General features: G+C 44.1%; 1 long non-coding RNA gene and 1 pseudogene across 1 annotated transcript; both read left to right on the top strand.

Annotated features, from left to right (window-relative positions):
• The first annotated feature begins 19,203 nt into the window (after positions 1–19,203).
• On the top strand, positions 19,204–38,581 carry LOC142140317 (uncharacterized). The gene is made up of 3 exons (XR_012688398.1): positions 19,204–19,261; positions 37,949–38,009; positions 38,136–38,581. It is a non-coding gene; the product is annotated as an uncharacterized LOC142140317 (long non-coding RNA).
• Positions 38,582–47,521: 8,940 nt separating this feature from the next.
• LOC142141972 (5S ribosomal RNA) lies at positions 47,522–47,639 on the top strand (annotated as a pseudogene).
• The last annotated feature ends 24,450 nt before the right edge of the window (positions 47,640–72,089 follow it).

Genomic DNA, 72,089 nt, shown 5'->3' with positions numbered 1-72,089 from the left:
TTTGCCCCCTGCATTACTTGACCCAGCATCGGACATTTGGATGCCAAAACTAAAGAGAGATGGAAAAAAGAAATACCAAAAAGAAATGTTAAACATTTACATTGATTAACCCCCCCAAAACCAAAATAGATTGCATGCTTAACAAGAGTAATGCATTCCTCACGCCCCTACATAGTTTGCAAGTACATGAACCTTAGAATATAAATGCTTGTGCATTTGAATTGGAGACGTGTAGCATGTACACAAGTGGACGGCCAAAAGGCAGAAATGCACCTTTTTAATAGGGCAACATAAAATTAAAAAAATACACCTTCCATTGTAAGACACCCAAAGGCAGTTATAAAAAACACAACATAGATATTGGCAAAAGCAGCATGCCCAAATTGAAAATGAGTGAATAACCTGACAATACATTTAAGTCAGCATCAGAACAAACTTCAACCCCAAAAAGATTCAAAACATTATTAACCACACAAGGTGTATGTAATTTCAAATCGTGCTTGTCACTTCTCAACCAACAGTAACGGCCAACAGCCTTCTTCTGAGGGCCTTAAAAAAATAAAGTAAAGTGGACAGATTCCATTCCTCTAGCTCAGTGTTTCTCAACTCCAGTCCTCAGGACCCCTAACAGTGCATGCTTTCCAGGTGACAAGGGAAATAATTATACCACCTGTGGATCTGTTAGAATGTGTCAGTCAGTAATGAATACACCTGTGCTTAAGCAAGGAGATATGGAAAACATGCACTGTTAGGGGTGCTGAGGACTGGAGTTGAGAAACACTGCTCTAGCTACTTTATCAGCCTAGTTTATGGCACAGACTACTCACCAAAATCCAAATCCAGGACCGGAGCACCAAACAAAAAGTAGAATTTTTCAGAAACAACGTCAAAGAATCTAAGGAGAGTGCAAAAGCAAAACATAAGGCCTATTGGGGTTTCTTTTGGGCCACGTTAAAGATATTACTTAAATATATTACAATGATCCAGGCCACCAAAGCTATAGTGTACTTACTCCTGGGTTTAGTGTGGGAAAACCCAGTAGCAGAGTGTATTTTAGTGTATCTCGAACTGTGTCATTTTTCACCAGAATATTCAATAATATATAGTAATAATATATAGTTCATGTAAAATGACAAATTACACTAAAATTGCTTGATGTTTAAACAGTGAATTACCCTCTTGTAAACAGGTATGTAATCTCTCTTAAAACATATTAAAGATTACTCACTGCAATAATGTCTTCCAAGTGTCCTACAGACAAATGTATCTGCCTGGAATCATGTAGAAAGAGCAGGACTGAAGGAAGGGCACAGCTGCTTCTAAAGAACCATTAAATTGCAAGTCTAGGTGTACATGTCTCATCCTATTTGCTAAGAGCAGCGTACAAGTCTGAACGCTAAATGTTAACACCCCCCCGCGACAAGGATACTATGGTTGAATGACAGGCACACATTTTACTCACAGGTGTAGCTTGACCCGCGAGTGACGTGAGTTCGCCCACACGTGCTCAGAGAAGCAATCACAGAGCAGAGTGTTGGAGAGTCAATTTTGGTGTCCAAGATGACATCTGCTAGCTTCGCAAGAAGAGTGTTGAGAGTGCTGACCGAGGGTATGAACAGCATGTCTCAAATGAGATGAAACTGCGGGCCTACCAAAGGGTCCGCAGGTATCTGTGGTGGCATTTCCAACGCCGGCGTTCTGTGGTTCAGTTGCAGCGCCGGTGGAGTGATCTGCGGTGGCACCAGCCCCAGCTCTTGCAGGAGCTTAGAGAGGAGATTAGGAGACGTGTGTTCTCTGTTATTCGCATTCAATACTGTAATACACATACTTGCTTTACTTTTAGAAAACCTTTCAAAGTTTAACAAACACATGGTCAAACGCAACGATAAATCTGCCTCCTGATTACAAATGTAACTCCCCCTCCAATGCCACATACTTAGGCCCCTGTATCACATTTTAATGGTGGAGCATTTACTTTCATTAATGATTGAGGCCCAACTGCACACCAATGAGGCCTGTTTGGGATTTGATTGGGATTCCTGGCCCCAGCGCTGGGAGGCTGAATTGCTAACCATTAATGCAACGGGCTGACACGAAGTACCAGACACTTACAATATAACAGTGACAGATGTGGCATATTTGAAATATAGTTGCACAGCATTTTTGAGGGCAACGCTCAGAGTTGGCCTAAGCTGTTTTTCACATATTACAAGGCCTTACCCAAGTACGTCCTATAAAATGTCTCCCTAATCTGACACTAATTAGATCGTGCAAATTTATTTTTGGACAAAGAGAAAAAAAATTGTAGCAATTTTAACAGTAATAATGACATTTCAACATGCATAATCCCAAAAGAAACCTTGTTACAGGCCATTTGAAAGTGGGGTGTGTCTGTCCAATTTATTTCCTTTTGGTTAAGTTTTTGTTTAGATCTGTATTAAAATGCATGTTTCACAATGTCAGTTCACATTATTATCAGGGTAGATGTTTATAATTGATAAGCATCCTGAAGATTTAAAAGAAGCTTATGTGTAATATTTATTTCCACAGACCATAGACATCGTGCCCGCCAATAACAGGCATTGGAGAAGTCGTCAGAGGAGGCGGCGGAGGAGGCGCAAGAGGAGGCGAATGAGACGCAAGAGGAGGCGGAGGAGGCGCCAGCATTGGAGGTGGAGGAGGTGACTGCCACACAGCCAGTGTTGGAGGGGACAATGGGTGAATGTAAGTATTGTAATTAAAGCCTTTTCCGAATTGGATTCCTTTTGAGATGCATTGTAGTTGTGCCTACATTAGAATTTACCACATGCCATTTTCCCAACAGCTAGTTATCCATTCCACAATTTTCAACCATGATGGCCATAATATTAATTTTTGTGGGTTGAAGTAAACCCCCAGCCACCAGACAAATGTGTATTTATAAAAACATCTTACAACCAAAAGTATTAATCCTCTGTCTAATACTGTGTTTAGCATACCATTAACCTTTTCCAACAATGTAAAGTTATGTAACACTTCATGGCTCTGGTGATCTCATCAAATGAGATAAACAAAGTACACCCTTTTGAAGTAATATATATATTATATTATATATAATATATGCTCCAGTACCGCCGAACGTCACTAGAGAAAATCTCGCTCCCTGGCTGACTTCCTCCACTCTAAATTCATCCTTTCATCCTACAGCTCTGCCCTCTCTCTCGCCAAACAATATTTCTTCAAATCCCTCATCTCTTCCCAGTCCTCTAACCCCCGCCGCCTCTTCGCCACCTTCAGCACTCTCCTGGCCCCCTCCCCTCCCCCCCTCCTCCCTGACTGCCTCCGACTTCGCCTCCTTCTTCTCCTCTAAAATCGAGGCCATCCGACTTGAAATCTCCTCCACTCTCTCTTCTACCCCTCCCACTCTTCCGTCCTCCCCCCCTAAACACCTTCCCCTCCACTCCTTCTGCCCCACCACGGGCGAGGAAGTCCACTCTCTCATTTCTTCCTCCCCCCCTACTACCTGTTCCCTGGATCCCATCCCCTCTCACCTTCTTCGCTCCCTTTCCCTCATCACCTGCTCCCACCTCGCTCACCTCTTTAATCTCTCCCTCTCCTCCGGCATCTTCCCCTCCTCCTTCAAACATGCTCTCGTATCCCCCATTCTTAAGAAGCCAAATCTCGACCCCACTTCTGTCTCAAACTATCGCCCCATATCTCTTCTCCCCTTTGCCTCCAAAATTCTCGAGAGGCAAGACTGCAGCCGTCTCACCTCTTACCTTTCTGAACACTCCCTCCTTGATCCTCTCCAGTCTGGTTTCCGCCCCCTTCACTCCACTGAAACTGCCCTGGCTAAAGTCACCAATGACCTCCTCTCTGCTAAAGCCAGGGGCCACTGCTCCCTTCTCATCTTACTTGATCTCTCTGCAGCCTTCGACATCGTTGACCACCCCCTCCTCCTCCACACCCTCCAGTCTTTCGGCCTCTCTGGCCCTGTCCTATCCTGGTTCACCTCTTACCTCACTGACCGATCCTTTTCTGTCATCACCACTGACTCTCTCTCCTCCTCGTCCACCCTTCCAGTCGGGGTCCCCCAGGGCTCTGTTCTGGGCCTCTTACTCTTCTCCCTATACACCTCCTCCCTGGGTGAACTCATCAGCTCCTTCGGCTTCAACTACCACCTTTACGCTTACGACACTCAACTATACCTCTCCTCTCCTGATCTCTCTCCCTCCCTCCTCTCTAGGGTGTCCGCCTGCCTCTCCGCCATCTCCTCCTGGATGTCCGCTCGATTCCTCAAACTCAACCTCGCCAAAACCGAGCTGATAGTTTTTCCTCCCCCTCATACCTCATCCCCGCCGACCTTTCCATCATTGTCGACAACTCCTCTATCTCCTCTGTCCCCCAACTTCGCTGCCTTGGTGTCATCCTCGCCTCCTCTCTCTCCTTTGGCCCCCACATCCTCTCTCTTGCTAAATCCTGCCGCTTCCAGCTGCGTAACATTGCTCGCAACCGGCCCTTTCTCTCCCAAGATGCCACCAAATGCCTTATTCACTCTCTGATCATCTCCTGCTTGGACTACTGCAACCTCCTCCTTACTGGCCTCCCCCTCTCTCATCTCGCTCTCCTTCGATCTGTACTTAACGCAGCCGCTAGGCTTATCTTCCTTTCTCGCCGCTCCTCTTCTGTCTCCCCCCCTCTACCAATCCCTCCACTGGCTCCCCTTCCCCTACAGAATTCTGTTCAAGCTTCTCACACTTACATACAAGGCCCTCGCCAACGCCACAGCACCCTACATCTCCACACTCCTATCTATTCACGCTCCATCTCGCCCTCTCCGATCTGCCAATGACCGTCGCCTATCTTCCCCCCTGATCACCTCCTCCCACGCGCGTATCCAAGACTTCGCCCGCGCTGTCCCGCTCCACTGGAACAAGCTCCCTCCCTCCATCAGGACTTCCCCTAACCTGCCCAGTTTCAAACGGGCTTTAAAAACCCACCTTTTTCTTAAAGCCTTCCAGTCTCCCACTTAACTACCTACCTTATCCTCTGCCTCTCCCCCTTCTTTCCCCTTCCCTGGCTCCGTCCCTCTACTCTCCCTCTCTCCCCTGTGTTTCTCCGTCTGTCCACCCCTCCCCTTAGATTGTATGCTCCTCTGATCAGGGCCATCTCTCCTCCTGCTTCCACCACTTCTAACTCTGCTCTCCAGCTACTTTGCCCTCCTCCCTCCTCTGGGGGTCTCCCTGTCTTCCGTGCCCTCCTTTTGGGCCCCGTCATTTGCGGATACTCCCCCCGCCCTCACAAGCTGTACATTGAGCTTACTGAGTTACTGTGCTTCATGTTTACTGTACTGTGCTGTCTTACCTTGTATTGTAATTCGTTTTTATCCCTGTACGGCGCCACGGACACCTTGTGGCGCCCTATAAATAAAAATTAATAATAATAATAATATATGTTTGTACAATTAGCTAAATATGTTGTTTTTTTTTCCTTTTTTTTTTTACAACAGCTCAAGAAGACACCCAGGCTGGCGGTGAAATCCCACAAACCCAAGATGAGAGCATCGTCGATATTTTAAAATATCAGCGAAAAATGAAAAAGTACTCTAAATTGATTAAAAAAAAGAGCCAAATTAGTTACTGGAATCAAAAATTATAATGTTTTATTTTATATTATTACAGTTTAAAAATTTTGAAAACTAAACAAATTTGGGGGTAAATGTATCAAAGTGCGAGTTTGCCAGCGTGTTTAAATCGCCGCAAATCGCTTACGCAATTAACGTATCGCATTGCGCATGCGCTACGCTACTTGCGTAACCTGTAATACAGTAATATGTGATTTCCCCACTAGTGTGGGAAAATACCATAATACAGTACTTAGCTCTTACGCAAACAGCGTAAGAGCATTGCAAAACGGACCTCCTACTAGGTAGGAGGGGTTTGCGGCGGCTCCTGGCTTTTATTTTTTTTTACTTCAATCAAGACTAAAGAATCGGGAAATTACAAATATGTGCCCCTTCTGGGTGAAGTGTTCCAGTTGGCACAGATTCGTTTATGGAGGTACAAATGGCTGGGACTGGGGAAAGCCGGCAAGATGGATGTACAAATAATAAGGGACATTGGATCAAGAAAGAAGACATCATCGGTAAGTATTTGTTTTTTTTTATTTTTAATAAATAGTTGTGGTTTAAAAGAGGCTGGTTAGTGTCTTTATTGTGGGTTTTATTATTTTTAATAAATATGTGTGGTTTGTATGAGGGTGTTGTTGTTTTGTTAACTTTTTTCTTTGTGGAACTACAGGGCCCAGCAAGCCAGGAATGTCAGGGCATGTTGGCACTTGTGGTTCTCCAAGTGCCAACATGCCCTGGCTGCCATGGGTATGCTGGTGCTTGTAGTTATACAAGCACCAGCATGGCCACACTGTTTTTGGCAACCTGGCTGGCTGGGACTTGTAGTTCCACAAACAAAATTGGTGTCAGGTTTTTTTTTTTAACCATTTAGCGCCGTATTACCCTACTACCCACAGCCCAGGGGTAGTAGGAAGAGCCCTAGTGCTATCAGCACTGGGCTGGTTCTTTCTAGGGGGGGCCCGCTAATTTTTTTCAGCGGAGCCCACTCCCTAGGGAATCCAGCCCAGCACTGAACAGTCTAGGGTTGGTTAGTCATTATGGCAGGGGGACCCCTGCCGCGCGTCCCCCTGCCATAATGACGCCAACCCTGGCTGGTTTGCCTAGTGCTGGTAAAGTGAAAATCGGGGGGACCCCACACAAATTTTTTCCCCGATTTTCACGGGACCAGCACTAGTCAGGCAGCACTAGGGTTAAGCATAAATAGCGGGGGGACCTCACGCTTTTTTTTTTTTAAACTTTTATCTGTTCTTTAACTTTTTAACACTGCCAGGGCAGTGTAACAGTGATGTGTTGATACAACACGCTGCTATCAAGCAGCGTGTTGTATCTGGCGTGTTTAGAAGCAAACTCTCCTGAGTTTGCTAACTCGCAGCTTCATACATTGTAGACTTGTATAGCTGCAGTGGCAAACAGTGGTGAGTTTGATCTCTGGCGATTTTGCAAGTAGCGATTTTGACAGAAGCAGAACTCTGGCGATTTTGTATGAAAACTCAGCTTCATACATCGGCTAGTTTCAACTCTCCTGAGAAAATCGCTGGAGTTGCAAACTCGCAGCTTGATACATTTACCCCTTAGTGTGTGCTTCTTTATTAATATATTACAATTGCTCAACATGTGGGTATTAGGACAATAAATAATGTACATTTCAGATACATTGTTTTGTTTCTACTACCTCATCATTCACAAATTTATACTGAACTCAGAAGGCAATGGGCAAGAATTAAACTCATGACCCCAGCACTGGAAGGGAGAGGTACTACACATTAAGCCACTATGCAGAGCCGGTATTGGCTGCAGTGTTTTTCTTTACAAGTTGGGGATATAACATACAAGCATGAGATGTTGAAAAAAGTTTCCAAGTTTATAATTGTATTTCCCAAAAAACAACCAAGGCTCTCAAACAACAACACCTTTCCCCTACAAAAGGTAGTCCAATCGTAGTAATATCATACACATAAAGTGCTCTGGGGGCCTGATTCATTAAGGAAGGTAAATGGCAAACCAAATTAACATCTTCACAAAACCATCAGGGATTGAAAGGGGAGGTAATTGCTATATAGAAGGTCTGAATAAAATAAAAAAAACATAAACTTAGAATGTCACACAAACATGGAAGAGAACATACAAAGTACACATATATAAGGGAATGGTTAGTAATTGAACTCAGGACCCCAGTGCAGGTAGGAAGTAAGTGTGAGTGACTAAACCAATGTGCTGCTGGACTGTGGTCTGCATTGATGTTTTTTAAAGCTGAGTACATACCATAACACATACAAGCCGTAGATGTAGAAAAAACAAGGATTCAAGACAATGTGGCATTTTAGTCCAAGAAAGTCCCCTAAAAACAAGCCACCACCCTCTGAGTCTTAGGCCCTTTCATAGTAATACATGTCAGCATGCACAGAGTAATGTGAATGTGACCTGTGGGTCATCTAACTTTTTGAAAGTAAAACATTGTAATAAATTCTAAATGCACCTTGCCCTAAAGTGGCATTTGAGGGGAGATACATCTAAAATAGGAGGACAGATTTATCATTGTGGTAGAGCATGTAGTAGATCACATTTGTAGGACAGAGTAAACATCAAGCAAACAAGTGTTTGTGTGTTACATGAAAATAAACCATTACTTTATCTAAATACAATCCTAATTCTAGACCATTCAAAAAACACACATAAGCTGGTTTTTGAAAAGTTCCTGTTTTGTTCCTTTCATTAACGAATACTGGCCTTAAGCTGCACTCAGATGCTACGGCCATGTTTGGTATTCGTTCTACCCACTAAGGTACCTATTAGGCTCTTACCCGCTAGCTCCGGCGCGCCGTACTTCTGGGTAGTCCCAGGGGGTGATCACATGACCAAGGGCCGGGGAATTCAAATATCTATTTCAGTCTGCTCTGACACACTATCTGTGTCAGAGCAACATGTTCTCAGCGTCTGGCTTCCTCTCCCTGTGCTTTCTTCCGCTATGTGCTCCTTTGTGCTTTGCCTGCTTGATTCCTGTGTACCGACCCGGCTATTGTTTCCTGGCTATTCTCAAGTCACATCCCTGGCACCGCGGACCAGATTGATTCCTGTGTACCAACCCGGCTATATTCTCCAGGATATCACGGTTAGTGAGTTTCTTACTGCTAACACCTCGTTGCGTTATATCTACCTTGCCTGTCCATCTCATAGAGCTTTATCCTTACATCAGTAGGCTAACCTACGGTTCTCCGGCAGCTAAAACCATCCTGCCTTGCAGCGGTTCTTGGAGAAGACCGGGAGGGCCTTTAGACTCCGCGCCCTGGAAGGCCGGCACTAATACTGACTAAGGTAACTCCTGAATTGTAACAGTTTGCTCTGGCCCCCCTATCTATGTGATGGACGGATCTGGTGATCCCTCTGCCAGGGAGTTACTGGAGCATTTTGCTGTTTGGGTGGAAGAGCAAGAGAAGAACCAGGCACAGTTACTTGAGTTTCTCCAGAGTATGTTTGCACGTTTGGATACTCTTCAAAATACTCTCTCGGCTCAGGCAGCTGCACCTGCTCCTCCACCTTCTCCTCCTCCGCAACCTATTCCCTCCCAGGTTAGTTCTGCCGCCCTAGTTCCTGCAACTTCTCAGCTTCGCATCCCTAATCCCCCCAAATTCGATGGGGACCCCAAGGCCTGCCACGGATTTTTAATTCAGTGTGTCATACAGTTCGAACTTCAGCCCGGGAACTTCCCTACGGAGAAGACTAAAGTGGCATACATCATCTCCCTGCTGTCCGGTCAAGCTCTAGCCTAGGCATTTTCCCTATGGAAGCGTAATGATCCTATTGTACAGAATTGTGCCACCTTTCTGGAGACCTTCAGATGAATTTTTGACGAGCCAGGACGTGTTTCCAGCGCTGCCTCCGGCATTTTCCGTCTTCGCCAAGGCTCCCTTACTCTAGGCCAGTACGCCCTTCAGTTTCGTACTCTGGTGGCCGAAATTCACTAGAATAATGAGGCCCTTGTGGATACCTTTTGGCAAGGGTTATCCGACCACATCATGGACGGACTAGCAGGTCGAGAGCTCCCAACTTCCTTAGACACATTCGTTTGTCTGGGCAACCAGATTGATATTCGGTTTCGTGTCGCTCCCAGGAGAAGGAGAATTTCCGTCGTCCTGCTTTTCATCTGGCCCCCCGTTTCCAGAGCCCGTGGTACCGGAGGAGGGGCCTATGGAACTAGGTAGAGCGCGCCTCTCTCAGGAGGAGAGGGAGAGGCGATTTAAGAATCGTCTATGCCTGTATTGCAGGGAACCCAGACACTTGCTGAGCAATTGTGTTAAGCGACCGTGAAACGACCAAGCCTAACTGACAATGGAGAGGCCAGGTTAGGTGTATTTATTTCTTCTCCAGTGAATTCCAGATTTTCTGTCCAAGGCTCTTCTATTATTCACTGACAATCGGCTTTCTCTTCCTGCACTCATGGACTCTGGGGCAGCAGGGAACTTCCTAAGAGCTGATGTGGTTGGGAAGTTATCTTTACCTACGCTACTATGAGACCCCCCGATTGCCATCACGGTCATTGATGGAAGCCGTATTACAGGAGGATCTATTAAGAAGCGTACAATCAAACTATCCCTCTGCATTGGAGCTCTACATACTGAGAATATTTCCTTGCTAGTTATTCCCGAGGCTATTAATCCTCTGATACTCAGTCTTCCTTGGCTCAGACTTCATTCCCCCACCTTGGATTTGCACAAGCCTGAGGTTCTTGCCTGGGGCGCGGCTTGTCATTCTCGTAGTCTTGCCAAGATTAAAAGGCCCCTTACAGTAAGCCCTCCTTCACTCCCTACGTCCTCTATCATCCCTTCTCACTATAGTTCTTTTTCAGATGTATTTTGTGAGAAAGAGGCTTCCAAGTTACCTCCTCACAGGCCTTTGGATTGCGCTATTGAGCTGCTGCCGGATAAATTGCCACTCAGAGGACGGGTTTACCCATTGTCTCTACCTGAATCAAACTCCATGCCCCTTTATATTAAAGAAACGGGGCTTTATTCGCAAATCCTCCTCCCCGGCGGGGGCCGGCTTCTTCTTTGGTAAAAAGAAGGACGGTGGTCTATGTCCCTGTATAGATTATCGTGGGCTTAATGTCATTACTGTAAAAAACAAATATCCCTTGCCTTTGATTTCGGAGATTTTTGATAGAATTAAGGGGGCTAATATCTTTTCTAAACATGACCTTAGGTGTGCCTACAATTTCATTTGCATCAAGCAAGGGGATGAGTGGAAAACTGCTTTTAATACTCACGATGGACATTTCGAATACTTAGTTTTGCCCTTTGGGCTTTGCAACGCTCCCGCAGTTTTTCAAAATTTCATCAACTAAATTTTTCAGGATTTCCTATATCGGTTTGTGGTGATTTACCTGGATGATATTCTGATTTTTTTCTCCTGATATCATTTTGCATCATGATCATGTTTCCCTGGTGCTTGAACGCCTGCGCCTACATCATCTATTCTGTAATTTGGATAAATGTGTCTTTGAGAAGGATCATCTTCCCTTTCTTGGTCATGTGGTTTCTGGTTCCCGGTTATGCATGGATCCTGAGAAGTTGAAGGCAGTTTCTGAGTGGCCTCAGCCGATGGGACTCAAGGCGATCCAGTGTTTCATCGGGTTCGCTAATTACTATCGACACTTCATCAAAGGCTTCTCTTCAGTGATTGCACCTATTGCTGCCTTAACCAAGAAATCCGCCAATGCGAGACTCTGGCCACATGAGGCAGTGAGGGCCTTTTCTTCCTTAAAGAAAGCCTTGACCTCAGCCCCTATTTTACATGAACCAGATCCCACCTTTCCGTTTTTTTCCTCGAGGTCGATGCATCCTCCATTGAGTTGGGGCTATCTTGTCACAAAAAGACTCATCTGGGAGATATTCTCTGTGTGGCTTCTTTTCCCATAAGCTGTCTGCTGCAGAGAAGAATTATGGCATTGGGGACAGGGAACTTCTTGCCATAAAATTAGCCCTGGAAGCATGGAGACATCACTTGGAAGGAGCCATGTTCCCGATAACGATATTTACAGATCACAAGAACCTTCTATATTTGCACTCAGCATCTTGCTTAAATCCCTGTCATGCCAGATGGTCCTTGTTCTTCTCCCGCTTCGATATGATCATCACTTTCAGACCAGGATCGAAGAATAAAAAGGCGGATGCCCTTTCGCGTTCCTTCGACTCCATGGATGCTGTAGAGGAGGCTCCTAGGCCTATCTTGGATCCAGAATGTATTTTAGCTACCACTTCTACTCACTTAGCGATTCCTCGTGGGAAGACCTTTGTTTCTCCTCATCTACGGTCCAAACTCCGCAAGTGGGCTCATGCCTCTCGATGCTCTGGTCATTCAGGTGTCAAGAAAACGTTGGAATTCGTTTCTCATAGTTATTGGTGGCCGTCTATACACTCGGACATTCGGGATTTTGTTGCGGCATGTTCCACTTGTGCTCAGAACAAGGTTCCTCGACAGGCCCCCTATGGATTTTTACAGCAGTTGCCTATTCCCGACCGCCCATGGAGTTATCTCTCCATGGATTTCATTACAGATTTACCTCCTTCCAAAGGTTTCTCCATGGTATGGGTCGTCACGGACCGCTTTTCTTGGGCTGCTCACTTCGTACCCTTGAAGGGTCTACCTTCTGCTCCCGTCCTGACGCAACTTTTAATAAAGGAGATCTTCCGCCTCCATGGCTGTCCGGATGTAATTGTCTCTGATCGCAGAACTCAGTTCGTGGAAAGATTTTGGAGAGCTTTTTCTCGTGTCTGTGGGATCAAGATTAATTTTTCATCTGCCTACCATCCCCAAACTAATGGTCTGACTGAGAGGACCAACCAGGAACTTGAGAAATTCCTCAGATGCTTTATTTTAGCAAAACATGATGACTGGGTTGATTTGTTACCTTGGGCGGAATTTGCCCACAATAATCACTCTCACGACTCTACCTCTGTATCCCCCTTTTTCGCTCTCCAAGGATTCCATCCTAAAATTCCTCCATTTAATGATCTACCCACTGTCAGGCGCCATCCTGCTGCCTCCTCAGGACGGCCGCCTGCGTTATCATCCCGCATGTCTGGTTGCTTAGCAACCAGACACGGAAGTCTCCGTCGCCCGGCACGGCCGTCTGAGCATGCGCCTCCCATTGCTAGGCAACGGGACGCTATTGGATAGCACAACAGTGCTAATTAAGCTGCCGCTCATTATAGTTGATGGGACACTATTGGATAGCGCAGTAGCGCTAATTAGTTGCCGCCCATTACAGTTATTGGTGCCCTGGGCTTTATAGGCACTTCCTGCCCTGACCCCTGTGCCAGAGTATCAGGTCTTCCTGCCTCCAGCATATTGTGTGTGTACCAGTATCCTACTTTGTTCCTGACTATTCCAGTGCTGCCTGTGACCTTTTGACCCGGACCATTTGACCTTCTCTATTGGATTCTCCCTCTGTACTGCGCTACATGAACGTTTTCGACCCGGCTTGTCTCACCATTCTTCTGGATATCCCTGTGTACCGTGAACTACCAGAACGTTGCTGACCCGGCTTGTCTGACACCTCCTTGTATCTCGCTGTTGACACGTGGAAGGACCGCGACCTGCGTGTCCCTGCAGTGAAGTCCATACTTCCCTGCGGGGGTTCCTGGTGAAAACCAGGGGCACGTTAGACTCTGCACCTTCTTCCGAGTTGCGCCAACAATAGCAGGTACGCATATAGTTGTGACAGTATACTCTGGCCATGACAACTGAAGAGTCTGGTGAACCGTCGGCTCGGGACTTACTCCTGCACCTGGCTCAGAGTGTGGAACACCAGGAAGCAGCCCAGGCGCCTCTTCTGCAATGTGTCCAAGGCATTGCAACCCGTTTTGATGCATTACAGGGGTCCTTACCCACTACACCAGCCATAACCTCTTCTACGTCTGCATCTTGCAGTGTGGTTACGGTATCTACAGCAGCCTCCTGTATACACATCCTGGCACCCGAAAAGTTTGACGGAGATCCCAAAAAATGCAGGGGTTTTTTGAACCAATGCGCCATTTTGAGTGTAACCCAGAAGCCTTTCCATCAGAACGCACCAAAGTGGCCTTTCTTATCTCCCTCCTCAGTGGTCAAGCTCTTGCCTGGGCCTCACCGTTATGGGAACGTGGGGATCCCCTCCTTAGCAGCTCAGAGACTTTCATCGAAGCATTTAGAAGAGTCTTTGACGATCCCGGGAGAGTCGCCTCTGCATCTACTGGTTTGTTAAACCTACGTCAAGGGCACCTGTCTGTGGGGCAATACGCGGTTCAATTCCGGACCCTGGCTTCTGAGTTAAAATGGAACAATGAAGCACTGGTGGCAACCTTCTGGCAGGGTCTGGTCGACCGAATTAAAGATGAACTGATTTCCAGAGAACTTCCGGCTGATCTAGATTCCCTCATCTCAATGTGCATCAAGGTGGACTTGCGCTACCAGGAGCGCACGCAAGAACGCACCTCTGGCAAACGGTTCTTACCTCGGCTAGCGCCTCAGTTTCAAAACCTCATCTTACCAGTGGATGAACCTATGCAATGAGGATGTTCTAAATTGTCCCTGGAGAAAAGAGAGAGACGCTTCAAACAACGTCTGTGTCTTTATTGTGGAGATCCGGGACACCTTCTAAGAGTTTGCCCCAAGAGACCGGGAAACTCTTCCTCCTAAACGGTGGCGGGGAGAGTCCACTGTTGCTCCCTACTTCAGAGATTCTCCAGAATTCCTTATGGCTGTCATCCTGAGCACCCCTAAAGGTACCTTCTCCACCATGGCCTTTGTGGACTCCGGCTTCTCCGGGAACTTCATTTCGGCAGATCTTGCCTCGCAGCTCCAAATACCCTTAAAGACCTTGCCTCAACCGTTATCCTTGACGGCAGTCGACGGTAGTCGTGTCACTCACGGTTTCATCTCCTCCGTGACATCTCCTGTTCGGTTGATGGTAGGAGCACTTCATAGCGAGATGATCCAACTTTTGGTGTTACCTAAGTCCATTAACCCCCTCATCTTGGGGCTACCGTGGTTAAGGATACATTCTCCCCAAATGGATTGGGGCCGCGCTCAAGTGAATGCGTGCGGTTCAGGATGTCGTCTTAAATGTTTGTCCAAAGTCTTGCCTCCGAAATCTCAAGTTATGGCTCATTCCAAGTTAACCAGTATTCCTGCTGCTTATATGAAATTCCAAGATGTATTCAGCAAGACTGAAGCAGAGACCCTGCCTCCTCATCGTCCCTGGGATTGCGCTACCGTATTGTCTCCTAACCAACCGATCCCCAAAGAACGGACTTATCCGTTATCTCGTCCTGAGACGTCAGCCATGTCCCAATACATCGCAGAGAACTTAAAACGGGGAGTAAGTCCACTTCCCCAGCTGGTGCAGGCTTTTTCTTCGTCAAGAAGAAAGATGGGTCGCTTCGGGCGTGTATTGATTATTGTTCTCTCAATCGCATCACCGTCAAAAATCGATATCCACTACCTCTCATCTCTGACCTCTTTGATAGACTCAGTGGATCTCAAATTTTTTCTAAACTAGACCTCCGTGGGGCCTACAATTTGATTTGCATCAAGAAAGGTGACGAATGCAAGACGGCCTTTAACACCAGAGATGGGCACTTTGAGTAACTGGTGATGCCCTTCGGCCTCGGCAACGCCCCAGCTATCTTCCAAACATTCGTCAACGACATCTTTCAAGATTTGTTGTACACTTCTGTGGTAGTCTATTTAGACGACATATTAATATTCTCTAAGGATTTGGAAACCCATCAGGAACAAGTAAAGGAGGTCCTACGCAGACTCCGGGAGCACCATCTCTACTGCAAGTTAGAGAAGTGTGTATTCAAAGTAACTCAAGTACCATTTCTGGGCTTCATTGTGTCGGGTCAAGGTCTATGTATGGATCCCTCCAAGGTGACGGCTATCCTGAGTTGGCCTCAACCACAAGGAATTAAAGCTATCCAAAGGTTTATTGGCTTTGCTAACTATTATCGCCAATTTATTCCAGGATTCTCCTCCATCATTGCACCAATCACTGCCTTAACCCAGAAGGCTGCAAATCCTAGGGTTTGGTCCCCTGAGGCCACTTCTGCCTTTACAAGATTAAAAAAGGCGTTCTTTTCAGCCCCTGTTCTTTCCCAGCCAGACCAGGAACAACCCTTCTTTCTGGAAGTGGATGCATCCTCTGTAGGCATTGGAGTTGTGCTGTTTCAAAAATCTACTTCTGGTTTGCACGACCCATGTGGGTTTTTCTCCAGACGATTTCTTCCTAGTGAATACAATTACGGAATTGGGGATAAGGAGTTGTTGGCCATCAAGTCTGCCCTGAAGGAGTGGCGACATCTGTTGGAGGGGGCCATACATCCTGTCACCGTGTTTACTGACCATCGGAACCTAGTTTTCATTCAGGAGGCACGTTGCCTTAACCCACGGCAAGCCCGGTGGGCATCCTTTTTTGCCCGACACTGACACTCATGTTTTGTCCTGGTACTAAGAATGGACGTGCGGATGCATTATCTCGCTCATTTGACGATTCGGATGGCCTAAAACCTTTGGTTCCTCAGCATATCATTGATCCTTCTAAGATTGTAGCTCTCACTAGAACTAAGCCATCCTCACCCCCCCCAGGTCGGTCTTTTGTAGAACCCCACCTTCGGCTCAAGACTTTACAGTGGGCTCATTCATCTCGCATTGCCGGTCATGCTGGAATAAAAAAAGACCACAGCATTACTGTGTCGTCGTTTCTGGTGGACTACTGTACGTTCGGATATATGCAAATTTGTGGCCTCTTGTACTACCTGTGCCCAACACAAAACTTCTAGGAGAGCTCCGGCAGGATTACTCTGTCCACTTCCTATTCCTAATGCTCCCTGGGAAAGTGTGGCCATGGATTTCATCACAGATCTACCCTCCAGTGCAGGTTTCACCACTATCTGGGTGGTCATTGATCGCCTCTCTAAAATGGCACACTTTATTCCTCTAACTGGATTGCCTACGGCCGGACGTCTTGCAGATATCTTTATCAAAGAGATATTCAAGTTACATGGCTGCCCTAAGGAGATTATTTCGGACCATGGAGTCCAATTCACCTCCCGATTCTGGAGATCCTTTTGTCGCAAGTTGAGTATTGAGTTAAAGTTCTCATCGGGGTATCACCCCCAAACAAATGGGCAGACGGAGCGGATCAACCAGGATCTGGAGACTTTCCTTCGATGTTTTACTTCTGACAACTAGAACAAGTGGTCTCAATTTCTTCCTTGGGGGGAATTCTCCCATAACCAACATGTTCATGTATCCACAGGGTTTTCCCCGTTCTTCATTGTGTATGGAAACCATCCTGCCTATCCAGATCCCTTTCCTGTATCTCCCTCTTCAGTGCCAGCCGTAGATACCCTCTATCGAAAGTTTGCGCTCATCTGGGCCAAGACTAAGACGCGTTACTCAAAGCCACACAGCATCACAAAATTTTTGCAGACCGCCATCGTAGGGCCACTCCTCTTCTGAAAATAGGGGACCAGGTGTGGTTATCCACCAGGGACTTGAAACTAAAAGTTCCTTCAATGTCCCTTACACCATCCTGCAGGTCATCAATCCTGTGTGCTTCAAGTTGAAATTGCCTCCTTCTCTAAAATGTTATAACACTTTCCACGTATCCTTACTGCGACCATTGGTACTCAATGAATTCTTTCGACCTCCTTGTCGGCCCCCACCAGTACAAACTTCTGCCGGAACATAATTTGAGATCAGTCGGATCTTGACCTCTCGTACTCTTCATGGTAAACAACAATATCTCATCCATTGGAAAGGATACGGTCCAGAGGAAAGATCATCGGTGGAAAAGCAAGATCTCCATGCTCCTAATTCTTAAAGAATTTCTTCAAACTAGAGGAGAGGGAAGAAGATGAGGGTATACTGTCAGGCGCCGTCCTGCTGCCTCCTCAGGACGGCTGCCTGCGTCATCATCCCACACGTCTGGTTGCTTAGCAAGTCTCCGCTGCCCGGCGCGGCCATCTGAGCATGCGCGTCTGGTTGCTATTGGATAGCACAGCATTGCTAATTAAGCTGCCGCTCATTATAGTTGACGGGACACTATTGGATAGCGCAGTAGTGCTAATTAGTTGCCGCCCATTACAGCTATTGGTCCCCTTGGCTTTATAGGCACTTCCTGCCCTGACCCCTGTTCCAGAGTATCAGGTATTCCTGCCTCCAGCATATTGTGTGTGTACCAGTATCCTACTTTGTTCCTGACTATTCCAGTGCTGCCTGTGACCTTTTAACCCGGACCGTTTGCCCCCCCTATTGGATTCTCCCTCTGTACTGCGCTACATGAACGTTTTCGACCCGGCTTGTCTCACCATTCTTCTGGATATCCCTGTGTACCGTGAACTACCAGAACGTTGTCTGACACCTCCTTGTATCTCGCTGTTGACTCGTGGAAGGACCGCGACCTGCGTGTCCCTGCAGCGAAGTCCATACTTCCTTGCGGGGGTACCAGGGGCACGTTAGACTCCGCACCTTCTTCCGAGTTGCGCCAACAATAGCAGGTACGCATATAGTTGTAACACCCACATCCGGAGTCCCTGCGGTAGATACCCTTTTTCAAGATTTCTCTTCTAGGTGGAATATAATAAGATGCAGACTGCTTCACACCTCTGCCGCTAGTAAGAAAGCTTTTGATAAAAGAAAGAGACCGTCTCACTTACTCTCCCCTGGTGACAATGTATGGCTGTCTACGCGTAATCTTAGCCTGTTCCTTCAAAAAAATTTGCCCCCCAATTTATTGGTCCCTTCAAGACCTCTGAAGTTATCAATCCGGTAGCCTTCAGGTTAAAACTACCTCCTACTTTAAGGATTCCCAATGTTTTTCACATATCTCTTCTCAAGCCACTTATCTTCTAAAAAACCGCCTACTGCCATTTCTACACAAAATCAGGAATTTGAGGTCAAAGAGATTCTAAACTCTCGCATTTCCAGAGGTTCCTTACAGTTCCTGGTTGATTGGAAAGGCTACGGACGAGCGTTCCTGGATCCCTGTAGGAGATCTTCATGCTCCACATTTATTAAAGAGATTCAATGCCAAATTCCCTCAAAAACCCTATAGGCTGTCCGGAGGCCATCCCTAAAGGGGGGGGGGGGGGGTACTGTTAGGCTCTTACCCGCTAGCTCCGGGGCGCCGCACTTCCGGGTAGTCCCGGCGGCGATGACCTAGGGGCGGGGAATTCCAATTTCTATTTCAGTCTGCTCTGACACACTATCTGTGTCAGAGCAACGTGTTCTCAGCGTCTGGCTTCCTCTCCCTGTGTGCTCCTTTGTGCTTTGCCTGCTTGATTCCTGTGTACCGACACGGACTGTTCCCTGGCTATTCTCAAGTCTCATCCCTGGCACTGCTGACTGATTGATTCCTGTGTACCAACCCGGCTATATTCTCCAGGATATCATGGTTAGTGAGTTTCTTACTGCTAACACCTTGTTGCGCTATATCTACCTTGCCTGTCCATCTCATAGAGCTTTATCCTTACATCAGTAGGCTAACCTGGGGGCCGCAGCCTGCGGTTCTCCGGCAGCGAAAACCATCCTGCCTTGCGGCAGTTCTTGGAGAAGATCGGGAGGGCTGTTAGACTCCACGCCCTGGGAAGGCCGGCACTAATACTGACTAAGGTAACTCCTGAATTGTAACAGTACCTATGCAGATTATAACTTGCATATATTTTTGGGAAATAAGTAACAGTACTATTATGTAGCTCTTACATCAGTTGCACACATGCTGTATTGGTGTGCTTCTCACTCTAGTCTCTAGAATGTAAATCTATTTCCAAATGATTGTTGCCTTAGTGGTTAGCCAATCCACCTTTCAACAATGGAGTCATGATTTCAATTCCTTACTCATGCCCTTTTTCTGTATGTACTTTTCTATGTATCGCAAATGGAAGAGTAGGCTATGCATTTTGTAACGTAAATGATACACATTTTTACAGTACATTACTGTTTATTTTATTATGCATGTTTATTTATGCTTGCTAATTATTATGAGAATTCATCTGCATCCACCTTAGTTGTAATCAAACTCTTTACATAACTTTCATGTAGGTGATTAAGAAGGTGTGTTAATTTAGTTCACTAAAGCCAAATCAAAATCATTTGTCCAAGGTACTATAAACTTGTTACAACGAATAAGTAGGTTAGAACTGTGTTGCCTAATACACTCCCGAGTGTGTTAAAACATTTGGTAAACAAACCTTTAGCACCTCCCAGAATTGTCGTTACGTAGCACACTTTTTTCCTATCTTTAAGCGGAAGTTGCGATGCGTATTTTAAGATGAGCTTAAGATCCGATGCATCTTATATTCCATTGCGTAAAGAACTGAAGGTGGGCGTGCTTTTCAACTTTGCGTTTCTTTTTGAATTGAGAATTTCTTATCTCCCAGTTTGTTCTTAAAATATGCATCGCAACTTACGTAAAAAAAATCGGATCACTAATGAATCAGACCCAAAGAGATTATTGTTAGCAGTGAATAGTGCAGGTTGATGTGGTCATGTAGTGAAAGGGTTAATATTTAATTGTCATGAAACATCAGTGTTTAGGAGTAATAAGGTCAATTAGGTTAATTAAGGAAATACATGCATGCATGTGCATTCAGATGTGAAATAGGAATAAATACGTATGTGGTGAAAAAAGGTGCAATTGCTTCAAAAACAATACAAATTTTTACATGGTATTAGTGAATTACAACCGTACGCACATCAGAGCATATTCATCGGGTGCGCACAAGTTCTGTGCTCTTTTTAAAACTGAATCTGAACGTGAGGCTGTGTTACAGAATTTGGAGGATATGCCATAATTTCAGATGCAAGTCCAGTTGCATGCCATATATTGTGTGAAATAGCTCTGCGTGTGCTCAGAAAGGGGCCCTGCACCAATGAACGCAATTGTGTGTAATTCATATATGAACTCAAATAATACTTATGACTGTCTATGATGTGATGGGCAGAGCAGGGGTGGAAAGGGGAAGACTGATGTAGGCATTGACAGTAAGCGCGTGCTGAAGCAGATGCACCAGCTACAGGGCAGGAGTAAGTGCCGACTATTGTGATACTTGAAACTTCATAGACTCTGCTTGGAAAAGTACACATATTCGAGCCACTAGCTAGCACAGTACATGTGTATGCAAGTAACATAGACCATAAAAACACATTGGGCCTGATTCATTAAGGAAAGTAAGACAAAAATAGGAGTATGTTTTCTTTCGGACAAACCATGTTGCAATGCAAGGGGTGCAAATCAGTTGTATACTGGCTGTGTTTTCATGTAGCACACAAATACTTGATAGTTTATTTGTACACTGAAATTGAAAGTTAATCTAGGACATTCCTACCCCAACTATAAATCTTCCATCACATTTTAAAATGACCTCCCCCTCCAATGTTACATGGTTTTGCCAAAGTGTTTCCTTCATGAATCAGGCCCATTGTATGTACAGTACACATTGAGAACCTATTGATTTATGTATCTAATGCAAAAAAATAATATATATATACTAGCAGAATACCCGGCATTGCCCGGGATTTAAAGAATGTTTATTTACAAAAATCAATCTAAATATTAAACATACATGTAAATATCATGTTAAAATTGGAGCAGTGGAAGGTGAAAAGTGAAAATGTCAAACTGTATTTGAACTGTATATGATGGAACGAACCGATAAACAATTACTTCAAAACAGCTTGATAAACTATATTTCTCGTTTCTTCATTTGGGGCAAATACATACAAATTTCTTGGTGATCCAACTCTTGAGCACACAACGTAAAATTGTGCATGAGAACAGCAAGGTGATTCCAAGTTGACTCCAGCTACATGTAAAGATTGTCTTTGGGCCTTATTGATAGACATGGCAAAAGCTAAACGAACTGGAAATTGTAGACGCTTAAATTGAAATGGCATATCGGATGGAATGAGAGGTATGCGTGGAATGAAAGCATTGTCACCTTTTGTACAGCCTGTCAAAATAGTTGCTTCAATGACATGAGAATTGAGCTTTTGGACTACTAATCTTGTACCGTTACAAAGTCTTGGAGGATTTAAATTTCTGAGAAGCATAATGTGTGATCCAATCTTCAGTACCAGGTTATGCGGTGGCATTCCGGGAGGTTGTAAAGAGTTTAAAAATTCAGTAGGATAGTGCACAGCCTCATTTTCTTCAACAACGGTATCTATTGATTTGTATAATATGGCTTCTCCAGGCAACTCTTCTTGAATCTTTAAGTTGATGTTGTTTACACAATTATTTTAGTTACTGGATGAAGAGGCATTAAACCATTCCCAATATTTAAGAAATGATCAGCAAACTGACCGTCCATTGTGTTGCCATGCAGAGAAACTCTCATATTTGTGGTTAGTCGCAAAGTGTGACCATGCCTCCAAAGATGTGATGATTTAAGGCATGCATTAATTTCATCCGCCATTGTTCCTTTTGGAATGACCGGCAATGTTTGTCGAAAATCTCCAGCCAATACAACAGTGACTCCACCCATTAGTAAATCATTGCCTCTTAAAAATTGAAAAGTTTGATTGAGGGCCTGTAAAGCATTTTTGTGTGACATGGTGCATTCATTCCATACAATGACCTGACATTCCTGCAGAATCTGAGCTTTTTCTGTTCGTTTAGTGATACTGCAGACGGGAGTTTCACTTCGGGCCAGATTAAGCGGTAACTTGAAAGCTGAATGTGCTGTTCTTCCACCAGGGAGCAAAGTTGCAGCAATTCCAGAAGAGGCCACAGCAATAGCTATCTTGGAATGTACTCGAATTTTAGCAAGTAACAACTTGATGAGAAACGTCTTACCTGTTCTTCCGGGTGCATCCAGAAAAAATATATTTTCCCCCTTTTTTTGGAACTTCTTCCAAGACATTGTTCCAGACATTCCAGAGTTATGGTCGTTTTCGATGATTTTTAGGTGTTACCCCCCTCGCCACCCCCACCCTTAGGAGTGCTAGGGGTGTCTTGCCCCCACAATATTTGTTGTCAGACTGTAAGTCATATGTGTACCAGGTTTGGTGTAAATTGTTCCAGACATTCCAGAGTTATGGTCGTTTTCGATGATTTTTAGGTGTTACCCCCCTCGCCACCCCCACCCTTAGGAGTGCTAGGGGTGTCTTGCCCCCACAATATTTGTTGTCAGACTGTAAGTCATATGTGTACCCGGTTTGGTGTAAATTGTTCCAGACATTCCAGAGTTATGGTCGTTTTGGATGATTTTTAGGTGTTACCCCCCTCGCCACCCCCACCCTTAGGAGTGCTAGGGGTGTCTTGCCCCCACAATATTTGTTGTCAGACTGTAAGTCATATGTGTACCAGGTTTGGTGTAAATTGTTCCAGACATTCCAGAGTTATGGTCGTTTTCGATGATTTTTAGGTGTTACCCCCCTCGCCACCCCCACCCTTAGGAGTGTTGATGAGGACAAGGCTGGAGATCACTCTGTCATGCTGACTGAGTTAGAATAACAGACTGGAAGCTTTAAAATGAGGGTGGTGCTTGAAATTATTCTTCTTTCTCTGTTAACCATGGTTATCTGCAAGAAAACATGTGCAGTCATCATTGCTTTGCACAAAAAGGGCTTCACAGGCAAGGATATTGCTGGTAGTAAGATTGCACCTGAATCAAACATTTATCGGATCATCAAGAACTTCAAGGAGAGTGGTTCAATAGTTGTGAAGAAGGCTTCAGGGCACTCAAGAACGTCCAGCAAGCGCCATGATCGTCTCCTAAAGTTGATTCAGCTGCAGGATCAGAGTGCCACCAGTGCAAAGCTTGCTCAGGAATGGCAGCAGGCAGGTGTTGGTGCATATGCACGCACAGTGAGGCGAAGACTTTTGGAGGATGGCCTGGTGTCAAGAAGGCCAGAAAAGAGGCCACTATTTCCCAGGAAAAACATCAGGGACAGACTGATATTCTGCGAAAGTTACAGGGATTGGACTGCTGAGGACCAGGGTAATTTTCTCTGATGAATCCCTTTTCAGATTGTTTGAGGCATCTGAAAAAACGCTTGTCTGGAAAAGGAAAGGTGAGCACTACCATCAGTCCTTTGTCATGCCAACAGTAAAGCATCCTGAGACCATTTATGTGTGGGATTGCTTCTCAGCCAAGGGAGTAGGCTCACTCACAATTTTGCCTAAGAACACAGCAATGAATAAAGAATGGTACCAAAACATCCTCCAAGAGCAACTTCTCCCAACCATCCAAGAACAGTTTGGTGGCGAACAATGCCTTTTCTAGCATGATGGAGTACCTTGCCATAATAGAAAAGTGATAACTAAGTGGCTCGGGGATCAAAACATCATAATTTTGTGTCCATAGCCAGGAAACTCCCTAGACCTTAATCCGATTGAGAACTTGTTGTCAATTCTCAAGGGGCGGGTGGACAAACAAAAACCTACAAATTCTGCCAAACTCCAAGGGGTAAATGTATGAAGCTACGATTTTTTCAACTCGCCGGAAATCGGCAACTTTGCAGCTAAAATTTAAAGCGGCGATGGCTTGTAAAGGCAAGTTTGCCTTTACAAGCCATCGCCGCTTTAAATTTTAGCTGCAAAGTCGCCGATTTCCGGCTAGCTGAAAAAATCGGAGCTTCATACATTTACCCCCAAGCATTGATTAGGCAAGAATGGGTGGCCATCACACAGAAACAGGAGAGGTAGCAGTGTTCTTGCCAGTCTACAGTGTCAGTGCCATTGCTCATTGTCATTGCTGAAACAGAAACTGTAGGGATGGCAGTGTTCTTAAAAGTCTCCAGTCACATTGCTCTGTGCCATGGCTCACACAGAAACAGAGGTGTCAGTGTTCTTGCCAGTCTACAGTGTCAGTGGAATTGCTCATTGTCGTTGCTGAAACAGAAACAATAAGGGTGGCAGTGTTCTGAAAAGGCTCCAGTCACATTGCTCTGTGCCATAGCTCACACATAAACAGGAAAGGTGTCAGTGTTCTTGCCAGTCTACAGTGTTAGTGCAATTGCTCATTGTCAGGGTCGCCGAGAGGGAGGGGAGCGGGTACTAATTACCCGGGCCCGGGCATGTCAGGGGGCCTGGCCCAAGCCCTCGCGCAACGATTTTTTATTTTATTTTATTTTTTTCCAAAATTAATTTTTTAAAAAAAAAAATCGGCGGCGGGGGGGCTCGGTCATTGGTGGGGGGAGCAGGATAGTTAAAGAAAACCAAAACCATACTCACGTGTTTGCGGAGCCGGCGTCCCTCCTCTATGCTGCTCTGTGCTCCATTGCTCCAGACTGACTGAATGCCGGTGTGACATCATCATGTCACACCCAGCATTCAGTCAGTCTGGAGCAATGGAGCACAGAGCAGCAGAGAAGACAAGAAGGAAGAGAGAAGTAAAGGTAAGTGAAGGGAGGAAAACGGGGGGGGGGGTTAAAAAACAGGAGGGGGCAGCATGACACAGAGGGGTTAAAGAAAGGAGGGACAATAGCAGTATGACACAGAGGGGTTAAAAAAAGAGGGACAATAGCAGCATGAACCAAAGGGGTTAAAAAAAGAGGGACAAGCAGCATGACACAGAGGGGTTAAAGAAAGGAGGGACAATAGCAGCATGACACAGAGGGGTTAAAAAAACGAGGGACAAGCAGCATGGCACAGAGGGGTTAAAGAAAAGAGGGACAAGACAAGCAGCATGGCACAGGGGGCTAAAGAAAGTAGGGACAATAGCAGCATGGCACAGGGGGGGTTAAAGAAAAGAGGGACAAGCAGCATGGCGCTGGGGTTAAAGAAAAGAGGGACAAAAGCAGCATGGCACAGGGGGTTAAAGAAAAGAAGGACAAGCAGCATGGCACAGGGGGTTAAAGAAAAGGGCAAAGGCAGCATGGAGGGCGCAGTGTGATCATAAGGTAATGTGTGTGTGATGGCACGGAGCTTTTGGCAATGTAGTGTGTGTGAGGTAGATGGTGGCTAATTAATGGCTGCTATTTTGTTTGCGGGGTAATGGGAATACTATTTTAATGTTGGGGCTGGAGGAAGGCCTAATTATTAATCATGGATGTTATTGATTTAACGGTGGGGCTGGCTGTAATTTTCTAAATGTAGCCATTTTTTTCCAAATACGTCCTCCATCGTTCCAGGATCCAGACAAGCCGCAACTAAAGAAACCAGCAGCCACATGTGGTGAAAGTGAGAAGAACAGGTAGGACAGAGCAGCATAGTGTGTGAAATGTTGTGATTCTATTAGGGACAATGCCAATGTTTGGTGAGCCCAGTGGGCGCAGGCCAAGACTGAACGCTTTCTGTACACACTGCATTCTTCCTATACTATACAAGGGTTCTAGATGTCCTGAAAGTCAGGAGTGCTTGGACAAATGTCACGCTCCGCGGAATTCAGGACCTAGAGATTTTATTGTGCTAGCTACACCCCAATGGTGCATTGCCACGCCCCCAATTGTGTGACCATACCCATGAATTTTTTTTTTGCTTACTCAACTATAAGGGGGGGGGGGTGACTTCCTCTTTGCAGCCCTGCTCATTGTCATTGCTGAAACAGAAACAGTAGGGCTCTGTGCCATAGCTCACCCATAAACAGGAGAGGTGTCCGTGTTCTTGCCAGTCTACAGTGTCAGCACAATTGCTCATTGTTATTGCTGAAAAGTGTGGCAGTGTTTAGAAAAGTCTCCAGTGAGATTGCTCTGTGCCATCGATATGGATTCACATGAGTCTACAGAAGACCAGGAGCACCAAGCAGCTGCTGGCATCAGTCATGATGATAGTAATTCCTCTTTGTCACCAGCTAAAGCCTATGTTAAACTGCATAGTGTTTTTAAGTCAGGGAACAAAAATGTAAAAGAAAAGCTTTTACCTTGGTAAATAAAAAAACACTTGTAATGAAGTTAACTAGAGAAAGCCATACAATTGCCAACATGCCATTCTACACACGCAGTGGCAAGGAAAGAATCAGGCCTTCGCCTTCTTGTATGAGTGCTAATTCTGCAACTGTCAGTGAGGCATCATTTTGTAAGGTCAGTCATGACGATGCAGAATCTTGTCATTCAGACTGAAAAAGTGGTGCCCAAATACTTTTAAGTGTAAAAGCCGAGCTGGAAAAACACAGGCAGAGGAAACTGTCTGTTCAGATTCAGAAATGACACAAATCCCTGAGGAGAGTCTATCCACGAGTGCTATGTGTTAGCCTGACCTTTCTGATACTGCACTCATAAAGAAGCCTCCTTTCAGCATCTCTGAAGATGTGTGGACGAGCAGCCCAGTTGTAGCCGGTGATACACAAATTGAGGATGCCACTTTGGAATTGCAACAGGATGAGGGAGATATTTGTGTAGCTGACAACGGCGCTAATGAGGATATTGATGATGATGATGTTGTTTGTGTCAGTCCTGCACCAATGGAAGCAGTTCTTGCCAGTGATAAGAAGAAGACCATTGTCATGCCTGGGCATGAGACCAAAAATCCACCTCGTATGTGTGTAATTATTTTTACCCAAATCCTGCCAACAGTTGTCTAGCCATTTGTAGCATTTGTAAAGCCACAGTCAGTTGAGGTAGGAACCTTCACCATTTAGGAACGTAATCCATGTTATGCCATTTGAAGAGAGTTCATGACAAACTTTTGGTAAAATCAGAAACTTATGCTAAAAAAACAAACAACAAGCAATCTGGCATCAGCTAGCGCCCTTCTCTCACCTATATCCCGGCACCTGCAATCTACACCCACAACACCTTCCTCATCAATATTCTCAATAGTGATCGGACTTAGTCCTGCATCCAAGTTGCAAAGGCTAGATGTCTCCACTATCCAGGATTCCTCAGAAGAATTCTTGAGCGTTAAGCTGGGTACACACTACACTGTTTTCGTCCAATAATCGGCTCAATCAGCCGACATACGACAGCTCGTTCAAAAGTCGGGTCAGTGTGTGCAGTGACACGATGGTCGAAAGTCTGCCGAAATAGATGATTGTCGCCTCATTTGGTTGGTCGTACCGTTTAATATTTTTGTTCCAATCTCGTTTCCGTTGTGTAGTGTGTATAAACTTCCGACCGATCCACAACAGTGAGTACGAAATTACAGTCATTGCTCACGACAACATGGCTGTAAAAAGTCACTAAAGGGACGTCCGCTCTTCCCTTTAACGTCCTAAACAAGGCTAGTGTGTATGCAGTCCATGGACCGAGCAATCGGACCATCGGTCGCATGTAAAATCGCTCGGCATAAAAAGTTGGTCAAAATTTCTGTAGTGTGTACCCAGCTTAAGTCCTGCTGCTGCTGCTGCTGGGGGTGGTTCTTCATCCTAGAAGCAGACCAAGAAGAAGACTACTAGTAGTTTACAACAATTGACTATTAAACAATCCTTTGCAAGAGGAAGCAAGTATGAAAGCTGTCACCCAGTCACAAAGCGGATCACAGACGCCATGGCGACTATGCTAGTATTAGATCTGAATCCAATATCCACTATTAATGCAGTTGGTTTTAGACATTTAATTGAGGACGTGTCCCCGTTACCAATTTCCATCACGACACCATTTTACTAGAAAAGCTATTCCTTACCTCTACCAAAAGGTTCGTAAAAACGTAATTATTGGGCTACAAAATGCCATTCCACTCACTGTACACTTAGCCACAGATATGTGGACAAGCGGAAGTGGGCAAACTATAGATTATATGACTGTGACAGCCCACTGGCTTGGTGATTTTCCTTCACCAGCAAGAACAGCAGCAACAAGTACCCAACTGCCTCACATTTTTCTGAGGCAGGCTACTATGTGTATTACCGGCTTCACTAAGAGGCATACAGCTGACAATCTGTTACAAAAACTAAAGGATGTCATTGCTACATGGCTTATCCAACATGTACTCTTCATCATCAACATCATCATCATTTATTTATATAGCGCCACTAATTCCGCAGCGCTGTACAGAGAACTCATTCACATCAGTCCCTGCCCCATTGGAGCTTACAGTCTAAATTCCCTAATATAGACACACACTCACACACAGACACAGAGGGAAACAGACAGACTACGGTCAATTTTGATAGCAGTCAATTAACCTACCAGTATGTTTTTGGAGTGTGGGAGGAAACCGGAGCACCCGGAGGAAACCCACGCAAACACAGGGAGAACATACAAACTCCACACAGATAAGGCCATGGTCGGGAATCAAACTCATGACCCCAGTGCTGTGAGGCAGAAGTGCTAACCACTAGGCCACTGTGTTGCCCATAATACTCTTATAGTACTCTTCTCAGGATATGTAATTTCTGATAATGTAACCAATACTGTGAGAACATTACAGCTGGGTGAATTCCATCACAGTCGTTGTTTTGCAAACACAATCAACTTGGTGGTGCAGAGCTTTTTGAAAAATGACAGGGACGAGCAGGAGATGCTGTCTGTGGCCCATAAAATTTTGTGACATTTCCAGCCTTCTGCAACAGCATGTAGGAGATTGCAGCAGCTACAAGAACAATTCAATTTGCCCTGCCACCAACTGAAGCAAGAGGTGTTAACAAGTTGGAATTCCACCCTTTATGTGCTTCTGAGGGTGGAGGAACAGCAAAAAGCCATCCACACTTACTCCACAAGCCATACGATTGGGAAAGGAGGGGGAATGTATTTTAGTCCGCCGAAGTGGAGAAAACTTTCTGAGTTGTGCAAAGGTGCTGAAACCATTCAAAGTAGTCACCTGTGAAGTGAGTTCAGACACTGCTAGCTTGAGCCAAGTGATTCCCTTAATTAGACTTTTGGAAAGCAACTTGAGAAACTCAAGGAGGAGATGAAACAAAGCAATTACGCTAAGTATGTTGGACTTGTAGATCAAGTACTTTATCCGGGTGAAGTACATATTAACGGTACTGACTACCCCGACACAGAAGAGGACAACATGAGGACTCCAAATACGTAGTACAGCGACCTGCAAAAAAAACTACTTACCATGATGCAGATGTCTTGATAGGGCGACTCGCTCTGTTGCCGACTCTGCAAAATAAAGTCATCAGAAACCGCAACTCCTGTTAAAGGGGCGATGGACGGACCCGGCTGGCATTGATGTAATGTAAGTATTATTGTAGGGGTAAAATAATACTTACATTTACATCATTGACTGCCGGGTCTGTCCATCTATCCATTTAACAGGAGTCGCGGTTTCTGATGACGTCATTTTGCAGAGTCGGCAACAGAGCGAGTTGTTCCATCAAGTCATCTGCATCTTGGTAAGTAGTTTTTTTTGCAGGTCGCGGTACTATGTATTGCCCATCAATCATATTATGTCAATCCAACATAAGGGTGGGTGGACGTTCCAAAGGACAACTCCTTCTTGCATCACTTTTCTTTTCTGCCACTGCTGTGTGGCAATGTTTTTTAAATTTACTATAAACTGCCGTGTGTTTATGCCGTTACTAATCGACAGAGCAACCAGGCAGCTTGCTGCAGTCATAGAGTTCATTGACAACACTGTTAGCTTAACTGCCTTAAGCCTTTTGTTAGCTTGTTTTGTGGGGGCTCAAACAAACTGTAACTATCCCTCCTATTTCCTCCTATAACCTTTTTAACATATGGGTGGATGGGATGGACCCAAGGACAATTCCATTTTGCACCACTTTTCTTTTCTGCTGTGTGACAATTTTCCTAGATGTGCTGTGAACTGCCGTGTGTTTGTGCCATTTCTCTATCGCTTAGTATTCAGCCATCTCGCTGCAGTCTTCTGTCAAAAGTGGATGTAAATAATATTGTTACCTGTGAGGTGTTCAAAATTGACTGGAAATTAGTGTTATTGTGGTTAATGATAATGTATTGACAAAGTTATGTGATTTTATCATATTTTAGCATTTTTTCAAAAAAATACAGATCCAAAACGAAAATCGAAAAATGCGAGTGCGGTTTTACCAAAACCAAAACATGAACTTAATACAGATCCAAAACACGGGAAGGTTAGTGAACAACTCTACTTCTAACCCTGCAACTCACTTCTCTGCCAACCTCCACCTTACTCACTCATAGCCAATGACTTTGTAACCTACTTCAAAGACATAATCAACACCATTTGAAAGGTTATCTTTTCATGCTAGACCCATATGCCCCATCCACCTTCTCTTGCACTCCCTAATCCACCTGCAGTTATTTCCGGCCCGCAAGCCAGGATGAATTGCTACTGCTTCAAACCAAACACTTTCCCACTTGACTCTATTCCATCTCAAGTCTACCTCTCTCCACCTCCATGGAATCAAGGTCATGTCTTCCACCTGTCTTTTTCGACTCGCACATTCACATCCTTCTTTAAACATGTGCATATCACACCAATCTCAGAGAAAACATAATTTTACCCAGCTCTCTCTCCCACTAATGCCCTATTTCTCTCATCCCCTTTGCCTCCAAACTATTTGAGTAGCTTGTGTACTCTCCTCCCACTCCCTTTTCAACTCTGATATTGGGATTATTCTCCCAACCTTCCACTATGACTGCCCTCACAAAATGTATCAATGATATTGTCAGGCGCCGTCCCCGCTTGTCCTCTTCTGCCGGGAATAGGTGCCGTTCTGAAGTTCCTGCGCTCCCCTTTCCTAGGCAATGGCGCTCTCCGCTCTTGCCTGCTGGGCCCGGCACTAGGGTGCATGTGCGTCTGATGCTAAGGCAACAAGACACTTCTTTCTGTTTCCTGTCGGTGGTCAGCTAATATGAAACCACTGTCCACCAATCACATTCAAGTGGTCTCTATTTCAGGGAGACTCTGGCACCATTACCCTATAGGTGCCAGAGAATCTAAATCTCCCTATGCTCCAGCACTTCTGTATGTGTTACAGTCTTCTGCCTGATTACCTGTGTACCGAGCCGACTTTCCCTGACTCTGCTTTGGATAATCCCTTGGTGTATTCTCTGTTACCTGGTTTTGACTCCTGACCTCGCCTTTGCCTGTTCCTCTCTACCTCGCCTGTCCGCATGGTTTGACCACTGCCTGTATGACTACGTTTCTTCACCTCGCACCTCGCTGATAGCTATCTTGGAGGGCCGTGACCTGCACGTCTCTTGCAGTGAACCCCAAACTCCCTTGCAGGGATCCCTGGTGAAAAGCAGAGGCATGTTAGACTCTGTGCCTCCTTGTTTAGCAGCGCCAATACCTGCAGGTGATCTTCAGCCAGAAACACTCTGTGACAGATATACTTACAGCAAAGGCTCCAAATCATTTCTCCATACTACTGCTGCTGGATCTCTTCCACTTTCAATGCCGTTGATCACCTTTTTCTCCTGCATACCCTTCACTCAATTGGCCTTTGTGACACAGTTCTTTCTTGGTCCACTTCCTATCTAAAAAACTGCTCCTTTAGGGCCTGATTCAAATCTGAACGCAAACTAGGCTAATTTTAGAAAGAGTACACAACTTTTGCGTAATTCCGCCTGTATTCAAATCCAAAAATTTCTTAAGATATGTTAGATTTGAATAGAGGTGGAAATAGAGCGATTGCACTGTTTACTACATGCACATTTGCAACAAATTCAGTTCAGAATGCATATAACATTTACATGATCATAAATTAAAATAACAACTGGTAATAATATAATAACAAACCAACTAAATAACAAATTTGACAATCATTTTATTCAATATCTATGTATTTAAGATTTAAAATAACGAAATAATTAACTCTTTAATGTGTATAATGCATACAATGATTATTGAAGATAAATATTCATAGGCGTACAGTGGTTCTGTGCTAGATACTGAGAAGTAAAAACGGACGAAACCGCGTTGTCACTATCATCTAGCATTTACACCTGTTCTAAAGCAGGTGTGAAAGATACGGCTAAAAAAAAGCATACTTACTCTCAGGATTTGAATTAGCAGCATCTATGTCAGAGGTGGGAATCATCCGGCCGGAGGGCCGCATAGGGCCCTCGAAACCAATTGATCTGGCCCTGTCAAGGCAACCACAGGTGGACCTTCAAATTCAATAAATATATATGCTTTCAGGTATGACAGTTCTACAGTTGTCCGATCCATTGGTAGCTGCATCCGTGCTCAGAACCTAGACATGGAGCCTCACTAGAGCAGGCAAGTCCATGTGATAACACTCCCCCTGCAGGATACCCTGTACCTCTATCTGACTGCCACACTGCCATTACCTCTCTGGTCTGTGAAACTGAGTAGAGCTGCCCTGGGCGATGGGGAACCTCCAGAGCCAACAGAAACACTAATCATACCCCGGGCCTCCCAGGTAACACAGATTAAAGGGCGGCTATGGGGTCCCCCCCACAGGAGGCACTTGAACTCGGTCCTTTTCCCTGGGATCACCACTGACTCAAGAAAACCTCCTGTGGAGCTGAACCAAGAGGGCATGGCTGCAATACTCCTTTTGCCATCAGCCCCCAATACCTCTAGTGCCCCCAAGACTGTCACCTTTATTGTTAATTGGGCCACAATAGGTTCTGTGCTGACACTTGCTGCCCAGTCTCATTTCCTAACGGCACCTGTATAGGGTCTATTGGAAGGGAGCCTGAAAGTGGGGTGCTTGACTGTTGCATAGCTTGCCATATTCCAGAGCCCACATTCTTTCAGTGTATTTTCAGCTTCCTTTTATCATGGCCCTTTTTTTCAACACAAACTGAAAATTAGTAGCTAAATGGTAAACTAATTGAGGCACTTAATGAAAGATTCAAGGACATGAAAAGTAAACAAATGGAATTGAACATCTTTGCTACACCGTTCATTGTGGAACCAGTTAATGTTCCTGATTGATGAGCTGAAAGCTAGGTACAACAACCTCCCACTGCTTGAGTTTTATAAATATTACATAAGCAATGATGTATTTCCCACTTTGAGGAGACATGCACTGAAATATGCTTCTGTGTTTGGAACAACTTACTGCTGTGAGCATGTCTTCAAAACTTACCATTGCAAAGAGTCGACTGCACTCCAGACTGACCGATGCAAACCTGTAAAAGCAGTCGTGAGTAGCTACATCATCAATACTAGTTAACATCACACACCTCACTAAATAGAAGCAGTTCCAGCCATCACTTTAGGGGTAAGTTAATTAAATGGTTAACTATAGTAGGCTAACATTTAAGATAATTTTTTATAGTCTGCAAATTATGTTATAAATATCCAAATGACTCTTGGCAGAAAAAAGGTTCCCCACCCCTGATCACCCTCTTACAGTACGTAGCCTACGTTAGTCAGCCCCCCTTCCTGCCCTCCTCTCAAGTCATAAGTAGTCATAAGTATGGGCTGGACGGTGGGGGGCATCTTCACCCCGGGCCGATGCCATAGTGGGCTATCTTGGGCTTGGCGACCTGCATTTTTATTCCTTTAAAATGTTCCTAATAGGCTGCTGCGTCTAGTTTTGCTCCCGGGCAAAAATTTGCCAGCCCTCCGTGGTCGTAAGTGTTAGATGCGCGTAGATATGAATTCCGTGCAGTTGCATAAGTTTAGTTTCAGGGCATATGCAGTACAAAATCATGCAAGATACACTACACAAACAGGCTTACTTCTGGACTTGAACCAGACCCTTAGCATCTACCTCGGGTATATGCTCCTCTCCACTGCCACTAACTGTTGGGGTCCAGCAATGCTCTGTTCTTAGCACTGTGCTTTTCTCACTGTATACCACTTAGGGAACTAATTAATTTGATCTCCAGTAACACCTCTTCACTGATGACACACAAATCTACCTCCCATTCCCTGACCTATCTACTATCTTGTGTGACAAGTTATGTACCTGCTATTCCCACTGGAATGTCCTAACTGTGCTGTTGCAATCTACACCTTCTGAGCCACACTTGCTTCTCCTTTTTCCTACTAAATTGCAAGTTCTCTCACAAGAAGTGCCCTCTGTTACGGCTAGCGACAATAGATATGAACTTCCAGAACAGGAGGCAGAGGTTTTCGCCTACAGCTGCCTTTCCCACACAGCTCTATATGCTCACAGATACTTGGATTCCCCCAGGTCTTAAGCTCTTGCGTAGTTGAAGTTTATATACTATACCGCAGCTGGTGAGTTGAAGGCGGTAACCAAAATAGTAGCGGATTGTCAAGACAGGCTAGGGTCAAGAGTCCGAATTAGGCACAGAGGTTAGGTTCAGACCAAAGGGTAAGGGCTGGCAGCAAGCAAGCAAGTCCAGTATTTAAGCAGAGATCAGAGCCACAAGCAGGCTGTCCTCCTGTGCTGCCACATGTGCCTCGGCCATTTCTAAGAAACGCTATAAGATAAAAACATAAAAATATTTTTGCACAAAACAGAGAACACAATTTGCCATTGTGACACATGAGTAGGCATTAAACAAAGCAAGAAAAAACAAAACAAAAAAAAGGACACATACATGTGTCTCAGGGGGGGATAAGAAATTATTCCTTCTCCTTATATGCTATGTCAGGTTGCAGACCTAGGCCCATGTTACTTACCTCAAAATCAACCAATCAAATCCGATTCTCAACAGCAAGAACTTTGTCCATGCAAAAATTGTCAGGGCCGACTATCGAATGCAGTGTAAGTTTTATAGTGGTACCGGTGCTTTCTCTTGCGTAGACGCCAGAACGCTAGGCCCTCCCATTGGCTGGTAAGTACATGTAATTGACAGGTGAGTCAGCCATCTTACTAATAGTTCCGCGCATGACGTGCAGACACACTGACCTGCACTGAGAACCAATAGGTAAGCAGGATATTAAAGTGTCATTCTCGAGAGAAAATGAGAGCTGCGACATTCTCACGTAGCGAACTGCAGGTCCTTACAGCAACGCTGGACCGTTGTTTTGAACCCCGCAGGTCGGTATGTGAGTAATGAGGACAAACTCAATTGCTATCGAGCTGTACGCAGGCGTCTGCGCTTGCAATTGGGAAGGCACCGCTCCATCAGCCAATTGCAGTGCAGATGGAGCGGTTTGCGGAGACGGCAGCCCGACCACCCCCAGAATTAAGGGCAGAAATACATGCTCGTAAGTCTGGGCAAAACACAATATAATATGCCAATGGCTCAGCACACAAAAAATATGGAGACATATTTGCAAAGGCCTCTTTTTTGTGTCCATTACCACAATAATTAATAATATCATTATTATTATTATTATTATTATTATTATTTATTATTATTATTTATACTTTCTACTGCTTATTATGGTTATTTGTTTCAAACATTAACCATTTCATTTATTTGACATGACTGGCATTTGCCATTGAAAGCTACCATTAGCTGCATGTTTGTGTATGTTGAAGAAAATAAAAATTAAAAGTAAGATAACACATCATGCTCTCCAACAGAACACCAACGCAGCTCCTGACACCACCGCCACAATGAACAAGAGGTGCTCCCACAGGAGCCGGCAGGGGTGGAGGCAGCAGTGGAAAGGGAAGAGCCACAGGAGGAGTCAGCGGTTGCGGAGGAGTCACTTCCCCCCCTCACCTCAAGCTTCTCCTGCGGCACCAGCAGATACCACTGATGCCTTGATACTTTTTAAGCTATGATGGCGGCACTTCAAAACTCATTTACAGTTGAGTTTTTCGAAAAAGTTCAGATGTGCAGATGTTATTTGGTTTATAGTTAAATATCATAAGGTTATATGTATACGTTAGTGAGATCTAAGGTTCAGGTCACAGGAAACATGTTATATCTGGTATCATTCTAATCCCCTACTTATCCACAGACGTCCGGTTCATGTGCCGAAAGGATCGCACATTGCGTATGCTAGTTATAGATGATAGGGAATAAATGATTAAAATTATATTGTCTGTGTAATGATAATAGACCAGTTTAAAATAGTTCTTGGTGGGAACATTAGTATTCATTCTCAGGAGAGCTGACCCCACCCTTGGAAAGTTAACCCCCACCCTTGGAATGTGTCGTTTGAATTGACCTATGGACTGCATTACACTGGACCTTCCTGAAGCCTGAACCTATGGAAACTTGCCAAGTCATCTGTATTGTATTTACTGTAACACCAAATGTATATATATTGCTCCCTGGAATCTCTTATCACAGTCTTCAGAACTGAAGGACTGTCTAGCTGGATCCAGCAGAGCGCAGCACCGCGCAGCGTATGTATCGGCTGTACTTATTTATTGAACTGTTATACTTTTGCTTTTGCTAAATAAATTGCTTGTGCTTTGGAGCCACACAAATCGCATAGACAATAATTATTGGAAAATGATGAAATTACTTTAATACTAGTTTATGTTTCTTTTTCCTACCTTCTCATACAACAATGAGCTTGTTCCATATAAAGATGTGATGGCTATGCATCTTAGTTAACTCTACTCAAACACATGGCTGGGACAAGTCTCTTTGACTCCTGGGGGTAAATGTATCAAGCTACGGTTTTTTCAGGGATTTGAAGTAACGGAAAATTGCGAGAGATAACCAGAGAATTTAGTCACCAAGTCGCCATACGTATTAAGTAGTAATTTGTAGTCTGATCTTCTAAATCTCTGTTCATCTCTCGCGAATTGCGGCAATTTAAACTCACCCTTGTTTAGTTGAAAATCACCATTTTCAAACCAATATTCCTTTCTGATTGGTTGAAAGTTTCACATGCAAAACTTGTGTGATTTTGACTTCACTAACATTATACTTCCTTATTTGAGCTAAGGGTTTCAGGAGCATAGAGAGCAGGTGAAAGTGTAGGAGAGAGAGATTAGTTTGTGTTAAAGAGTGTGGAACGTGAGCTTTGTGTATTTTGTTTTTTTTCATTATTATTTTGCTTAGTTGCCCCTGTTGGTATGTTGATTAATATTTATTTTTTGGGTGAGTGTTTTTTTTGCTGTTTACTGTATTTCCTCTGTCCTTGGCTTGTGAGTGTATTTGTTTGTTGTTATATATTTCCCCTGTGTTTTATTTGTCAGTCTATTTGTTTTTTTGGTTTGTCTTTCCCGTTTCTTTGTCGGTCGCCCTTCTGTGGGCAAAATTAAATCTGGGGGCTATGTGCGGTTTCGTTTGCAGGAAAATTTGTCCTCATACACAATTTAGTGCCTGTGTAGAAGAGAATTTTGGGGGCATTGCTACAAAGACCACTTTTGCTAGAAAAAAGCAGCTGTGGTCACAATTATGTAACGCTGTTAAGCTCTTGTCATGTCCTACACAACTTATGAGGAGGAGTTCAAGCAGCTCATCCTGATTGAGTTCCTCAATGGAATTAATGTTCTGGACACCGACAGACCTGTGTCTCAACCAAAAGCTGGTGAGTACTGTATAATGGTGCAAATGTTTATTCTTTATTTACAAACAGTAAGGCTGCAGAATTTAAATGTTAGATATTTTTCAGCACATTGCAAACAGAAGTCTGAGCTTATTTTTTTGGTGAATGTTTTGTGCACATGAAATAAATAGTAATATAGTAAAGTTCAGAATTTTGTAACGCAGCCTCCTCCAAAAAACAAACACCCTGCAGTCGCTACCCAAGAGGAGGATGAATCCTTAGAAGGTAAATCCAACTATGTTGTGTTTCGGGGTGGGGGAGTAAAATGCTATTAAATATTTGCCTGTAAGGAAAAGCACCTGTAACTGCTTTTGTTCAGATAATGTTTTTGGTTTTTTTTCTTTTTCAAAGGAACATAACAGGCACAAAAAAACAGTAGCACAATTGGAGACACCGGGGCTATTGATGCACCAGACGTCCAAGGTGACGTGTCCATCATCCTGGAATGTGTGCCGGACGTCATTGAAGTTCCGCAGCATGCTCAGTCTGCACCAGCAGCCTCTGCAGAAAATCCCCCACCGAGTCAAGGAGAAAAGCAAACTGGCTCTAATTTGGCACAGTCCATCCGCCAGTTTAGCGAGGTACAGGCAAATTTGGTGCAATTCCACTAGGACTCACTAAGTGGGATTCAAAAACAACTTACCAAAGGATTTAAGCATTTAAGTAATACACAGGACCAGCAAAATAGGTTATGTACCACAATGGAGCGCAAAGACACTCCCTTGGTTTACATGAACATTGGCATAAATAATCTAACTGTTGCAGTTTGTGAGCTGTCCTCTTATTTAAATTCTATATGTGACTAAATAATAGCACGTCTACCAGTGCCCACATCTTCAGGTGGTGTCAGTCAGACCACTACCCCAAGCCAGTCATTGCCTGCTACTCCTGTTAATAATAGTGGGAGGATCAGGGATGGGAGACGGTCATCCACCAGACAGGCAAATTCTCCAGAGCCTGCATCAAAGAAAAAAATAAATAAAGGAAAGAAATATGTATTTGTTTTACAAACACAGACTGTGTTATTTCTGTTTATTTACATTTAGCTAGTTCATTTGTTTCTTTATGCACACTAGTGTTGTTTACTTGGGTAATGTCACGGTATCAACGAGGACAGCTAGATCCTGGTAGTTCAGCCGGGATTGGCGTGACTTCAGCTAGAGGCGCGGAGTCTAACAAGTGAAAGGTCTTCGCCAGGGATTACCGCAAGAGAATATGGACTTTGCGGCTTCCATTTGCAGGTCGCGACCCCCTAGAGAAGTTCCCAATGAACCACAAGAGAATGAGCGAAGGATTTGACAGCTAATAAATCACGGGAGATGTAGAAGAGGTAGAGCAACTGGAGATCTGTAGCCGTTACTACTGACAAATGGATTATGGTGATGATCTGCGAAATTACCACTAGGGAGTGGATTGCATCGATGATCCACAGAGTTACAAGTAAGTAGCAATGATCTGCAGCATTGCCACTAGGGAGAGTGGTCTGTAGCGATGATCTGCAGCGTTGCCACTAGGGAATTGTTAGTAGTGATGATCTGTAGCGTTGCCACTTAGAAAGTGGTTAGTAGTGATGATCTTCAGGGTTGCCACTTAGAAAGTGGTTAGTAGTGATGATCTGCAGCGTATAAACCCCGGAAGAGCAGGAACACTAGGATACTGAATATAGGAACCCACAGGAACCAGGAATGTAGTACACAGGAGCTGCTTCCAGAACAGAAGGTAGGAACTGACTGAAAGAACCAGCCCAGACTCAAGGATAATGATATAGGGCTGGTTCATTAGGGCAGCTAATAGTCAGGCAGAGCAAGGGAAGAAAAGACTCGTGGTTCTGCACATGGTCAGAACCGCTGACAGCGGAAGGACCGGCAAACAGAGACAACGCTGGAGAGGTTGTCAGGACAGCCGCAGCGGTTGAGCGGGTAAGACAGGCTGGCGGGGAGGGAGCGGGATAACAACAGCTGAGCATGTCGGCTCCCGAGGAGACGCCGCGGAAGACCAGCGCATGACAGGTAGTCTGGGTACACTTACTATATTTTTTTGTAATTAAATAATGCCAAAACATCATTGTTGCCTTGTTGGTGCTTGCGAATTATGGATTCTATAAGTACCGCACTCCACGAAGATCCAACGCCATTTCACAGACAGACACAGAAGCGGTAGCAGCATTCTTGGCAGTCTCTAGTGTTATTGGCCTCCGTCATAGCTAAAAACAGAAACAGGAGGGAAGGCAGTGTTCTTCTTATCAGTCTCTTTTCCAGTGACATTGTTGTGTGCCATTCCTCGTACAGAAACAGCAGGCGTGGTAGTGTCTTTATCACTCTCCAGTCAAATTGCTGTGTGCCATAGCTCACACAGAAAACAGGGGGGTGGCAGTGTTCTTCTCAGACTCCATTGACATTGCTCTGTGCCATTGTCATACAGAAACAGGAGGGGTGGCAATGTCCTTGTCACTCTCAAGTCACATTGCTCTGTGATATCGATATGTTATCACATCAGTCAAAAGAAGACCAGGAGCATGAAGCAGATGCCGGCACCAGTCATGATGATATTAATTCCTCTACGTCATCTGCCAAAGCATATGTTCAAGTGCATAGTGGTTTTAAGTCAGGTAAAAAAAGGAAAAAAGAAATAAAACACCTCTCTAATGAAGGTGAAAGTTTACTGTAGAAAAACATAAAATTGCCAACATGCCATTATACCCAAAATATTATCAAGCATAACAGAATCTGCTAGCCCCCTTCTCTAAGCTAGATCCCAGCACCTGCAATCTACAGTGTCATCATGTTCATCCACCTCCTCCTCACACAATACTAATTCATCCCCGCTGGAATCCATCATTACAGAAGTCTCTGTCACGATTTTTGGGCAATCTTTTAGACCAGACCAAATGTCAAAAAGTTGTGCTGACTCATCTGCATCACTGGGTGTCTTGGGAAAGCTAAATTTTTTTCCTAGCAGCAGTTCCCAAAGAAACTGAGGGAGGAGACGTCGTTGGGTCATGTACCACTTAAGCTGTCAGCTTGCTAACCACAAGCTTATTGCATCTCTTCAGATCTGGGTCAGTTGGAAAGAAAGCGCAGACATAGCACATGCACAGTTGCCAAAATTTAGTGATCCAATTTCAAGATGTTGATAACTCTCGGATCCTGGCGGATCGAATAAAGTACTTCATCTACAAGTCCTACATAGTTAGTGTGATGATTATGTAGTATATCTAATGACTGATTGTTATTTTCTGTTGAATTCAAGTATGACAATATATATTGTATGTAATCTTGTAATGTAATCTCAACGTGTGCTTTGCTAAATGACAGGAATTTGAACTTATACAAGTGTCATTAATCTGTCGAAAATAGCCAGGCCAGGGAGAGATAGGATCTTGGAGGAGTTTGAAACCCGATGTTCTAGCCAAGCAGAACGAGCAAAGGTGGGAAATCAAGTCCTGTGAACATTCCGATCTCAGGACATCCCTAGCTCACTTCGAAAGTCCTGTGACATTTGGGAGATCAATCTGTCCTTATTGACAGCTAAACTCCAAAGGTGGGGGTTGAAAGCTATGTGGGAAAGGTTTAACATGTTGTGACTTAGACAATAACGTGTGCATTTTAATGAGGGGTCTAACAAGACTGAAATGTCCTATGTTTCTCAATTGTGTTCCCTCGCACATCAGGCCTTAACTCAGCGGTTCCAAAAGTGTGCGCCGCGGTTCCCAGGGATGCCGCAGCGCTGTCACAGGGGTGCTGCGGGCCAGCCATAGAAAAAACAACAAAACAAAAACTTACAAATCCGCCGGGCGCTGGGACCCAGCATACTCCTCTCTGCGTGAGAGAGGTGGATGCTGGGTCCCGGCGCCGTGCGGATTTGTAAGTTGACAAGCTGCATGAGAGAGGAGGATGCTGGGTCCCGGCGCCCGGCGGATTTGTAAGTTTTGTTTTGTTGTTTTTTCTATGGCTGGCCCGCAGCACCCCTGTGGCAGAGGGCAGAGGAGGGGGACAGGCACTCTGGACAGTGTGCAAAGGAAGGGGACAGACACTCTGGACAGCGCGCAGAGGAGGGGGACAGACACTCTGGACAGCGTGCAGAGGAGGGGGACAGACACTCTGGACAGCGCGCAGAGGAGGTGGACAGACACTCTGGACAGCGGGCAGAGGAGGGGGACAGACACTCTGGACAGCGGGCAGAGGAGGGGGACAGACACTCTGGACAACGGGCAGAGGAGGGGGACAGACACTCTGGACAGAGGGCAGAGGAGGGGACAGACACTCTGGACAGAGGGCAGAGGAGGGGACATACACTCTGGACAGCGGGCACAGGAGGGGGACAGACACTCTGGACAGAGAGCAGAGGAGGGGGACAGACACTCTGGACAGAGGGCAGAGGAGGGGGACAGACACTCTGGACAGAGGGCAGAGGAGGGGGACACAGCATGAGAGAGGAGGGGGACACAGCATGAGAGAGGAGGGGGACAGTGTGACAGAGAAGGAGGACAGCATGAGAGGGGCAGTGGAGGGAGGACACAGCGTGAGAGGGGCAGTGAAGGGGGACAAAGCATGAGAGGGGCAGAGGAGGGGGACACAGCGTGACAGGGCCAGTGGAGGGGGACACAGCGTGAGAGAGGAGGGGGTCAGCGTGACAGAGATAGAGGACAGCGTCAGAGGGGCAGTGGAGGGGGGACACAGCGTAAGAGAGGAGGGGGACACAGCATGAGAGGGCAGAGGAGGGGGGACAGCGTGGCAGAGGAGGGGGCAGCGTGAGAGAGGGCAGAGGGGGCAGCGTGAGAGGGGGCAGAGTGTCTGGGGGCAGAGTGGGCATTTTTGCATACAACTAAATAAGTATTTCTGTCCTGACCTAAATACTTATTACAATTTTTTTACCCAACTACTTCTAAAATGGGACTGCTCAGTAATTATTTTGGAGGGGTGCCTTGAAAAAATTATGGAGACTCTATGGGTGCCACGAACTGCAAAAGTTTGGGAACCACTGCCTTAACTGGTAAGTAGTAACTCTGATTTTATTTCCTATTTTATTTTCTGAAACTCATTCGTGCAACATATTGTATGTCTTGTTATTAATTTTTGTAATTAAGCCTTGGAAACATATTTCAGATTAAATAAATTTAATGTAGTGATTCTTTCTGAAGTTACAAAGCCCAGGGAGGCTCATGCTACATGTATATGTTATTTAAGTGTGAAACATTAATAAGTGGTTCTGGTGAATGTAAGGACACCTTCATGGTGGCAGAAAAGGTGTATTCATTGCCAAGTGACTAAGGTGATGCCAGTCACGGCCAGCTGTTCAGATTGCTGTATCTGGGACAGGCTGGGCGTTCGTGACAGTTAGCGGAATTGCTTTGTTTCAACTCCTCCTTCAATTTCTCTAGCTGGTTTTGCAAAAGTCTAATTAGGGAATCACTTGACTCAAGCTAACAGTGTCTGAACTCACTTCACAGGTTACTACTTAGATTGTGTCAGGGTTCCGAAGGTAAGACCACAGAGAGAAGGGAGGTGAACAAAGTGGTTTATCAGAAACACAGGAAATACAGGTTCAGGATGGAAAACTGGTAAGGCAGTAAGATAAACACAGTTCTTAAAAGTGGAATAGGCAATGCTGTAAAGCGATGGAGAGATGCAGTAGTCAGAGGGTTTGCAGGGTTGGATACCTCTGGTGAGGTGGTGAGAAGAGTAGCCTGCGGGTTGCAGGGTTGGATACCTCTGGAAAGGTGGTGAGACTAGTAACCTGCGGGTTATAGGGTTGGATACTTCTGGAGACGTGGTGAGAGAAGTAGCGTGCGGGTTGCAGGGTTGGATACCTCTGAGAAGATGGCGAGACGAGTAGCCTGCGCGTTGCAGGGTTGGATAACTCTGGAAAGGTGGTGAGATGAGTAGAACAGGTAGCAATAATCTGCAGAGCGTTACCACAAAATACTGGATTAGATACAGTGGCTGAGATTGTCTGCGGATAGATGTGCTGAGAACTCAGAGAACAGGAGCCAGGGAACAGGAAAGGCAACACAGGTAAATGCAACAGATGGTCTGGCAAAGGTTACTTGGGACAGGCAGGCTTATATAGGCCGGAAGCAGGTGTTTAAGCTTCCAGCAATAACGAGGCAGGTAAGAGAAGTCTAAGTTCCACAGTGGCCCCTTTGGCGGAAAGTGGTACTACAGGCAGGATACAAATATATGCAAAGAAATGTCCACCAAAATACCTGCAGACAAGAGCTGCAGGATGTAGGTCATAACAGTAGCCCCTCCTTAAAGGGCGGAGTCCAGATGCCCAATTTACCAGGAGTCATTGTCCAGAATTGGGCATGTAGTAAGAAAATCCTCATCCATGGGCGGAGAAGATACAGAACCCATGTCCAAATAATGCAGGGATCCCAAAGTCACACTTCTCTTCTTTTTACCTTTCTTTTATGGCTTTTAGAGGGTTGCTGGAAATGGAGCGAAGAAAAAGATAGCCTCAAAGTTGGAGTACCCGGAGATAAAGAAAGTGGCATAGATGAAGCACTGGGAGTGGAATTGGCAAGTGCTGGGGCAAAATCTTTGATCACTGCATCAGTAAAAAGCTGTAAATCTGACAGGATGGGATCTTGGGTTTCATTTATGGGGCTTGCCTATTCCAGAGTTTTCTCTGTAAAGTTGGATAACAGGTAAAACACTTTCTTTCGTTGGGTATCAAGGAGGTCGGGTACAGAGGGAAAATAAGATATACAAAATTTAATAAGAGCATTAAATTGCTAAATATCCCCATTGAAGGTAGGTGGTCGGAAGTCTGAAACAGAGCATGATTTCGGTTTAGCATGAGACTTGGTCATCTCGGGTAGAACATATGTCCCTGGGGACTCGGGCAGAACACCCTTGGCAGGAGACAGCCTGGACTGGGCGGATGACTTAGCAGGAGGCCTGGATTAGGCAGAAGGCTAGGTAGAAGGCCCGGACTGGGCACCAGGCTTGAAAGGAGGCCCGGTCTGGGCACCAGGCTTGGAAGGAGGCCCGGTATGGGCACCAGGCTTGGAAGGAACAGCACTGTGAGAAGCCTCAGCGCAGACAGCACTGTGAGAAGCCTAAGTGCAGACAGCATTAAGTGGCAACTCGGGCTGAACCGCATGTAGTGGTGACTCGGGCTGAACTGCATGGAGTGGCAATCTCTCCGGAGAAGACTGGAGGGACAGAACCCTCTCTGGAGATGTCTGGAGGGACAGGACCCTCTCTGGAGTTGACTGGAGGGACAGGACCCTCTCTGGAGTTGACTGGAGGGACAGAACCCTTTCTGGAGATGACTGGAGGGACAGGACGCTCTCTGGAGATGACTGGAGGGACAGGACCCTCTCTGGAGATGACTGGAGGGGCAGCACCCCCTCTGGAATGGACTGCAAGGCAGTGCCCCCTCTGGAACAGACTGAGGGGACAGGGCTCTCACGGAAGCAGACAATGCTTCTGGAATGGAGACAGAAGCTTGCGACTCAGAGCTGGAAACAAAGGCTGAGTATGGTCGTGGTCTACCCAGTGAACAGACTGGTAAAAAAAACTGTACATCACTGGCATAGTAAAGACATAGTTTGTTGAGCCTTCTGCACCATCACTCCTCCTCAGTCAGGTGGGGGTGTGGAGAACCTGGAATTTTCTACAGGGTTCTCGATTAACTGCGATTTTGTGGTAGGATTATTAAAAGGTGCTGCTTGCAAAGAATCAAAGGCAGACAAAGTTGGTTGGGATATGTTAGCAGCATAATTAGACTCCTTATAGCAAGATACAGACTCAGAAGGGTGTATAGCAGTAACGAGTTTGTCCCTGGGAAAAAAATTTTCAAGACCAAAGGTAATCGAGCAGGATTTATTAGTGATGGAAACTGGAAGTTGCTTAAGCACTTTATTTAGCAAAGAAGATACTTGCGAGATTTGAGTGCGTAGTTAGAGAATGTCCACTTAAAGCATCTAGAACATTGGATTTTTGAAGGAAATAGTAGCCATGGTCTTTAGAATGTTGGATACGGAGTAAGCCAATACCCTGGGAATCCTCTACACAAGGGAAGAAAGCGTGCAACAGCAGGCTCGGTTTTAGGGCCAGATCATACTGTCAGGGTTCCCAAGGTAAGACCACGGGGAGAAGGTAGGTGAACTATGTGCTTTATTAGAAACACAGGTAATACAGGTTCAGGATGCAAAACTGGTAAGGCAGTAATATAACCAAATAGATAAAAAATAAATGCAGGTAGTGCTAAACTCCAATAAAAACAAGAGCAGCTATTATTAAAAGGGAATATCCTATCCCTTTGAAAGTCTAACAAAAATAGTAAAATAATTACGCTCAATTGTCTTAACAGTGGGTTTAGAAATATTGGACCAAAAGTGGTACTAACATTGCGAGGATAACATAGAGTAAAAACAATACATTTAATAATACAAACAAATAAGTAAAATGGTGATCACTTAATGAAACAATGGCATAGCAAATGGTGATAAAAGATCACACAAACAAGTTATGGAAGTCCAATTATATAGGGGCAGTAGAGGCTACTACAAATTGCCCTGTGTGGAGATGGTGTGTCCTTATCATCCAAACAAGTCACAAGAGGTAACAGGGTCCAATGAACAGTTTAAAAACCAACCTCAAACAATCCAGAAATAAAAATGGAGTCCAGCGGTGTCTCCTATCTAACTTACGATACAGGGATCCCCGTTTTGTTGCACAGCGCTAACCGCACTCACGCGGTGAATCCTTGGTTATAGAAAAAGGTACAGAAATGGTATCAGACTTCCAAGACAAGAAGTATGATACCGAATTGGTTCTGGATGCATTTGACAAACTTAAACACACAGAGCGCAATACACTATTACAATACAAGAACACCAACACTACTGTATCGACAACAAACGGTGATCAGATTTATTTTATTTCTGACTATTCAAGGGGAGCATATAAACTCAAGAACATAATCAAAAAACATTGGCATATCCTGCAGAAAGATGATACTGTAGGATCCCTTCTACCGGAACATCCCAAAATTGTATTCCGAAAAGCCCCAAATTTGAAGCAAACTCTTGTTAAAAACCATATAAAAAACAATAACTCGAAGACCAACTGGCTTAGTGCATCTAGCCGTAAACCTGGCTTTTCTTACTGTGGTAGATGTAGCAACTGCAAGTGTCTAAACCACAGGTCCACTACCAACACTACGGAATTTTATTCCACACACAATAAAACTAGGTTCAACATAAAGGACTTTATCACTTGTGATACAAAAAACGTGATTTATGTACTTGAATGTCCCTGTTAAAAACAGTACGTAGGGCGAACAATTAGGTCTCTGAAAGTTAGAATAGGAGAACATATAAGGAACATCAAAAATGGGTTTGAAAAACATCACCTTTCCAACCATTTTAAATTAAAACATAATTGTGATCCTAAAGGTCTTAGTTTTATTGGTATTAAACATGTACAGATGAATTGGAGAGGAGGGAATCATATTAAAAGAATCAATAGGGAGGAGTCGAAGATGATTCTCCTCCTGAACACTCTGCTACCACGAGGACTTAATGCTGAGTTTGACCTCATGATTTGATATTAAACTGTCCATTCTCCTCCCCCTCCTCTATCTCCCTTAATCCTTTTATCAGTGACGTAGTCCATAGGTCTGGTTGGTTTACCATGATGTACATAGAACACCACCATCTGTGTGCATATTTGTTCAGTTCACCATAAAGCTACACCAGTCCCCCAAGGCGATATCTCTGTGTATGCTACTACCATAACACTCTGGCAATGCCCAACCTCTATCGAACTTGGAAGCCAAGCAGAGTGTGCCAGACTAGTACCAAGAAGGGAGACCGCTTGGGAATATCTGGTATAGTAGGTATACATGTCTGAGAATAATTATCCCATTTTGGGGAGGACTGGTCAATGGTAAATATGTGTACTACTGGACATGATGTGATACATTTATTACGCATGCCTCTGCATTATTTTTAAGAATCATAGATACACTCTGGACATCACTTATGACTCGCTCTGATTTAAACATGTATTTGGTTGATGATTCCTCGGATGTTGAAGAGGAATCAATTTACCTAGCCAGGTCCTCGATATTTGAGCCTCTACTTTTTGTTGAGGGTCATTACTCTAACCACTGTAGCTATCTAGTCCTTTAGTTCCTTGTCTTTATTATATTGATTTAATTTTATTTATTTATTTTATTTATTTATTTTATTTTTATTTTATATTTATTTTTATTTTTATTATTATTATTATTATTATTATTACTATTTTTCTTATTGTACGCCTACCACTTAATTTTTACCTCTACTTTTATCTGAATTTAATTACATGATTAACCACTTATTGTTACTCTGATTTACTTTGACCACAATTACCCTTGCCAATGTTTATTATGATGCTGATTATGCGGATTAATATGGATATTATTGTTCCCTATGTCAACTAAGTACCCGATATTTTGTTATTTATGGTTACCCATCCCCTTTATTTATTCCACTAAGGGTACATTACTAAACAAATCTATGGTAGATTAGACTCATTACAAATAAGGAATAGACATTATGCTATAAACCTTGGTATATATTTATTTGTGATTTATGTAACAATTTAAATGTAATAGCAATCAATACCTACCTTTGAATTGACCCTGCTCCCCAGGTCCGCATGTCTAATTTGCCAATTATACGGACCACGAATGTTTAGATACATTGCAATAAGTAGTAGACATTACGCTGCAAACTTTGGTATTTTTTATTCTGTAATTAATGTAATAGCAATCAATGTCTGCCCTTAATTGATTCTGCTTCATAAATTCACCATGTCTAATTGCTAATTACACGGACTACCAGCAGCTATATAAGCACACAAAGATTGACTCGGAATCATTCACCTCTTAAGAAATTCGCTAGAGCGAATGAAACGCGTTGGAACACGCCCCTACATTTCTGATGTCATCCGGAAGTAGCGTGCGTTCCACTGTGGAACGCATGCCATCTACTTCCTGCTGTCGGCAACTCACTATCACCAAGGATTCACAGCGTGAGCGCGGTTAGCGCCGTGCAACAAAAGGGGGATCCCTGTATCGTAAGTTAGATAGGAGACACCGCTGGACTCCATTTTTATTTCTGGATTGTTTGAGGTTGGTTTTTAAACTGTTCATTGGACCCTGTTACCTCTTGTGACTTGTTTGAATGATAAGGACACACCATCTCCACACAGGGCAATTTGCAGTAGCCTCTACTGCCCCTATATAATTGGACTTCCATAACTTGTTTGTGTGATCTTTTATCACCATTTGCTATGCCATTTTTTCATTAAGTGATCACCATTTTACTTATTTGTTTGTATTATTAAATGTATTTTTTTACTCTGTTATCCTCGCAATGTTAGTACCACTTTTGGTCCAATATTTCTAAACCCACTGTTAAGACAATTGAGCGCAATTATTTTACTATTTTTGTTGGTAATATAACCACAGTTCTTAACAGTGGAATAGGCAATGCTGTAAAGCGATGGAGAGATGCAGTAGTCAGCGGGTATGCAGGGTTTGATACGTCTGGAAACGTGTCGATAAGAGTAGCCTGCGGGTTACAGCATTGGATACTTCTGGGTAGGGGGTGAGACGAGTAGCCTGTGGGTTGCAGGGTTGGATACCTCTGGAAAGGTGGTGAGACGAGTAGCCTGCAGGTTTGGATACTTCTGGAAAGGTGGTGAGACGAGTAGCTTGCGGGTTGCAGGGTTGGATATGTCTGGGAAGGTGGTGAGACTAGTATCCTGCGGGTTGTAGGGTTGGATACCTCTGAGAAGGTGGGGAGACGAGTAGCCTGCGCGTTGCAGGGTTGGATATCTCTGGAAAGGCGGTGAGACGAGTAGCCTGCGGGTTGCAGGGTTGAATACCTCTGTAAAGGTGGTGAGATGAGTAGAACAGGTAGCAATAATCTGCAGAGCATTACCACAGGATACTGGAGTAGACACAGGGATCTGCAATCTATATTTCTACGTTCACTGTTTCTGCAGTCCCAAAAAATAGGAACTGCAATCAATATTACTACATTCACTGTTTCTGCAGTCCAAAAAATAGGAACTGCAATCTATATTTCTCTGTTCACTGTTTCTGCAGTCCCAAAAAATAGGAACTGCAATCAATATTACTACGTTCACTGTTTCTGCAGTCCAAAAAAATAGGAACTGCAATCTATATTACTACGTTCACTGTTTCTGCAGTCCCAAAAAATAGGAATTGCAATCAATATTACTACATTCACTGTTTCTGCAGTCCAAAAAAATAGGAACTGCAATCTATATTACTACGTTCACTGTTTCAGCAGTCCCAAAGTGTGTGTGGTTTAGGGGTACGCTCTCTTGTGCTGCATATAATGGAGTACAAAAATTTGGAGGATAAAGTAGGGAAAGATCAAGACCCACTTCCTCCTAATGCTGAAGCTGCTGCCACTAGTCATGACATAGACAATGAAATGCCATCAACGTCGTCTGCCAAGGGCGATGCCCAATCTTAACCTAAAAGACCCGCTGGCGGGGATGCTGAGAACATCTGGTCCGGACTGAAGGACCTGCCAACCATTGCAGACATGTCTACTGTCACTGCATTGGATGCTGTCACAATTGAAAAAATGGTGGAGGATTACTTTGCTGACACCATCCAAGTAGACATGTCAGACAGTCTATATTCTTACTGGCAGGAAAAAAAGCCAGTTTGGAAGCCCCTGTACAAACTGGCTCTATTTTACCTGAGTTGTCCCCCCTCCAGTGTGTACTCGGAAAGAGTTTTTAGTGCAGCGGGGAACCTGGTCAGTGAGCGGCGAAGGAGGTTGCTTCCGCAAAATGTTGAAAAAATGATGTTCATAAAAATTAATTATCAATTCCTCAATCAAGAACAGCACTGATCTCAAGAGACTACAGAGGGACCTGTGGTTGTGGAGTCCAGCGGGGACGAATTGATAATGTGTGAGGATGAGGAAGTACACACTGAAGGGGGCGAGGAATCAGAGGATGAGGATGAGGATGACATCTTGCCTCAGTAGAGCCAGTTTACTTTGTACAGGGAGAGATGAACAGCTTTTTTTGTGTGGGGGCCCAAACAAACCAATCATTTCAGCCACAGTTTTGTAGGCCCTGTCGCTGAAATGATTGGTTTGTTAAAGTGCGCATGTCCTATTTCAACAACATCAGGGTGGGTGGGAGGGCCCAAGGACAATTCCATCTTGCAACTCTTTTTTTGGCATTTTGTGACCGTCCAACAGTCATTTGCCATGAGCATGAAGTACGACAGTAGTCATCCTAAGGCAAAGCGGATAACTGCAGCCTTAACAGCTATGTTGGTGTTAGACGTGCATCCGGTGTCCGCCATCTGTGCAGTGGAATTTAGACAGTTGAAGGAGGTATTGTGGCCCCGGTACCAAATTGGGTACCGGGGCCACTTTACTACGCAGTCCAGAAATCTTAGTATCAGATATTAAACTACGTTCACTGTCCCTGCTACATCAAAAAAGCATGAACATGCCCTGCCATCAACAAAAACAAGAGGTAGTGATGCGCTTGAACTCCACCCTCTATATGCTGCAGAGGATGGAGGAGCAGCCATCTGTGCAGTGGAATTTAGACAAGTTGAAGGAGGTATTGTGGGCCCGGTACCAAATTGGGTACCGGGGCCACTCCACTACGCAGTCCAGAAATCTTAGTATCAGATATTAAACTACGTTCACTGTTCCTGCAGTGCAGAAATATTAGTATCAGATATTAAATTACGTTCACTGTTCCTGCTACATCAAAAAGCATGAACCTGCCCTGCCATCAACAAAAACAAGAGGTAGTGACACGCTTGAACTTCACCCTCTATATGTTGCAGAGGATGGAGGAGCAGAAAAAGGCCATTCAAGCCTACACAGCCACCTACGATGGGCCACGTGTTTGTGTCGCTTTGCTTAGACATCCAGCTACCTCGGTGCAACCTTTTGGACTAAAAACAATATTGTGAGGTGTGAGGTGTTCACAATAGACTGGAAATTAGTGAAAATTAATGTTATTGAGGTTAATAATAGTGTAGGAGTGAAACAAAAACTGAAATATGGATTTTAGCACTTTTTATGGTCTTTTTTAAAAAAAAATCAGAACCCAAAACCCAAAATCAGAACCAAAACCTTTCGTGGGGTGTTTTGGCAAAACAAATCAGAACCCAAAACCTCAAGCTAATCAGAACCCAAAACCCAAAACACCAAAAGTGCCCGGTGCACACCCTTACAAATAAGGCACATGCAGCTCATCTGGCTACATTTAAGGACAAGGTGGTCAAGATTAAGAACATCCATGATATCCATAGTTAAGAATACTAACAGTGGGATTAGGGAAAATACAACAATAATCATCCACCAGTACAAACTCCTTCCTAAAACCAGGTGCACTAGTACCAAAAAGCAAAAAAAATACTTTAAAAAGGGGATTTTAATATGAAAATAGGAGACCCATTGCACCCATACTTTGTTGAACGATTTAGATGTGTTGTGAATAATACCTGACATATATTCCATTTTATACATGTATCAGTTTCTACCAATGATCATCTGAAGAGTTGGGGCAAGTGGTTGTTTCCAAGCTGTAGCTATTTGACATAGGGCAGCAGAGACTATGGGCCTGAGTCATTAAGTAGAGCAAAGCATAAAAAAGAAGTAACTTTGCACCTTGGCAAAACCATGTTTTGCAAGGGGAAGTACCCACCCTCTGGAGGACCCAGGAGTGTTTCACAAACCACATTGGGTGAGTTGTGCTGCTAAATAATGGCTGATTACTGTCTGATTTTTTTTTTGTTTCAGTGATTAGTCCACAAACCTTTTTCTGGCCTAAATTGTTGGCAAGCATGGAGTCGGCTTGATTAGTCTTATCATAAAATGTTTGTTGTAATTTCTTAACAGTGTTTGCTGCTCAGCATGCCAGAATTGCATATAGTGGACCTTTGAGTGTGGTAATCTGTGCCAAGAGAGCTGAAGAGGGGTGTAGTTTGTGTTGGGACATCATGAAGGTTAGCTGAGTCTCAAGGGCGATAATCTCCTGAGAAGCCAATTTTTTAGCAGCTGTGGCTTTGCTTATCAGCCTACCTCTAATGGTGGCCTTATGGGCTTCCCAAAGGATGCCCAGTACAATTTTGTCAGAGGTCTTAAGTTCAAAATAGTTTGTGATAGCATCCTTCATCTTGTGATATGTCATCTGTGACAACAGAATAGAGTCATCAAGACGCTAATGACGAGAATGTGGGGCCACTTTAATCAAAATGATATCAACCCCTGGGTGGTTAGTCCCTGTAAGGGAGACAAAGTCTTTAGCATCAGCATTTTTAAGCCGCAATGTATCATGTCAATCTAAAGTAGGATACAGAATAGTGTTAAAGTCCCTAGCGAAAGTATATGACCCTGTGTAAGGCACCCAATGCGTTTCAATACCTCAGAAAAGAAGGTGCTCTGACATTGCTAAGGTGCATAAAGAAAGATGAGTGTGATTTGTTCAGAGCGAAGGGTGCCATTTAAAATCAGATATCGGACGTTTGGGTCATAGTATTATTTAGTCAACAGAAAAGGTTCTCTGTTGTGTATTAATATCGCTACTGTCAGGCACCATCCTCGTTGTTCCTCCGATATGCGGGGACGGACGCCTTAAGGATCTCGGCCGGAGAAACAGGCGTGCCGCGCCCCCAGCTTCCTCCTCTGTCGGACCCATGCGCCCTGATCCGTCCTGTTGCCTAGCAACGGGGCGCTTCATTTGGCATGCAGCGTGCCTGTCCGTGCCTCCTTCTGCTTCCTCCAATCCCTGCTCCCCTGCTCCTATTTAAACCTGGCTCTGGCGCCAGATCTTGTGGTCCCCGCTGTTCCTCCACTATGCGGGGACGGACGCCGTTAGGGTCTCAGCCGGGGCACCCTGTTGCTTAGCAACAGGCATGCTGCGCCCCCAGCTTCCACCTCTGTCGGGCGCATGTGCCGTTGCAACGGGACACTTCATTCGGCATGCAGCGTGCCTCTCTATGCCTCCTCTTGCTTCCTCCAATCCCTGCTCTCCTGCTCCGATTTAAACCTGGCTCCATTAGGGTGCTAGAGTAGCAGGTTCCTGTTTCCAGAATATTCATTGTGGTTTATTATTGGATTCTGACCCAGCGCTCCTGACTATTCTCCTGGATTGTGTATTACCGTTGTGACCCGGCTTGTTGACCATTCTCCTGTATTCATAATGTTCCTGCGACCTTTGTCTGTTTGACTACCCGTTTGGATCCTCCTTTGTACCTTATATTCCCGATTGGCTTCTGACCCGGCCGTCTGACCCTTCTTGCCGCTACACTGATAACTGGCTAGTAGGACTGCGACCTGCGTGCCCTGTGCAGCGAAGTCCAAACCTCCTTGCGGGGGTCCCTGGCGAACACCAGGGACACGTTAGACTCCGCACCTGCTAGTTCAGTAGTGCTAATACCGGTTAGTGGCTCTCTTCACTCAAGTTTACGGCTAAGGCCAGACAGCTACACCTCATTTTTATAAATGTTTGAGTGTATTGCTCACTTTGGAGATGCATGTGTTTGACCTGTAAGGTGAGTCTCCTGAAGAAAAACTATGTTGTCTCTCTCCCTCCTGCAGGCTCCCAGGACCACTGTCCGTTTAGTAGGCAAGTTCAGACCATTCACGTTAATTGAGAAGACCTTGAGTGAGATAGGTGGTGAGAAGAACAAAAGTACTGTATAACATCAAGAAAAGAGTTTGCAAAAACAGGGAAAACAGAAGATAAATCAATGCACCTGGAATCCTGGGGAGTGGCTGGGGAAAACGAGGGGGATGCAGCAGGTAAAGAGGAGACAGGAAAAGTAAGAAAGAGGAGGTCTATTAAAGCCAAAACCCTGGGCAGGGCCATAGATGAAAGACTTGGGGGGGGGGGGGGGTTAGCTAAGCAAGAAAGTGGAGCCCCAGTGAGGGACCATGTGTAAATTTCTAGCATAAAATACTGGAGTGACAGAAAAAAGAGGTGTGGAGTGACTATGTGAACAGGAAGGGGGGTATAGGGGAGGGGGAAATAGGGATAGGAAGTAGAAAGGGGTGGAATGGTGTGGACAAAGGGGTTGGGGGGAAAGGTGAGGTACTAAGGGAAGAAGGGGAAATAGGGATACAGGGCATCAAGGAAAAGGAGGGAGGGGGAGATGAAGTAAGGGGGGAGAGGGAATAAATGGGGAGAGGAAGAGAAACTGGGAAAGAGAAAAGATGGGAACGAAAAGAGAAAAAAAGGGGGGGCTAATGGCAATAAACCTAGGTAATATAAACATGCTGTAACATTGTAATAACACCATAATTAACTTGCAAAATATAGGATTGTTTGCCTACATCCATTTTTGCAAGTATATCAAAGGACAATAGGTCTGTGATATGTCAAGACCTGAGACCGCGAAAGAATGCAGGTACATTGATGTGCCTTTGAAATCGATGTTTCATTCCAGAAAAGTGGAGTCTTTGGCCAAGCGATGTCCTACCTTGGTCCATTCAGGAGGAGGTGGTCGATCTCTGGGAGACCTTGTGGAGCTGCTACAGGCAGATGGCAAGGTTGTGTCTGGGAGGATATCAAGTTTGGATAGAATATTTTGTCCTTGATCTAGGAATTTGGCCAAAAGGACAGAGTTCCCGGCAAACACTTGTAGTTGGAAAGAGAACCCTCAACCTTAGCGTAAGTTATGTTAGAGAATCCGTGTCACAGGCTGAAGGTCTCTACATTTCTGGATAGTAGAAGGAGCCAAATCTTGAAACAGTTGCATATCCTGAAAATTGATCATGTCGACCAACTTAGTGGCATTAAGCAGTTTTTTTTAGTTTGGCAATAATGAAGGCGAACTATGATGTCTCGAGGCCTTTGGTGAGTGGCTGGTTTAGTTATAGGGGCTCAATGTGCCCGATCCATCAGGAATGCCATAGCAAGGTACGGGAGTAGATGGTTAAAGAGGCCAGTAAGTAAATCAGGCAAAGAAGAGTTTGTCTGGATTCTGGAACATGACAAATCCTCAAATTATTTTGCTGCCACCTGTTCTCTTGATCTTCTTGTTTCTCTTTCACAGAGTCCATCTTAGCCCGTTGCAGGGCTAGCTCTGTCTCAAATGTTACTTGAGGGAGACCGATATAATCAGATTTAGATTCAATAGTACAAACATCTAGAAGACATCTAGAAATAATCTACATCTGCTGTAGCCTAACTCTGCACAACTTCTTAGATTGCACAGGACATTGCTCCTAGGTAATTCTTTTAATACCCACAATTGTACTATTTTACTCAAAAATCCCAATGTTTGCAAAAATATTTTTCTTACTCTCCTTTCATGGTATTATCTTCAGAACTATATCCTCCTCCATCCTTCCTGCAACACACATCTCTGTCCACATTGCCCCTTCATTACTCTGCTCACCTCTAGTTAACACTCAATAACTTATTTCCTATTTAAATTCAATAGTTGTAACAGCCTCACCCTGTCGCCAGAAACAAAAAGGACACTCATGTTACAATCTTCGTTCCTACTTATCCTCATTACTTCTATTAGCTGGTGTCAGTAGGTATCACCTAATCCAGGTCCCCCACACTTCTCCCACACACATACAGTATATCTGAACACTACCGAAATCCAGCAAACCTCAAACGCATCACCTCCCATCTCTTCCAAAGTCCTTTAAATGTGTCCTTTGGAATGCACACTCTGATTGTAACAAATTTACCTCAATACGTGACCTCTTTTTCTCAAACAACCTCAACCTTCTTGCTATAACAGAAACATTGCTCACACAATCAGACACTGCAGCCCTTTCACATGGTGGCTTCCATTTCCCCCACACTCCCAGACCTGAAGGCAGACAAGGAGGTGGGGTTGGACTACTTCTCCCCCACGGTACACATTCACAGTTTTACATGTTCACATCTATTGAAGTACATACTGGTAGGATATTTAACCCATTTTCTATGTGTGTTGCTATGATATATCGCCTCCCCCCCCCCCCCCCCCCCGGACTACACCAAAAATTTCTTGAACATTTCTCTGCATAACTCCCTCACTTCTTATCATCTGACTTCCCCACCATCATCATAGGTGATTTCAACATCCCTATTGCTAATCCACATTCCAATACTGCTTCAAAACTGCTCTCTCATCTACTCACTTGACCCCTCTCAGTGGATTGAATCCGCTATTCATCAGAGCCGTCACTGTCTTGATCTTGCTTTCACTAGACTATGCTTGGTTTTTGATTTCCTTAACACTCCTTTACCCCTCTCAGTTCTTCACCTTATTAACAACTCGCTCACCCCCAGTTCTTTACCCTCACCGCTATCAAACTCTTCCAAGCCTCTTCATATCCTCAGGAATATTAACTTAAAGTTTTCGCCTCTCCAACACCTTCTCTCCCCAATTTCTACATCCTCCTCACCTGATAGGGCAGTTCCTTATTTTCTCCAAACCCTAGCAATTGCCCTTGATCAAGTGGCTCCAGTGCCTCCTCATACACCGCATATACTTCGTTGTCAACCGTGGCACACTAAAGTAACACAAAATCTCCAAAAACTCTCTCGCAAAGCAGAACGCCACTGGCGCAAATATTGTACCTCTAAAGATTTCATCACATATATTGCTATCTACCACTCCTATCGAAATGCTCTGGACACTGCAAAGCAAACATGCTTCCAATCTCTCATCTATGCTCGGGCTTTTAACCCCAAACGCATTTTTAACACATTTTAATCTCTTCTAAACCCTCCCACCTCAAACCCCCCCGACTACCATTAGTGCGCAGGATTTTGTTTCCTATTTCAAGGACAAGATTGATTAGATCCGACTTGAAATGGTATCATCTCCCTCGACAAGCAATCAGCTCAATTCCTTTGTAGCGCCCTCAGACACCCTCTCTTCATTAGATCCCACAAACGAAGAGGAAGTTTCTACTCTCTTCTTATCTTTCTTCTCTATCTTCTGCCCCCTTGATTCATACCCTCACCAGCAGTGATCACTCTTATTCTGAAAAAACGAAATTCTGACTAAAACTCTCAAATTATCGCCCCATCTCTCAGCTCCCATGCTCCTCCAAGCTTTTCGACAGAATTGTCTACTGTCACACGCTGCTCATTCGGCTTCCATAGACAAAGACTGAGACATTCATCTGTGTCTCATTAACAGACTTCAAACCTCTAAGTTCTGATCTGCGCATGTGCAGACTGATTACCTGTCTACTTCTAATTAAGATTCCTATTGGTTCCTGTTTTGGCTCCAGACTTGAAAAGGTACTTCCTCCCTTTCCTCTGGGCCTGTTGATCAAGTTACCTGTCTGGTTAGGTTCCTACCTATTCATTGAGTTCTAATCTGGATCGTCAGTGCCTCTGCTGTGTTGCTACTCCACGGGCTGTACCGCTCAAACTGCACCTGCCTCTGCTGTGTTGCTACTCCACGGACTGTACCGTTCAAACTGCACCTGCCTCTGCTGTGTTGCTTCTCCATGGGCTGTACCGCTCAAGCTGCACCTGCCTCTGCTGTGTTGCTACTCCACGGGCTGTACCGCTCAAGCTGCACCTGCCTTTACTGTGTTGCTACTCCATGGGCTGTACCGCTCAAGCTGCACCTGCCTCTGCTGTGTTGCTACTCCATGGGCTGTACCGCTCAAGCTGCACCTGCCTCTGCTGTGTTGCTACTCCACGGACTGTACCGCTCAAACTGCACCTGCCTCTGCTGTGTTGCTTCTCCATGGGCTGTACCGCTCAAGCTGCACCTGCCTCTGCTGTGTTGCTACTCCACGGGCTGTACCGCTCAAGCTGCACCTGCCTTTACTGTGTTACTACTCCACGGGCTGTACAGCTCAAGCTGCACCTGCCTCTGCTGTGTTGCTACACCACGGGCTATATTGCTGAAGCTGCAACTGTCTCTGCTGTGTGCTACTCCACGGGCTATATCGCTCAAGCTGCAACCACCTCTGCTGTGTGCTACTCCACGGGCTATACTGCTCAAGCTGCAACCACCTCCGCTGTGTGTTACTCCATGGGCTATACCGCTCAAGCTGCAACCACCTCTGCTGTGTGCTACTCCACGGGCTATACTGCTCAAGCTGCAACCATCTCCACTGTGTGTTACTCCACGGGCTATACTGCTCAAGCTGCACCTGTCTCCGCTGTGTGCTACTCCACGGGCTATACTGCTCAAGCTACACGTGCCTCCGCTGTATCGCTGATCCTAGGACTGGACTGCTTAAACCACACCTGACTGCGTCAGGCTACTATTCTATTGTTTCAAGTCATCTTTCTGAGCCGTCCTGTTCAAGCTTCATCTACTCCGCATTGGCCTCTGTGGCTCAGTGGCACTACAGGTTGTATCATCAAGCTGCTTGTTGTTCTCTTCTCTGGCTAAACTGTTCATGTATTAATGAAAGTATTAAGGCATTGTATAGTACCTGATCCCTGCTGCAACTATTGTGATTATATTGCTACCTGGACTGTTACTCTTTCCTCTGATGTGTGCTGCTCTATTGTGATACCATATACCTGCTGTCTTATTCTTTCCACCTTATTGCTGGACTGTTCATTCTATGCCATATCTAATTACATGCTGATTGTTCACTTTGCATATGATGTTGCCAGTGGCTCTGCCCACCTTGTACTACGCTCCTAGTGTCTATATATATATCAAGACTTTCCTGTTAATTCATCCAGTCATCATTAAACCGCTGATTGTACTTTTATCCTGCATCTGTCATCTATTGATCCTCAGGCTACTACTACCACCACTTGCCAGTGTGTTACCATACTCTCACTCCTCGAGGATCCATTCCTATAACACCTATTGTCCAGAATACCAAACCGTGACATCTACACTCGCCTCACACACTTTCTTACAGCAAACAACCTACTGGATCCTCTTCAATCAGGCTTTCGCTCTCAACACTCCACAGAGACTGCGCTGACCAAGGTTGTCAATGATTTGATCACTGCTAAAACTAAAGGCCATTCCTCTCTTCTAATTCTCCTGGATCTCTATGCCGCATTTGACACTGTTGACCACTCTCTCCTCATACAAACGATACAATCCCTAGGTCTTGAAGGCACTGTCCTATCCTGTTTCTCATCCTACTTATCTAATCACTCTTTCAGTGTTAATTTCTCTGGAACAACCTCCACTCCGCTTGCTTTATAAGTTGGAGTACCACAAGGCTCAGTCCTAGATCCTCTACTATTCTCTATCTACACCACTTTTCTTGGAAAACTAATAAGCTCCTTTGGATTTCAGTATCATCTCTATGCAGATGATGCACAAATTTCGCTATCCTCTCCTGATCTCTCACCCTCTGTGTTACTGACTGCCTTTCTGCCATTTTGTTTTGGATGTCCTCTCGCCAATTCAAACTCCATCTTTCAAAAACAGAATTAATGATATTCCCACCCAAGAACAGACGCTTCCTGCCTGATATTTCTATTTCTGTTGATAACATGACCATAAATTCCACCCCGCAAGCCTGCTGCCTAGGTGTTATCCTTTTCTCACAACTATCCTTTGTTACCCAGATCGACTCTATATCTAAATCATGTTACATACATCTAAAACACATTTCGAGAATATGCACATATCATACACAAGACACTGCAAAAACTTTAATTCATGCACTCATCTCCCACATTGACTATTGCAATTCCCTCCTTACTGGTCTTCCCAAAATCAGACTCAAACCCCTACAATCAATTTTGCATGTAGCGGCTAGATTGATTTTCCTTGCAAATTGTTCTTCTTCTGCTGAGCCACGCTTTCATTCTCTACAATGGTTGCCTGCTTGTCAACGAATCCAATATAAAATTCTTCTACTAACATACAAGGCCATCAACAAAATTGCACCGACAGGGCCTGATTAAGTGTTCCAGCCGCCCCAGGCTAACACACCGGTTGCTGCCCTCCCCCCGCGCGCGCGCCACCCGCCCCAACCAGTACCTATATTTCTATATTTATACACAGTGTTCAAAGTGGAAACTTAGAACAGTTTACAATTAAGGCAGTAGAAGTGGAGGTATGTAATTCCACAGTCTGCCAGCCCACTTCACCACTGTGTGTGTGCGAGTATATACGTGTGTGTGTGTGTGTGTGTGTGTGTGTGTGTGTGTGTGTGTGTGTGTGTGTGTGTATATGCACAAAATTGTAAAATATTAATTAATACATAAAAACACATAGGTCCTGATTCATTAAGGTTAAGGAAATCCCCCAAAAATTGCAACTTTGCATGTGGGCAAAACCATGTTGCATTGGAGGGGATGTAAATTAAAATGTGGGGACAGGTTTATAGTTGGGGTAGGGCATGTCCTAGATCAACTTTAAATTGTATGCTACATGAAAAAACAGCCAGTATTTAACTTATGTGCAAAATAATAAACTAATATGTAGAGATGAGCGGGCTCGGATTTCGCAAATCCGAGCCCACCCGAACAGTGCGGATCCGATGGGATCCGAGCACTGTTCAGGAACTTCCGCCTGCCAAATGAATCCAAAACGAGGCTATGACATCCAAGTCTCGCGTCGGATCTCATGAGACTCGGATGTCATAAATTCCCCGCTCGCGGCCGCCATCTTCATTCTGCCTGTGTTTAGTGAAGAGGGAGGTTGTGGTTTGGGAGCCCCTGTATATATATCTTCAGTGAGAAGCCTTTTGCACAATTTTAGGTACATCTGATGCAGGAACCAGCATAGTTATTAGGTATGCTGACAGATTCTAGTGTAATGACATAAATGAGCTACTAACAACAAGCAGAAATTTATTAGGAGTAAAAAGAAAAAGCTATTAATGTATTTCTTGGAGTGCTAGTAGTCAGGAATCCAGTGTGGGTTGTACAGAGTCTTTTTGTCGGGGAAGAAGTAGAGTATACTGCAGGCAGATAAATACCCATTTACACATAATTAAATGCTACTTGTCTGTATTTCCTGCTATTAGTAAAAACCCTTTTATATTAAAATGTGTTTGTGTGCTTAAAGGATGCAGCTCCCAGCAGCAGGAGTGCCCATGTTACAATCACTATACAGAGCACTACAAGGTAAAAAGTCATTCCAGATTTTCAGTGTCCTGCTGAGTCCAGTGGTGCTTTTGTCCTGTGCTTTGTTCTGCTAAGTCCATAGTTATTTTAAAATTATCCAAAAATCATAAAAAAAAAAAAAAAACAATTATGGAAAAATAATTAAAAATTTGCTTTAAAAAATTGTACAAAAATAATTGAAAAAAAATATAAAAAAATTATTTAAAACGTATAAAAAAAATTCTAGTGCAATATATTCTTGCAGTCCAGAAATATTACTACTGCAATACCTACGTTCACTGTTCTTGCAGTCCAGAAATACTAGTATCAGATATTAAACTACGTTCACTGTTCCTGCAGTGCAGAAATATTAGTATCAGATATTAAACTACGTTCACTGTTCCTGCAGTGCAGAAATATTAGTATCAGATATTAAACTACGTTCACTGTTCCTGCTACATCAAAAAAGCATGAACATGCCCTGCCATCAACTAAAACAAGAGGTAGTGACGTGCTTGAACTCCACCCTCTATATGCTGCAGAGGATGGAGGAGCAGCAAAAAAGCCATTCAAGCCTACACAGCCACCTACGATGAGCCACGTGTTTGTGCCGCCCACTTGTGTCGCTTAGCTTAGACATCCAGCTACCTCGGTGCAACCTTTTGGACTAAAAACAATATTGTGAGGTGTGAGGTGTTCAGAATAGACTGGAAATTAGTGGAAATTAATATTATTGAGGTTAATAATAGTGTAGGAGTGGGAAAAAAAACCAAAATATGGATTTTAGCACTTTTTTTGCTTTTTTAAAAAAAAATCAGAACCCAAAATCAGAACCAAAACCTTTCATGGGGTGTTTTGGCAAAACAAATCAGAACCCAAAACCTCAAGCTAATCAGAACCCAAAACCCAAAACACCAAAAGTGGCCGGTGCACACCCCTACTAATATGTACCCCTTGCATTGTTACATGGTTTTGTTCAGGTGAAAACTTACTTATTTTTTTTAATTACTTACATTCATGAATCAGGCCCACATTAGTTTGAAAAAACAATAAAATGTCACTAAAGTAAAAATCCACATTCAAAGTTAGACAGATTGCGCTGTTCTCTATTACCTGATCTTGCAGTGCAGACTACCTGATGTTCTCTCTTGCAGCGTTGTTTTCAGTTGGCTTCTGGAACATTGGGGTCCTGTATTGAAAATGTGCAAAAATTTAAAATGTTAACAAACCCTGAATGATTCAAACACAGCACTCCATTATGACCAAATAAAACAACCCCTTACTACAGGCATATATAGATAATAAAAGATATAAAAATAATTTATAATAATATACTAACATCTACCAACCCCTGACAGTCAGTTAATTAACCCCCCAGCCCTTAGTCAATTTATAATTTTTATGACCCCTGCAGCTTATTCTCCCCCCCCCCTCCCCTCAAGTCATGATCTCACCTCTGGCCCCCATATAGAGAAAAATATTTATCCCCCTGCAGCTTACCCCTCCCTGCGTCATGATATGTGCAACTGCCCCCCTCATAGAGAATAATAAGTAAAGCCACTCAGCTTATTATCCCAACCCCAGAATCGGGGGTGGGATAATAGGGCAAAAAAAAGGTTTATCTTCCACCAGCGCTGCCCCCCCCCCCCCCCCCCCCGACCCAGCGCCCCAGGCTGTTGGCTGATCAGGCCCTGTGCACCGACATACATCTCTTCACTTGTCTCAAAATATCTCCCAACTCGACACCTCCTTTCTGCACAAGATCTGCATCTCTTTTCCACTCACATCACATCCTCTCTTTCCTGGTTACAGGACTTTTTTCGGGTTTCACCCACTTTGTTGAATTCCCTCACTCGCACAATAAGATTTTCCTCCAGTCTTCAAACTTTCAAGCGTTCTCTGAAAACCCACCTCTTCAGACAATCTTATGATATTCCTCAACCATCAGCTTAATCTCCCTAGGTTACCCTATTTCCACCCTCTACACAGCTAACACAAGACAACAACCCATTGACCAACATTGCTGTGTGACTGATCATACAGCCCACTAAATACCTTTTACCTTAGCATTCTAGCTGAAAAATATGCAATAAGGTGTAGCACTTAAACTTGTGTATCAAACTCCCATTGTCCCATAGATTATAAGCTTGCGAGCAGGGCCCTCTTACCTATATGTCTGTATGTATTTCCCAGTATTGTTTTATTGCTGTTTGTTCCCAATTGTAAAGCGTAACAAAATATGCTGGCGCTATATAAATAAATGTTGAGTGTCAGTTCTAAAGCCAAGAGCCACTATTTCTGATTTGAATTCAACACTAGCTTTTTTAAGTTATTGTTGGAAAGTAAGGTTAATGTCGTGCTAGGTTAGTAGTAGCTGCTTTAACGATGGGATCAATATCCACCCCCACAGGGAGTTAGGGCTTGAAAAGCGAGGTTGACCGACAGGTGGTTAGGAAATCACAGTCTTTTTAGAAGAGGCTTCAAATATAGGGGCTGTGCCACCTGCAGCTTGCTTCCAGTCTTTAGTGGTCATAGTGATTGTAAATTTATATTATTACATTTTTTATTTTATTTTTTATTTCTATTATTTATGTTTTTTTGTTTTTGGGAGTTATCTTCTTTTTCTTTTTATTTCCCTCTTGTTTCTCTCTTTTCGCCTGAATTTTGTGGTTTCCACTTTATTTAATTTGTTGGTTTTTTTTTTCCAGTGTGATAAAAGAATAAGAGGTAGCAGAAGAAGGGGAAGAGCTATGTGAAGAGGTAAGCTGGTAGGAGGTGTAGGGAAGATGGAGCTCTCCAGTCAAAGCATAATGGCCTCTCAAGGTTTGGGGCTCAGAAGGGGCCTACATCAAATATAGAAATTACAGAATAATGGGAATGTTCAGAGTCACAGCATAGTTAGGCCACAGAGACTGTGATGAGGCACAGCAATACAACAATCTGGGATGGAAGTTTGTCCAAAAAATGTTAAAGTCTGTATGATCGCCAAACTTGATAAGAGTTAATAAATGTCAATGTGGACAAAATGCAATAATAGCAAACATCCACTAGATGGCAGCAGAGTCTCAAATAGAAAATGAAGTTAGCAGTCTGATCGGGTCAACCAGATTGTCAGGCCAAGCAGAGGCAGAGAGTGTAAAACTGCAGGCCAGTACTCACTGTTGAGAGCCACTATCGATGAGGCAAATAGGGCAGCAGGTTCGGGGACCTTGATACAGGAGATAGGATGACAGAACCAGGAGGATTCTGATGATTAGAGTCCTGGTGCGCAGTAGTTTGGAGGCTGTAAAGAAAATTCGACAAGCCTGCAGAGCACCGGTGCTGTCAGCATTTCAAATACCTTTGTGGAAAGTAAAGCCATTGAAGATCGGGTCCACAGCTGCATGTAGTGTCAGCGATGGAGATTTGCACAGTAGAGGCAGAATGACAGTGGGGAGTCATGCCGCAGAACAATGAGCCCAAGGGATGGCTGCAGATGCAGGTGAGTAGAAAATTCCAAGCATCATCATCATCATCAACATTTATTTATATAGCGCCAGCAAATTCCATAGCACTTTACAGTTTGGGACAAACGTAGTACTAGACAATATTGAGTAATACAGACAAAGAGATGAGAAGGCCCTGCTCGCAATCTTACGATCTATGGGACACTGCACATTTGGGACTGGCAGGAGACAGGTCGGCAGTATGAGTGGGGGATGGAGCTTAAGTGTAGTAATTGACCGCTGGTAGCAATGGCCGCCATATAGGCTGTGAGCTCACCCCACAGTGAATATGGAAAGCCAGGCTCCTGTGTTCGTTGCCGGGATTGTGCGCTCTGTGTAAAAAGCCTAGTGTAGCGGTGGGGTTAATGATAGGTGGCTGTGTTGTGCCGCATGCTGTTCAGTATTCCGAGATGGGGAGAGGAAATACAGAACTCAATGGCCGAGCGGGACCACTGAATACGAGTATTGCTCGGGAATACAATGTCTCTGTTCACTGAAGCTTTCAGGCCCCAATCGAACAGAAATACAGTTGGTTGGGGTGGGAGGGACCCGGAGAGACCCCCAAATGGTAGTAGATACTTTCAGTAGTGGAGAGAGCAGATCAGGGACACGTCCGCCATCTTCAGCTCGCAAGCCATGTCCCCCAACATAATTTTTTTTCAAAACAAAGGTTTTTTAATCACATCTGTAGATATTTGTAAGTATTAAATTAAGTGGTTAATCCATGCTTTAAAACTGTAATTATGCTGAATTTTGAAAGCTTAGAGTTAATTATATTAATGAAATAGTAGAAAGTGTTCAATAGTAAGCATAATCAAACTGTTAACAAAGGAATTAACCACCTAATTAGACTTATAAATATCTATTGATGTGGTAAGAAACAGTTATTACTGCTAGGTCACTCCAGAAGGGTTTCCATACATCAGTCTAGTCTATAACTAGCCATTTGTTTAATAATGGAAAACTCTTTAGATTGAACTTTTGACATGCACTTCAATGTGAACACTTATTATATGGGATAGTCTTGATTCTAGGGAACTATCCTGCCATCCTTATTGGCAATAATGTTGAGAGTTATGTCCCGCTCATTGCAGATAGTGTTCATTGCAATGAACAGGTATATTTAGGGCAGGGGTGTTGGGAGTGGTCTAGCTAGGCAAGCCATTAGGGGAATTGGACACAACCCCATCTGCCTATCCCAATACTCAAACTTAGAATGCTAGGAGTTATGGCTAACTGTATCTTGAGGAAGTAGTGCTTCTCTATTCCACTGTTTGGTCCTTCTACACTGTGGCCTTCACTCCCCTGTCTCACTTGTTCACAAAGGCTAGAAGTAGCCACTTGCTTTTTCCAAGGCACAAAATCTTCCCCTTAATACCATGTCTCAACCCTTGGGCTACCTTCACTCTTTGACTCTTGGGTCCATAACACATATCTTGGACTGGCGGACTCAAATCAGGGATGCGTTTAAATCAGTGAAATCATTCTTGACTGACTGACACAGCCTTCGGGAACCTCATTGAGTACTCAGAGTACCCAAAATTGTCTCTCAACTTATGCCCAAACATACACCGGTGTCCATGTGGATGCTGGGTTACACAATTTTAAACACTTGGGTAATGCAACCAACTCACTCCACTAAATAAAATTTTGCTGAGAAACAGTAGGCGTGTGTGCAAAAAAGCACTTGAACTGAGGCTTTCCACTCTTGCAGTTTGGAAATTACCCTTAAAATGTTTGCTAACTAATTGTATATGAATGAATGAATGAATGAATGAATGAATGAATGAAAAGCTCTACCATTGTTCAATGTGGTACTGGTAGCCCTTAGGAAAATCTTGTCCCCTCTCTCCCAATAGCCTGGGAGCTGGTTTTCCCTATGACAGGTGAGTCCCTCTCAGTTTATTTGTATATCTATATCCACTGTGATATAAAATATATATTTGTGTATTCTCTTATGGTTATGGTATTCATCCTTTTGTTAATACAGCTGTATTTTGATTTCTTTTCAGCAAACTACAAAGTTTAGTGGTTTGAAAAGGCAGTTTGTCTATGGTTTTAAAGAATTGTATCACTGTTTTGACATGTACTTAAGTTGTAGTGCTGTTTTTGCTGGCAAGTGTAGTATCACTGCTCTGTGATAACATTTGCACTGAACCAATGCAACCAACCAGCCTTTACCTTTTATCTGTCTATTTAAAACTAAACAATGAAAGCAAGCGGCAGATTGGAAGCTATGGTTTTGTCCTAATTTTTCACCTAACAGCAATGTTAGTAAATTAACTGTTTCCACTAATGTACATAGGGTGATATAGCCATTGGGCAAATTATCTCCAGAATCACCTAATTAACTGCAGGCTACAAAACAGTGCTGCACAACATTAAAAATACACCCTCCACCGCCACTTATCTATTGCAGGGGCGAGAACCGGGAGGTTGCCCTGCTCTCCCGGGAGGTCTCCCAGAAATGCAGAAGTCTCCGGGAGAGTAGGCAACTATGCGTTAAAGAAAAGCAGCTAATGAATCTCTAGAGACTGAAATGTCTTTTACATTTCTCTATTACTGAAGTCATGTTGTCTTACCTGTCAGTCTTTGATTAAATCTTGGTCTCCATGAAAATTACCACCTTCATAGGCATCAATACATGGACATAGGACACAATTTCTGAACTGTGTCATCATGCCACGTTTTGTACTGGCTCAGCATCAGGGAGAAAGTCACACTCTTCAGGGAGTGAGGGAGATCACCCCTATTTCACGGAGTCTCCCTGTCATTCAGTTGGCAAGTATAAGTTAACTCCATATACTATATGATATTAAAGTCATATACCAATTTGTCATACTTTAAAATGTGTTAGCAGTGTCTAACACAAGTGATGGTCCAAACCACCAAATAATGTCTGGTATAAGTAATATGAGAACCAGCATTTTTGCACTATATACACATACTGCTAGGGAGCAAACAGTGCATACTAGTAAAATATTTTTTGCATGTGCTCAAGTAAAATAAAAAGGTGCACAAACTTTTTTCCTTTACACTGCACTTCTTATTTAATACCTAGGGCTAGATTTACTAAGCTGCGGCTTTGAAAAAGTGGGGATGTTGCCTATAGCAACCAATCAGATTCTAGCTTTCATTTATTTAGTACCTTCTATAAAATGACAGCTAGAATCTGATTGGTTGCTATAGGCAACATCCCCACTTTTTCAAACCCGCAGCTTACTAAATCTAACCCCTAGAGTTTTAGTAAAGATTTTCACAAAAAGCAATCGTTGAAATGGAGTTGTAGAAGCCCATGTAGTTTCTCAGACTGAGTCTTGCTACTCCAGTATTCAGTAGATTGAGGCATTCCAGTAAAGTCAAATATGAAATATTAATAAGACAGCTGTCTGCTGGTGTAAAAGAAATGCACTTAGCAAGTCAGCATCCTGCATAGCAATAATAATAGGCCCAGTCTGAGTTCAAATCTATAATTAATAGTTAAAGTATACTTGTGACAGGATGGACCACCTATGCCACCCTGTCTGTTGTTGCTGGGAAACGGCTGGGCTTACTTTCCCACTGTAACCTTTCATTATTCCGAATACGCCCCTTCTGCCGCAGTGAGAGGGGCCTGCTGCCACCACTGAGCTCCTTTTATGGCACTCAGAACCACGTTCCTTCTGGGTAACTGACGCTGCTAGCGTACCTGGTTGCTGGTGTACCTGGGCTGGTACTCCTGACCTCTTACTATGGATCAGGGTTGCTGTAGATGGATCCTCCATGGCCTATCACACAGACCAGGGCTGCATGGGTAGCTGGCAGAGCGGTGGTACTGGAAAGCTGGGTCCAACCTCAGAATCAGCCGGAGAATGGATTAGAGTTTGGGTCTAATCTGTAGGTCACAGGACTTCAGCATGGAAGATATTTTCAAGCAGGTCTATGAGCAAGTGATGTTTATTTGCTCAAACACTGGTTGAGGGTACCAGCGTTCAGGTCAGATGAAATCAGAAAGATACATTTCAGTGTACCAGACAGTGCTTTTATACAGATTTGGACACAGGCTATTTTTAGCATCAGGATGTAACCTGCTTACCAAAACATAGATTTACATGCATTGCAAACCTAACGATATTTACACTTGTCTGTGATATCTTACAAATCCAGTGATGTCTTGCATCTTGTCTTTAGACACAGAAAATCTAGTAACAAGGTCTTAATTAACCCTTCCTGCCTTCAAAAGGCCTCACATGTCAAAAGATCCAATTAAGATGAATTCTCTCTTTAAACTAGCAGGATACGCATTCTCAAAGACAGGTACAACAAACAATTTTCTTACACCAAGATATGCAAAAGGTTTTCAAAACAAATTTTCCACCCTGGTCTCAGAAATAACGATTTCCTATCTCACAATATACACAATATCAAAAAGAAGTGCACGTGCAATTATATAAATAAGCGCCCTGCGCTATTTCTTTTAAATTAATTTATACCAAAAGTTATTTATCAGTAATCCACTCACAATACTTCCCTAGTTTTCATAGGCAAGGAAGAAGAGGTGGCTGTGACTGTGAGTTGAGCCCTCAAGCGAACACGGTAGCGTGTATTTTAACACTTATTGTATCATAACGCCCATTTCCATTGTTCACTGAGGTGGGTGGGGCTTGATAATGTGATTTTCATTGTCACCACAGAATTTTCTGTTCTCTTAGGCATCCAGGAGGTCCCCATAATTCAATGGCACAAAATGGGGTGCACAGGTCATACAAAGCTTTGAATATAAAAATAATAATGTGTGCAGTTTTAGTACATGCGTGATATTTGCTTTAGCAACAATGCTTCACTGGTGTAAGCTAGTATTTTCCCTGTTCTCCGTAGTTTGAAATTTGCACCCATTCAAATATATGTTTGAGAGGGTTGTTTTAAATAAATCAATATTTATGAATTGTTTGCCATGTCAATTCGCTAACAGAGGACTTTTTACATGCTGTGTGTTTGATGATAGCAGGTAGAGGCTATTTCTGTCTTCAGAATGTGGAAGGGGTTTTGATGGAGTCAGTTCACATGATAGATAATTTAATTGAAGTTCTCAGTGTTGCAAGTGTTTTCCTGCCTTGTTCTGCCTGGACCTTAACCCAGGAGATTTGTGTTTTGTTCCTTTTTGACATTGCATTGTGTATTTCCTGCTGACTGTGTGTAACATAGTAACATAACTTCCTTGCCTGGCTGAATTAAAATTCCAGCTATGGCTCATTGCCCGTTCCACACAGCAATCACAGGTCTATATAAGGCTTTCCAAAATATAAGAGCTTCACTGTTCATTTTATGCTTTGTCTCTGCCCTCACCTTGTCTCTTGCTAGCCATATCCTGATCTTAATTTATGCACTGCAACCATATACCTTGTCCAGTCCTAGGGCTAAATTTATGAAGCTGGGGGTTTGACAAATTGGAGATGTTACCTGTAGCAGCCAATCAGATTCTAGTTAAATTGCATCGTGACGACACGACGCTGCCAGAAGCTGGGTGCTGGGCAGATTTTAAAATGCGGTGCTGCACTGTAGAAACACCACATTATTGCGGGCGGGCGTTCTGTCCTGGGCGATCGCACCACCCGCATTCATTTAGCACTCATTATTGGGTCCCCAGCCTCAGTGCCACCCCCTCAGAGGCCGGTGCCCTAGGCAGCTGCCTAAGGCTGCCTAATGGTAGCGCCGGCCCTGTAAATAGGACCATTGATGCTTAAGAGCTCACTTTGTGACGTTACTCTTAGGAGCTAGTTTAGAGACGTCTATCAGGGTTTTTTTATTTTGCTGTGTCACGAATACGCTCCCAGCTTTCTTGATGCAGGGGTGCTTGCTGTATGAGGTTACACACGATTCCAGCCAGCAGTCTCTCTCTACCTATCACTCAGGTTACATACCTACTGAATCGCACCCACACAGCACTCTCACACCCCCACACTTCAGGTTTGCCACCACCTATTGAATACAGGCTATAGAACCCCAATATACTGTCCCACACTGCCACACAAGGCTTCTGGCTACCCACAGGTTAGCACACCCCAATAATCAAAGAGTTAACTCTTCACACCTCTAGACTGTTACACAAATGTAAATGCAAGCACACACTAGGCTTGTTAGTCAAATGTATTAACAAATCACACACCGGCATTCAAAGAGTTAACTTGGTTGAGCTATCTTTTTCTTAACAGGCTAATGGTTTTTCTAGAGTATCAAGGACGCCACTTACTAAATTTAAATATTTAATATACAAAGGTACAGGGCATTCAGATATAAAAGAAAACAATTAATAAACAATTGACATAACATACACAAGCAAAACAGTTTAAAATAAAAAGGATTAGATTCAGAGTATAACTTACATCGAAATGGTATATTCTGAGTCAAGGGAAATTGGCTTGACTTGAATATGGACAGCTTATCAATGAATGATTGATTTCACAAAAGACTGACAATTTGTCCCTTCACAGCACAGGTTTTTAAGCAAACTCAAATGGGACGGCATTCACAGGGGCAGTGTGGATGCTAATGTAGGGGCTGTAAATGTCCCTGCGGTGTCACCTAAGGCGTGTTCAAAATTATTCCTAAGTTTTGACCTGTCTTTTCTCAGATATAACCCAGAAACATAACTCCCCCGTCATTAAACCAGTCATAATCTCCTGCACATTTAAATACCAAACATGATGGAATCATAGCAATATGAAATACCTTTCCCAAAGACATGTGATTATAGCTGTGCTTTGGTAACACTAGTAAGTATAATTCACAACCCGGGTGTACTTTTTACC

This window comes from Mixophyes fleayi, chromosome 2, assembly GCF_038048845.1.
Source record: "Mixophyes fleayi isolate aMixFle1 chromosome 2, aMixFle1.hap1, whole genome shotgun sequence".
Lineage (NCBI taxonomy): Eukaryota > Metazoa > Chordata > Amphibia > Anura > Limnodynastidae > Mixophyes > Mixophyes fleayi.
This window is presented reverse-complemented; position numbering and strand designations above follow the sequence as displayed.